The 72,089-nt window shown below is 39.0% G+C and overlaps 1 protein-coding gene across 1 annotated transcript; it reads right to left on the reverse strand.

Moving 5' to 3' along the window:
• Window positions 1–10,118: 10,118 nt before the first annotated feature.
• FGD4 (FYVE, RhoGEF and PH domain containing 4) lies at window positions 10,119–52,029 on the reverse strand. The gene is made up of 17 exons (XM_009899642.2): window positions 51,779–52,029; window positions 41,376–41,531; window positions 34,826–35,006; window positions 33,302–33,797; window positions 27,528–27,617; window positions 24,961–25,106; window positions 21,280–21,436; window positions 20,063–20,201; window positions 19,341–19,399; window positions 18,566–18,712; window positions 17,007–17,179; window positions 15,982–16,012; window positions 15,723–15,818; window positions 15,204–15,329; window positions 13,167–13,307; window positions 12,014–12,154; window positions 10,119–11,863 (listed from the first exon to the last, which is right to left on the reverse strand). Exons 1-17 carry the CDS (start codon window positions 51,792–51,794, stop codon window positions 11,606–11,608), a joined length of 2,553 nt encoding a protein of 850 aa, XP_009897944.2. The 5' UTR covers window positions 51,795–52,029; the 3' UTR covers window positions 10,119–11,605.
• Window positions 52,030–72,089: the final 20,060 nt, after the last annotated feature.

The raw sequence follows: 72,089 nt of genomic DNA on the forward strand, positions 1-72,089 counted from the left end.
TCTGCATCTTTCCATGGCTAGCCTACATCATACTGAACAAGAAACTCAAAGATCTGATTACAGGCAGTAGTAGTCAGACTGATTATTTACTATAACTTAATTGACATGAGGAAGCAGGAACTGCCACACTGAATCTGACTGGGTATCAATCTACCTCAGAGTCTCATTCCTAAGACCATCCAGCACCAACTCTCTGGGAGGAAATCTAAGAATGCAGTAATAAGACTTTCTGATTCCAAAATTGTGTATTAAATAATTTTAATATTGCTGTATGATCTGAAGTAGGCAGTTCAATATTTCTTCTGGTTTATGTCACTGGAAACTAGATTTCTTTATTTATTTAGCTGGTTTGTCCCAGCACATGAAATTCTTGGCTCCAATGACATCCTGTAGCAGTAAATTTCATGATCTAATTATACATAGCACAAAAACCCAATTTGGTGTCAGTTTTAAATTTGATAATTTCTAACTTCATTGTGAGCCTCCTTGGTTTTATGTTTGAAGTCAGGAGAACAACATTTCCAGCCTTTCTTCTCCATCATATGAATGTTTTCAGGTTTTGCATTGTCATCTGCTTTGGTTTTTGTTCAGGCAGCTCTTTATATTGACATTCTGACAGCAGTAGTGGACAAGTCATTTTCCATAGACAAGGGGACCACAAACTAGCATCTCAGTAAACCATGTTTGCTTGCCATTATATTTGTCTAGAGACATTTGATGACCATGCTGAAATGTATAAAGTGTGTAACGTAGCATTTCCTGTCTTATATTGCCTTACTACTTTGTCCCGCACAAACATTATTAGCAAAATATTTCTGCAAATTATTCCTTAGTAATATCATTTTCTGGAACCATGCAATACAGCAACTTTAGGAGCCTGGCAGAACCTGATTTTTACATAAAGCCAAATGGAATGGTGATTTTGTATTCTCCAGAACAACCTCATCACAGATGTAACCAACACTTTCTTGTAACACTTATAGCAGAAATCTGCACAGAGAGCAACATTAGGAGCCGAGATAAATAAATTCCTGAAATCCCTTGACATAAATAATCTTTCTTTTGGATGTTCTAGACACATTTCCCACAGTTCACATTTCTAAACCTTGCTCTTTTTTTCCCCAGAAGAAACAGAAAACAGAGATTTCCGGTCCATAGCCCAGGGATTCTGCTGCGCTGGCAAAGTGAGCACTTCAGCTGGCTGTAAGATGGTCACAGCCCTGATAGGAATCCCCACATTATGTGTTACCTGTGTTGAGACCCAGCCTCTAACAAAATAATCTTGGGGCAGGGGTGCAACTTTGCTGGACAGTATGATGAACTAAGATTCTCTCACTCTAGCCACAGGGAAGTTATTTACCTGAATTCATTTAATATGTGAAGCATCATGGTTCTCAGGAAACCACGGTAGCAGAACGGAAAGGAGATTTCAAGAAAGGGGCAAGGCTCAGAGCTCAAGAGCCACAGGGCAAACATCAGTCAAAGACTGTAAGTCAGTAACAAAGCCTGAGCACTCTGGTGTAAGACATCGGGTTTCTGACGGCCAATTGAGGTAAAAGCTTTGGCTAAAGATGAAAAGAATCTCTGTATCTATCTGGAAATCAAAACGAACTCTTAGTTAGCATTCAGCTGATACAACACAACTAGAAAGGAAAAGAAAAAAAATATAGCAAATTTGAACTATAGCAATCAAACATTCATAGAATCAATAAGGTTGGAAAAGACCTCAAAGATCATCAAGTCCAACCTGTCACCACAGACCTCATGACTACTAAACCATGGCATCAAGTGCCACATGCAGTCCCTTTTTGAACACCTCCAGGGACGGTGACTTCACCACCTCCCTGGGCAGCCCATTCCAATGGCTAACAACTCCCTCTGTAAAGAACTTTCTCCTCACCTCAAGCCTAAAACTTCCCCTGGCACAGTTTGAGACTGTGTCCTCTTGTTCTGGTGCTGGTTGCCTGGGATAAGAGACCAACCCCCACCTGGCTGCAACGTCCCTTCAGGTAGTTGTAGAGAGCAGTAAGGTCTCTCCTGAGCCTCCTCTTCTCCACGCTAAACAATCCCAGCTCCCTTAGCCTGTCCTTGTAGGGCTTGTGCTCAAGATCTCTCATAATTCACAAAACCACAGCACAGCCTCTGTATAAGGCTAATGGATGCATCAAGTGTATGTGTTCTGAAGGGTTTTTTTTAGTTCAGGTCAGGGTTGCATTTCTGGAGTGGACACGATGTCTTACCCATAATGCTTTTCTTAACATCACATCTTAGAGTCTTTTCACATAAAACAGAACTTGCAAGATGCACTTCAGCCACTAAGAACATTCAGCTTAGTGCTGGTCTGCAACTGAATTCCAAAATACAGCATTAAGTGAGGTCGGTCTATTGTAAGTGCTGTGTCCCAAAGCTCTGAGCTAAAAGATTTTAATTTCTTCTTGCAAGCCAAGATATAGATGAGTAAGGCAGAGCAGGTAAAGCAGGTAGTTCTACATAGCTAGGCAATAAGTCTAAACAGCTTTATGGTTGAAACCTTATCTTCTTCTATTGTAGGGTCAGTCATTTAATTTCATGTTGTTCCATAGCAATCAGAGTCTCAAACAAATTTTGCTGAAGCAGAGACCCTTAGAGTTCACAAAAATTAGTTGGGCATACTGTTAAAACATGTTCAAAAGAGACCCACATTCATGCAGGCTGACTTTAGAACTCAAGCTCACAAAGGTACAAGTTCAGTGGCCAATGGACCCAAGAAAAAGTTCATTTCCTCATGTTCCCCATGCAAGAGTGCTGCTGCCTGACTCTAAGACAGAAGGAAGGGGCAGAAAAGAACATGAAGCTATAAGTGGCCAAACAGAGGGTAGTTTTAGGAGTAGAACCCAGGATTTCTGTTTCTTGAACCATAAGCTATTTTAATGTTGCAAATGTATAAACCAAATCTATAAACCTCTGGAACCTTCAGTGAAGCAGGATGGTAGTCAGTAAAACTAATGTGAAGATGTTTTGGTATCTAGAAATACATCTGTAGCGCACTAAACCTTACCCTGGATCCTCAGCTAAGGCTTTATTCCATAAGGAGATGCTTGTGACAAAAGCAGAGATTTCATTCATTTAGCATACAAAAATACTGAGATTTGGTGGTTGAAATTCTTAATGAACTATTGTTGTAAGATCCTGATGGAGTATATGTAAGTTCTGACTCGTGATAAGAATAATTGAAAACAAAAAAAACAAAATCACAAACAAACCCAAAACCCAACAGCTACAGAGTGTGTAGCTAACAACTGGAAAACCTAACTGCATATGTGATGGATTCTTTATAACTTATAATCAGGGGAAATAATTTGAAAAATATGCTCTATCAGAAAGAAATAGAACAGTGTGAGACAGAGAGCAGGTAACACATCCTGCTCATGACACCAGAGCATAATGTTTCTGAGACAGAAACTAGTAACACAGACACAGGGTAAACCTCAAGCACATAATCTGAGCTGCATGTATCCTGATATACCACATAAACCAGGTCTGATGAGGCTTAATACTGTAGCTGCCCAGTGCACAGGGCCAGGAAGGCAGAAGAAAAGCAGCTTCAAGACAAAACAGTCACAAATATAAGGATCACTCCATGTAGTCCCTCCATTTGTCATTAAAGAATGACAGGACCCTCCAGAGAAATTTCTTTAAAGCAAACAATCTCCAAGTATTGTGTTTACCAAGAACAGGCATAACATGTCTCTCCTGTCAGGAAGCTCTTACAATGCCAAGAACAATTCTGTGGTAATGAGGCAGTATTAGTCATGCTCTTAGGGGGAGTCAGAGGAGATAACACCTACCACTTACTTACCAGCCCCATACTTCATGGGTTCCTGGACAATTTGCTACCAAGTAGAAACATCAGTGCTCATTAAACCTGTTGCTATAAGAGAAGTAAGTAGGAGCTGTGATTACGGATTTCCTGTAGTTGGAGATTTATAATTGTGCACATTTAAGGAAAAATGCTATTAGTTTTGTCTCCATGCAGAACCAGTGCATTGTGTTTAAAGAGGAAAATTATGGGTTTGGAACAGCATTAATCACAGTGGGGGGGAAAAGTAATTTTAAAATTAATAGGGGAAAGTATACCATAGAATCAACCAGGTTGGAAAAGACCTCAGAGATCATCAAGTCCAACCTACTACCTAACACCTCATGACTAGTAAACCATGGCTCCAAGTGCCACATCCAAATCCTTTTTTGAACACCTCCAGGGACAGGGACTCCACCACCTCCCTGGACAGCACATTCCAATGGCCAAATACTTGTGGCCAATGGCTTGGTTTCAGCACAGGACCCAGGGCATCCTGTTAATGCTGAAGACTTGCTGAGCTCTGCAGACTCAGGCAGGGCAAGAAGGCTCCTGCACCCTCCAGCCCCTGCCACGGTCCAGCTCTAAGGCTGGAGCGGGAATCATTACTTTCTGTGGTTCATCAGTATTATTTAAAATACTAATTTGTTTATTGAGTTTGCAAAGAGAAGTAGAAACTAATGAAATTATTTGATGCAACTCCTTCCACACAGGAACTAACAATACAGTAAATTTCCGCATCTATTCCAGGAGAAGTCTCTTCTGCAACAGTGTGCCCATCTGCAGCAGAGTAAGAGAAAAAATATCAGATGCAATCAAAACGGGTTTACTATGTAACAGGCAATGGAAACTGGAGAAAACCTCAAACGGTTTTGTCTGTAAACGACACCCCTATAAACTGTGTGTGTAACAAAGTTGCCTATGCTTAGGATTATAATCCAGCTAATTACTTGGCTTTGCAGCACCACTAATTCTTTGCACAACAGATTACACCGAGCACCTGCTCAGTATTTTGTTTCATCGTTTTGTTCAGAGCAGTGCTGGAGCAATAGCAAGAAAGATTTGGGGCTACACTGAACACATTATTTTATACATTTTTCTATGAGGCTGGCAATGTAGAAGCTCATAAAATACTCTCATAATGTCCTGGGCACATGAGAGAACATTATTATTCCCATTATAGAAATTTGCGGCAATGCCAGCGACGAGCAGTGTGAGCAATCTGGCAGTGCAGGCCTAGAGCCTGACACGGTGGTAGGCCATGCTCAGCGTAAGTGCAGAGCCAGCTAGCAGTGTACCAAACAGTACTGTGCCTGCAGCATGTAACTGAAACAAGGCACTGCTAGCTATAAACACAACAAGTTATCTTGGGACAACAGGACACGCACCTGCATCAACAAACCTTGCATGTCATTAGTAGTTGGACCAATAATCTATAATAGTGTGATGTGTGGTCACCCATAGGGAACCAATGAAGCCATGCCAACAAGGCAGTCCAAGTTTATATAAGTTGTAGAAGTTCCCTTGCTATGCACTTCTGCCTTTCCTATCCCTTCTTCTATGCTTCACTGTGCTATACTTGCACCATAGGCCTGCAATACTGGAACAATAAAGGAACAATACTCGATCATATTGGTCAGCTGTATTGATTCCAATCTCAGTCATTGATAGAAATTTGGATCTAAACTGTGAAGGATTGAAGAAACATCTTTTATTTTCCCAGCCCAAGATGTCATAGCATTATATACAGTTCTTTATCTATTCAGAATATATCTCCCACTGACTTAGTACTTGTTGAGTACCCAGCGCCTCAGCAAATTAGGCACCAGTGTGATAGGTCCTTCCAATCACACATGCAATTGCAAACAAAAAGCAGTAGAAGTAAGCAGTAGATCGGGAAGAAAAATAAGGGGGGAAAAAAGTCAACCAGCAATACCTATTTTACTTATTTAATGATACTTTTATTTTACAGGATACAAATTTCTTTTTAAGTACTCAATGGGAATTAAAGTGCTTAATTTTTACAATTCTCCACCCACCTTGTGACCAAATATACATATATTACAGGAAATATATACAAGATCTGAATTTTTTTTTTTTACATTCATATATTTCTTGACCATAAAAATGGCCACTTACATTTGCACAACTTACAACAGCATTTATACTTCACCTTTTTAGTATTCTTCACTTTATTGCAAAACCAGAACAGATTTACACCTCTTCCCAATATTACTACTTATTCTTTTTTAAGAAGTGTTTCCACAATTAAACCCAGAAATGTTTCCATAATTAAGGGAATTTAATATATACCCTACAAATCTAATGGCAAACATTACAGCTGATCCAGCTCCCACTAAAATTAGTGCATTAACCTGCCTTGAGGGCTGCAGAATAGAAAATATGCTAATAGAAACCCCCAATAATTCTACCGCAAGCTGTTCCCTATATGCAACACATTTTCTTCTTTCTTAAAAATACCAGGGCACATACATGCAAAAAAGCTTTGACACAGTTCACCCTTTTCTGAATGTTTTCACCGCCAATAGTTAACCTACAAGGATGAACTATAAACTGAAGTAGGCTGCTGCTATGAAGTGGCTAAAACCATGTTTTACTCAATCTCCTTGAAAATTTTAGTAGAGGGAGCACCACATTCTGCATTCATTTGTGCTAAGAAGAGGAAGGGCTGAAAGCAAAATGCCATAGTTGAGTCTAGGAAGAAATTTAATCACAAGATTTAAAAGGAAGTGGAACAAATGCCTTACTGAACTCTGTGTGTGTGTGTGCTGGGTTTTATTGGTTTGTTGGTTTGTTTGTTTAGAGTTTTTTATTTGTTTTATTTTGTTGCTTGGGGGTTTTGTTTTGTTTTAAAATAGGCTGAAATAGTAAACATGCCACAAAAGCAGATCTACTGCTGTCAATTTTTTTCTTCTGAAAAGCATATTCATCACAGTCACTATACATTATATTTTGAATGCAGCACAGCATATTTTGTTGTAAAATACTGTTTGAAAACAGGTCATCTGAGTAATAGTCTCAAATATATAAATACATATATATACATATACACACACATGCATATGCATATGTGTATATATACACACCCATATACAATCATTAAGTTAATGTTATGTTCTGTTAAAGGAAAAGGATATAGGGAACAATCTGACTAGCAGATTAAAACTCCTATCCAAGGAACACAGTTTACCACAGTCCCACGGGTCAGAACCAGCTAGGCAAATTCCTCACACCAACACAGCCACACACTGGAGGAAATAACCATATCACCATGTATTTCATTTCAGATTACAGAGAAAAGCACACCACAGACTGAGAACGATGACCATATTACCAATGGATTTATCTTAAGGATAGTCAATTCACCCCTACATCATTTACTTCCAACAGAAACTCATCTGAAGTTCAGCTGAGCACTGTGATTCCAGATGAGACATAATAAGTCAGCAGCTCTCAAACTGGTGAAATCTTGGTTTTCTACAACTGTTTTTATATAATAAGGCAGATTCTACATGAATTTAAACCTCTGAAGGTGTAACAGCTGCAGCAGGTCTATGCTAGATTACACTAGCTAAAGATCCCTAAATAGACTTATGGACAAAGCTCCTTTTTTATTGCTTAGAATTATATCTACAGGGAATGTTTACTTCTTTCCTGAAAGCCTTTCCTAAAAGCCTTTCCTGCAGCGAAAGGAACCACTAACCTTTGTTCATTTTATTTAATCTTGTTTAGACATGAAAAGTTGACCAGTTTTTATACTAGCTGTGTCATATATATGTAGGTTTTAAATACCCCAAACCAACAAACCCCAAAGAACCTGTCAAGTTTTTCCACATCTCCCCAGCTTATTTATATATATATATATATTTATTTATTTAATAAAGTTATTTTCCTGACTCCGCTTTGAACTTTTTTAGAGCATAGTTCTGTAACCATCTAAAATTTACTCAAGTGGTAGTGTATTTATTCTACATTTCACCAGTGCCTTGGCTTCATCCATAATTTAAAAATATGAAGAATAAAAATCCTCTTTTCTATTAAAGGGACTTAGAATCTTTGAGGATATTTATAAAGCACTTTGAGATGGTTTTGCGTTAAAAGGTGCCACTCTATATCAGATGCATTTTAAGTGGTTCAATGTTTTACTCTAAATAGAAGATAATGTTCTGTGTTCTTAATATCTACTTTGCACATAAAAATGAAATACATTTTGGAATAAACAAAGCTAGTCAGTGTAAAGGGATTTGAAAGTACCGGATGCTAAAGATTTTACAGCAGCTTGTCAGCCAAGCAAGAGTACCTGATATCAGAAAACAATTTTTAGTGGATCTGGAAGGATGGTGCAGACATGCAGATACCACACTATTTTTCCATGACAGAGGAACAATATTAATTTGTTATGAAAGCATATTAATATGTTCCAAACATATTAACAATAAAATTAATCTTTTGTTCTGGTTGAACACAGGTAAAACTGCAAAAAAACCCACAAACTTTTAATCTGCTTTATATTGCACAGAAGACCGATCACTTTTAAAGTGAGAAATGGGCATTTCTTGAACACAAGAATCGCAAAGCTTAAATAATTCAGCAGTAGTTCAGCAGAGCCATTCACATACATTCATGTATTATGAATGAATGCTCAGTTTATCCTTACACACACAGTTTTATGCTACTAAATTGAATGCCTTGGTGGGTTGTGTTGTTTTGTTTAACAGCTGAAGTCATGACTGTTTTAGTCATGATGCTTAAGCCTCAGCAGTTGCTACTTTGAATTTGTTCCTCTGCAGTCGTATTTTACAGTTCATAGTACTGGCTGCTGTAGGAGGGCTTGTCTGTGGATAATGAAGTCAAACAGCATGCATGGTTAAAACTAGAAGCAACTTTCCCATCTTCTGACCTCCTTTAATGTTGCTGGTACATGATTTTCCTACAAAATACTCACAGAACCATGCCAAAACATTCTGACTCAGAACAACTCTGACCAAGCAATTGATTATGCAAATATGATACAGGTTTCACTAAGGTATATAATATATTCTGTACTATATAAACTTAAGTGGCTGAGAGCAATCATGAGGCTAACATCTCAATAAATAACTCCCAATGCTAACCTCATTTCAAATAGATCATGCCCAAATGCAGGGCTTCGTCTGGGAGATGCTGAAATCATTCAAGTATCTTCAGATACTCAATACCACTATAACCATAAAGCAGTCCAGAAGTTGCTGCTTCTAAACATTCCCCTCATGATTTAGCTGGAATATGTCTCCTACTTGGCTCAGAATTAAGTTTGCAGGAGCTTAGAAAATACACTACCTGATTACAATCATATCATCGTATTATTTTCAGAATAGCTCAGTCCATCTTATCTGGAGACTCCTTTAAGGCAAATTCTCCCCTTACAATCAACAACTGGAATGAGGGAAACAATGTTTTTACACATTAGGATGTACTTATATGACCCTCCAGATCCCACAATTGCACTTGAGACTCTTTTCAAATATGCCCTCTTTCAGGACATGATAATGAAAGAAAGGTAGCCACAAAAAGAGGTTCTTGCTTACCCGAATGTTTCCCTATCCCTCACCAAGATTTACACAAGACAACACATACTAATTAGGGAGACCCAGACAAAAATTTGATAGCACTGACCAACATGAATCGAAATGGGCTTCAGCTGCCCATAAATAAAGATGAAGTAGAAGTAACTTAAAATCTCTTAGGGAATTCCAGAAGAGCTTGCACATGAAATAAAAGTAATTGAGCAGTCAAGGAGTAATTCAGAAATAACATGCACAAAGTAATTTGTAGAGTTAGTTATCTACAGTGCCATGTCCCAATGATTACTAACACTAGTTTAAAGCTTTGAAGTGTAAAGGCTATGGTACATTTTGGATTTGTGCAGGTGAGAGCATAATCCAGCCACTAAGTTGTGTGACATTCTTCTTACCAAAGAAGAACAGAACCTACATACTCATCTGTGCTTGACACTAAAAACAGAGGTTACTTTAACAATACTTTGTTAAATGCTAAATGAGGTGGGGGGGATATTCCTTATAGTATTGCAGGAAAAGTAAGAATGGGAGTTCAGTGAATACTTTGCCTAGAAGTATCATTATGAAAACCTGACAATTTAAATCGGCCCTTGTGTTACTAACAAAACTGGACTTGGACTTGACCTTTTCAGCCTGACATGATTTAAAATACAGATTGCAGTTATATTGAGAAGTAAGACTCCTGGATGTTCTTATGATTATGATTAAGTTGATTGTAGAAGCTACATATTATCCTTCCTTTGAGGGGTCAGAAAAGGAAAGATAGCCATGATTTTAATTGTCTACTTGATAGTCAATCACTACCTCTGAATTTGTCATATACAAGGATGTTACTAAAAAAAAAAAAATATTTAGGGAGGTCATTTGCCTGTCTGTATAAAAATAGAGGTTCATAAGTGATTTAATACTGTAGAGCAAACAAGTCTTTATTTTGATAAGCTGAATGCAAGTGACATCAGTCAATGCAACTTGAAATTTGCAGGCTCAGACCTCACGCTGGATTTGTATAAAGCAGACTCCACTTTACTACAACAATCCTTGAAGATTATTGTCATAAATAAGCATTACAGTATCTAATCTTCTCAAAAATTAAAAGATTTAAATTCAAAATGTTATTTTGTTCCAATAGCCATAATAGCAAAACCACAGATTGCCAGAAGGTTACTAGAATCTGTTGCTTTTCCAAACCATGTACTGCATTTTAGTAATCAACTACGGCACTCTCAGAGATAGCAGGGATAGGACACTGGAAAAATAAAAAAGACTACTCTTTCAAACACAACTGGAACTTACTTGTCCACTGCATGCCATTTATGTTACTGCTTGGTTTTTTTTAATGCCTAAAAATACCATCATCAATAAATGTCAGCTATCAAAACAAATCACTGAACAGTTATTTGTTAATTTAGGACTGTGTTTAATTTCAAATAGAAAACATGCTTTTAAAATAAATTACTCGCTAAGAGGAACCCAGTAGCATGAAATCAAAGCAAAAAATCAAGTATCATACATTTTTAACACTGTACATATATATTGTTTTCTTGGATTTTAGGTGTTCATTTCTAGATTGGAAAACCATTATATGGTGTTTGTCGATAAATTGAAAGTTTAAAAGCCAATATAACTGTGAGAGCAATTTGCAGTAATTAAAAAGAGACAGGTGAACACGACTTGTGTACAGATCTGTGGAATTCCAGCTATAAACTACATCCATTAAACCAAACTGTCCCTGCGTAATTCACAACAGATATATTTTGGCAACGTGGAGGTATATCTTTTATCTTGTTGCAAGTCTTAACGTGTAAGTAGGAAGCTTCAATATTTGCATTCTTAAGTAGCAAACAATAACTTGAAGAGCAACTGGATTAAAAAGAAAAGTTGCATCACAATAAACAAGTAATACAGTAACGTTAGTAAGTATTTTTAACAGCATTCACATTTGTTCAGAAGTCTCTGAAATGGACCTGTACATCACTTTTTATTGACAGAACATAAATATAAGAAATAGATCCCTAAAAGACCAGAATTTTTCCCAAACATAAAGTGCTAAGAAGTGTATGGTAGTAAGAAGGTTTGTTTACGTTGTTTTGTTTGTTTCTCTTGATTGAGTAAAGAAAGGTTAACACAAAGGTTAACCACAAATTCAGATGAAACATCTTTTTTTTAAAATATCAGATGTTCTAGAGCTTCAGCATTCAGATGTTTTAGAAGATTCAGGTTGCTCTTCTAAATTCCCTTGCAGTTCATTTTGACATTCTGGTGTCTCACCTTTGACAGCTAAATGGATAACTTTTAGCCATTTCTGTTTCAGTTCTTCATTGTCTGCAGCAAAGCTGTGCACAGACTTCGACTGGGTCAGTTTGAAGCTGTGTGGGAGGTCAGCACTTCTTGGAGTGTCATCAACTGTATAGCCCAGAAGTGGAATTGTAGCTAGAGCTTTAACATCCTAAAAAAAAAAAGCTCTTGATTAAGAACAGCCAACTAATCTCCCCACTACTGCTCATTTACTATGCACTTAGTCCTTTTCTTCACCCCCAAGCTATTTGATGTCAGTGACAGTAATGACTAAAATCTTTTCCATTTTCTCTGTACATACCTGTGGAGCACCATACATGTACAGTACAAGAGCTTCCTGTTTAGGTATGACACACCATGCTTTCTGCCAGGGCTTTGATTTTTCCATGTACTGAAGAAAGCTACATATGACACTGTTTCCAGAGACTTCTGCAGATTCAATCTAGGAGACAGTATTAAAGCATTAACAAGAAAGACTATAATATACAGCATGCAAATGGACATTTCTGAGACTGTATAGCTGCTTCAGCTACCTTTAAAAAAAGCCACCATGCCAAGACACAGCAGTCTCTTGACTGTAAGCTAAGCTAATGGAGTTCTTTGCTCCTTACTCTTTCTCATTTAAGAGTGCAGGCCTGTCAACATGGATTAACACCTGTATACAGAATTACAATCTGAATCTGGTTTTTTGCCTTCTCTTTAATTTTATGTTTAGCTCAAAGATCAGTCCTTCTCTGCTACATCCCAAATAAATATATATTTTGACAAACTTAGAATGACTTTTGGGGGATGTAAGATGTGGTGAAGATTAATTTATGATGTTTGCTTTTCTCTTAATGATTAGAGAAACATGGTCCTCTGTTGTCTCACTGAGTCCTTGAATTTTTAGATGTCAAAAGCTGGGAGGAACTTGATGACTTAAAGGTATACACTGATAAAACAGTGTCTCAGACTCCTGAATAGAAGAACTCTCTTTCATTCCTCTTACCTCCATCCCTGGTTCTTTCAGTTTAGGTATATGTTTTCAAGATAGCTATAGTAGCAGTGGGTTTTATTACTACAACAGCCTAAGTTCAGAAGAAGAAAACTACATCTTTAAATGGAAAGGCAATGCTTTATTACATTAGCTGATATAACCAGAAAGAATCAAACAAATTCTAAGGTTCATAATCCCCCCTTTAAAAAACAATCTTTGTAAGAAACAAGATAGTAATGAGAAAGATTAGATTTTAGATGGTGTTGGATGATGGGTTGGATGCGATGATCTTGAAGGTCTCTTCCAACCTGGTTTATTCTATTCTAAGATGAATGCTGAAAACCTAAATCTATTGGATGGGATGAATTTGGTCCACATACTTACAAACAGAAAATAGTCCTGCAAGAACACTACCATTTTTCATGACGAGCCAAAACTGCTTGCAGCTATGGACATATAGTAGTTTTTAATTACATACCTCCAAGATGCCTTTCTTCTTCTTTTCTTCACTGTCTGTACAACCAATTATAACATGATAGCAATCCTTACAGACTTTGTTCAATTTATTGCCGTCGTATTCGAGATGTGCCTTGTAATCAGAACATTTCCAGCAAACCACCTTAGAAACAAAAAAGAAAAGAGACATAGAAAGTGTAAGTACTTATACAATTTTATGGAAACAGAATTGAATTTAAAAAGAGCCCAATTTTATCTACTTAGTAATATATTGTTTAGTTATATAGAACAAGAAAGACAATGCCTTTGTGACCTGTCAATTGTAACTTAATTGAAAATAATGATTTTCCAGATTTGTGCCATTGCTTCTTAACTAGAAGTGCATTTTACTATTTGCCTGGTGTAACTCTATACTTTGCATAAAATCACATTAGGCTTTCAATTGTATTTGTAGGACAAAGTTAGGAATATAACCGGAATACAGCACAAACCTTGCAATCCAAAAAGGATACATTTGCCATTGTGTTTTCTACATAACCTCAAAAACGTACAAATGAGATGTACTCTTACTGATTAAAAAAGAGGTTTTTTAAATCAGAAATGGCTCATTTTTAACCTGACAATAAATATGAAATCTACAGGTTTAGAAACTGTCCAGAATCACACAGAATAAATAAGCCAACATCACACCGCTCTTCCTTTTTACTGTATCTATAAAGTGAGAGGCAAGAGAGATCTGGGAGAAGTTCTTTTATTAGAAATGTTTTCCACAGAAATATTCTTTCAGGTGAAAAAGATGCCCTGAATTAAAAACAAAACCAAAATCAACCAAACAAAACCCATGAACCCCCCCAAAAAAGTGAAAAAAGTGTAGTTATTTCAACAAAGAAAGGTAAACAAATTGACTTGAACCACTCAAACAACTGAGCAACATTTTTTGTGGACTAATCTAGATCACTACCTTCAACTAGTATCTCTAGAAAATACTAGTTAAAGTATTCCCAATTAATCATTGCTGAAAGACACCACCACTGACCCAAATTCATTCCAAAGTAAAAATGATTTAAAATTAAAAGCAAGGAGATGTGATAGAACTACAACACAGGGAAGTAGTTAGGAGTCTAAACAAAAGGAACAATAGAAAGGAAGGGTGTAATCTTTAAGTAGTTTTAAAACAGAATGGTCATGGGAATAAAAAAATCCCAAACCCAGGTGACACTGTGTGATCAGTAATTCAGAGATTCTGAAAAAGTCTCTACTGCCCTGCAAAGCACTAAAGTAGTGCTGTGAATACAGTATGCCTTCATGACACACAAAAACGTGACAAAGAAATCATACAGTATAACGGAGACAAATTAAAGTTGGCTTTCCACTACCATCTGCTGGAGAAACGCAGAACTGCTGCATGGCAAGGAAAGTAAGTACAGTATGCTCATCTTTTATTAGAGAGTTCTGAAAACTCTCAAGTCATGCCACTATCTCATAGTCACTTCAAAGTGGCATAGATTGCCTTGGCACCATGCATGGAAAGCATCAATCACACTCCCCATTCGATTCTTCTCTCACCAAATGGTTTGCACATGTTCACAGTCAGACACTGAACCCAACTGGGAACATCTCCAAGATAACCCAATGAAAAACTGCAGGGCTTCATCATCATCCTGCAAAGAGGAGAGAGGAGGTAGCAGAATGCGAAAAGGAAGCAGCCAGTGTTATCCCCAGCAGGGATAACAGTGGCTTATGCCAGTCTAATATGGTCTTGAAACTGTTAAGATGAGTTGAGAACACTCCAGAGTAACAGTATATATGTATTATGTCTAGGGGCTCAGGACATTTTTACACAACTGCATGGCTTCCACTGTTGCAAATTACTTCCGAATACCATGCCAGCTAAAGCAGATAGAGGATCCTTTGTTCTATGGCATACACAGATTTTCCCCTCAGCCACAAGCACAACAACAAACCACAGTGTAACAAGCAGCCAGCAGAAGTCAAGCAGGTGCTTAGATGCATTCCCAAACCTCCTGGCCAGCTACAGCAGCTAGGGTTTTGTACTTACATGTCCACATGCTCGGCAGTGATGCCTCCTCCTTGTCAGTGCGTTAAAGGGCTCCTTGCATTTCATGCACATGGTTACTTCATTGTCTCGTATCCAGCGAGGTGCTCTCTTCCCAAGCTCAGCATTCTGAAGAGGGGCAGAGGGTGAATAAAAATAGCCAGCATAAAAAGTTATGCAGTACTTAAAATAGAGAAAATAATTATTGTCTTCCTCTAGAAAGGAAATGGTGAAACAGCTCCAGATGTATTTTAAAATCTATACAAGAAATAACAAAGAACCCAGTCAAAAATCATCATGCATTACTGAAAGGGTACTCTGTTAAGCAGGGGGCTGGGGGGGGGGATGGCTTTTTTATAAGATTTGGCATTATGAAGGAAAACAACTACCAAGATGATTGCTTTGTAATTTCACTGCTGTAAGAATGAGGAGATTGAAAACAAAGATTCTGCCAAACCTCTTCCAGTTACTGAAAGGCAACATGGGTACTAAGAAGGTAACAAAGGAAAACCAGCAACTTACCGAAACTTCAACAGGTATATCTTCATATTCTTTAGCAATAGCATTTCTGAAAGTTTCATTCCTCTGGTGGAAAGCTTCTATAGTATTCTGAAGTGCCTAAGGAAAGAGTGGAGAAACTCCTCAGTCACACTACTTTTAAAATAGACTCTACATTCTGACCAGCTATTGATTAGCAGAGAAAAACTCAAGCTAGAAAAATATTACTTTTTTGATTGCTTGAGTGAAAAAGCGTTTAGAAAAAGAATATAAATTAATTTACCTTTATCCATTCTTCTTTATCTTGTTCAGAACTAAAAGAAATATTTGACATATTAGTCCAAAACTAGTTCAGGAATCATTATCCCACTGCCAACAACTTGCAAAAGCCAAGATTCTAAAGTGATTTTTGAGAATTTAAGTGTAAACAATACTAATTGTAAGCTATCCAATTTAGAAGGAGAAAAACCCACAAGTCCACAAAACACTTAAAAAAAACACCCATAGAACTGAAACAGGAAAAGAAACCAAACAAAAACACCAACAGAAAACAACAACAGCAGCAAACAATAAAACAAACAAAAATACCCACCCCAAAACAAAAAACCCAGAACCATAATTTCAGGCTTCACGATTTTGCAGTCATCACTGGATATACTCAAGGTGAGGCTCAACAGTGTTCTGGGTAACCTGATCTACTTGAGGATGCCCCTGCTTACTGCAGAGTGGGTTAGACTAGATGACCTTTGGAGGCCCCATCCAACTCAAATCATTCTATGATATGCCCTGAGGTGAGCAGACTCATTTCTACCAAGATGACGCAGATACTAGAGACAGCAGCTCTGCCCAGACATCAGCACACTCAGTGTCCCAGAACACTCAAGTCAGACAGGTTGCCTTTGCATGGGTTAGGTACATGGCTTTCAGTTTTCCAGCTAGCACAATCACAGCTGTCTTAGGTATTTCTGCACTATATGTTAGAGATACATCATCTATTCCAAGAGGTTCTTGGACTGACAATTTATGATTTTGGCAGTCTAGATTATTTTTTAAACACTGATACTGCCCAAGGAGGTGGTGAAATCACCATCCCTGCAGGTGTTCAAGAGGGGACTGGACATGGCCCTTGGTGCCATGGTTTAGTCATGAGGTCTGTGGTGATGGGTTGGACTTGATGATCTTTGAGGCCTCTTCCAACCTTGGTGATTCTGTGATTAAGATGAAGCCCAGCCTTCTCAATATCTTTTAGTCTGCTCTGTTGTACGTGTCTATTCAACCCTTCAAAACCTAAATAAAAAGACAACTTACCTGGCCTGCAACTCCAGCGTTCTCTCTTTTCCAGACACTTGAAAGGTGTGTGGATATTCTTCATTATGAGTTTCTATTATCTTCATACCATCTATGCCAACCCTGGTTCGAACTGAGAACTTTGATCCTACCAGGCTGAATTTGGGGACGCAGTAGAGCAACATGTTGTTAAACTGGTGGATAAACATACACATGGCTTTGCATTAACAAAAATGCAGACATGGCCACTGTTTCTACTGAGAGCTGGGCAGTATCTCAGAGCTAGACTTCATGGACAAGAAAGCAGGTTCTTTCCTGCTCAGTTAATATACAAGACGACCAAAGCTCTAGGGCAAGACAACTTATTTTCCTTACTTCTTTAGAAATAAGACTAAAGGACAGCTTGACTGAATATGAGAATAATTGCTCTGCATATGCAGCTGTCTCCATAGCATTTATTATTAACTATAGTCAGACTGGATATTTTACACTGGTCAGAGTGAGTATTTTACATTTTTGTTATGAAAACACACTCTTATGCCCCAGTTATGAAAGACCTACTCTAAAATGCAGAGCAAGAACTCTTCTCTTGAGTGTACACATTTATATTTTCCCTGTACCAAAATCACGTGGTTTTATAGACATTGTAACTAGCATTATTTGAGGACATAATTTATCTCCTCTCCAAGACAGAAGAACATTTCTTAGAGCTTTTATTCACTGAAAACCTCAGTATGACAGGAATAAAAATCATACATCACCAAGACAAAGATATACTCTGTTTAAAGTTCTAATCTTTAATAATGCTTAAATGTCTAAAGCCCAAGTCTTGAAGTAGTTATTAAATCAGTTCTATAGTTTAATTTTCCCATTTTCCCCCTCATTTTTCTCAAAATTAATTATTGAAAAAAGAAACTCACTTCAGTTAAATCCTATTTCACAGAAAGCTTGTCTAGCCTGTTGCCCAGTCTGTATCACTGATAGAGCACATTTGAATGTGTCACCTCTCATATGACCAGCACATAATTTTAATCAGCAGTCTAGCCTCATTTGAGGTCTCACTATTCAAGGACTTCTTTTGTTTGAAAGATAGATAAGCAAGAGTTGTGCCTTAACCTGTTACTGGTCTTTATTGACCAGAAGGCATGCAATGCTTATAAGCAAAGGGAAGCAATGAACTACAAACCTTTTCCAAGGGATTTGTGAGGGAGCATGGCTATAGTTCATTGGTTCCAAGACAAGATGCAGGCACCTGACAAGTGGATGACCTGCCAGGATAACAACCTCCCACAGGACCACAAGACAGTCTGGGTACCCCAACATACACCTATCAGGACTGAAATACTAAGCTTCTGCATTTCAGTTTCATGAGAATGTCAAAGTTCTCATGCTCTAGGAGCTGCTTCCATATGAATTGCTAGGCATTTGTTCCGTTTATTTAAAACCACGTATTCTGTTCTAAATGGTGTATTTTTAGTGGAAAGACATTCACAACAAGCAGAAGATTTCCCACTCTCTTTGGTAGTCCAAGTCTAGAAAGGTACACAGACACTGCTGCAAATATAGGCCACCATACTTACCAGGAAAAGATACCGCTCTTGAGCAGAGGTATTGCGAGCAGCAAGTTTCAGGATCTGTCCTTCTTTTATCAGTTCATTTGAAGGGTTCACTATGTCTTCCTCTTCCCCCAGCATCTCGTATATCTCTAACAATTTCTTTAGATTCTCCTTTACAGTGAAAATAGTTATAACACTCATTCATTAAAAGCACAAAGCATGTTTAAGTGAAACTAGGGGAGTTTGTGTAAGTCTGGAGATTGCTAGCTTTGGAAAAAACAAAGAAAACCCCAACCCCTATATGCAGTGTGTGTCCTCAACCATACGAGTGATTCAAGTAACAAGTGATTCAATAACAAGTACTTTTAGAAATGTTATCTCTGGTAATTTGAAAAATGCAGTTACATATACAGCCTGCATTATTTCTTGTCCAAAATATCTCACTACATAATGAAGTACCTATCACGCCAGCCCAGTAAAGGTAGAGAAACAGTAAATACTCTTCATAAACATTATCCTTAACTAACGGAAACAAATTAAACAAGGTTATGAGTCCAGCGTAGTGTCAGCTGCTTGAGCCACTCTCTCCTATCTTCCACGTGACAGAATTAGGTGCAATGCCAAATTTTGTCTATCATTCCCCAGAGCTGTATAAATGCATTAAGTAGAAGCAATCACTCAGACACAGGAAACCCATTTTTTGCCATTCCAGGGAAGGTTTGCAATTCATACTCCTGTCTTCACCAAGTACTCCAATATAATACATTAAAAAATGAACAGGAAAACAGGGATGATTTACCATTTTTCTTATTGCACTATTAGAGTGACTTGCTGCAGTGGATATAATTTCCAGGGATTCTAGATGGAAGAAAAAGAAAAAAAGTAAAATGAAAAAGCTTCATTTCCACCTAATTATGTATTATAAAGTAAACAGTGAAACATTTCTGAAAATTTATCTGGCAAAGTAATTATGAACAATCTGTGAAAATATCTTGAACTGTTCTTGTGTGAAGACAGACAGGAGCAAGTTAAAAAATTGGCTGCTTAAAAATGCAAGAATGAGCCTAACTCCACATCTTTTTTTCAATAAATAACAAATATACATTCCAAATGTGCATAAAGCAAATCAAAATGCCGACAACACAAACCAACAAAAAGCCCTCAAAACACAACGACGAAACAAGGGAAAAAAAAGCAAACAAACAAAAAACCACAAAGGAAAACCACCACAACCACCAATCACCAGCAAAGAAATCAAAACTTGTGCAATATTCTAAAACTCAAGCAAAACTAATGTGCTCAACTAGGTGAATACTAAAGGCTTCACAGTTTTTGTATTAACTTCATCTATTAAAATAGATTTTTTTCCAAAGAATCCTACAACTCCACTGAAGAAATTCTAGAATTCTTTTGAGAGGGATTTTACTTCTTCACTGTATTTTTCCTGAAAATATCTTCAGTTTACAGTACCCTCTTACAACTATCTTATTTCAGCTATTTCAATTACTAGAAGATATTTACTTTCAGCATCTTTCCAGTCTAGGGAATCCTGAGGCAATTTCCTTAGGTAGTCCTTTAGAAGCATCTCGTAGCGTGGAATGCGTTGTACTGGTTCTAGCATGTGATGTTGCAATGTCAAATTTCCACACACTTTTTCCTTCTAAAAAATTGTAAACATATTTCAATGTAGCAGGCAAAAATGTTATTATGATACAGTGAAATAAAAATTATGACTGATGAAACATAAATCATGTATTTTGAAGCATGCGTGATAGACCTTCTGGAAGAAATTAAAACTACTCTACAAATCCAAATAATTTGAAGTTCTTTCCTGAAAGCAATTGTAAAAACTTTCCCAACTATCCAATTCATAAATAAAAGTCCTACCAAAAAATAACCTTTCAAACTCCAATGTATTTCAGATGAGGTTTGTAATAACTCAGACAAGAGAATTCCTATTGAATTAAGAAGAACAGTTCACGATCATGTATTAGAAAAAGCCACTTGCGTGGGCACAAAGGTCTATTTTACCCATCTATGGGGATGTTTTCTCTGAGCTTCATTCATAATGTAAACTAGGCAGTGTTTTAAGATGCATATTCATTTCCATAATCATAGATGTATTTAAATTATTACATTCAAATGCACATAGCTGCCTTCCATGGATTAAAATCAAAAGACTCTACAGAACAGCAATGTTTAAGTATAAATACCTTACTCTTTCCAGATGCTTAGTCTGCAGTAGGAAGACACATACCTGCCAAACCTACAGGGAGCAGTAGAGGGTATAAAAAGCACCTTTGCAAAGAATGGTGCATTGCTTGACTGTTAAGCCTTTTGTGGCTCAGTGTTTAGAATTATATAACTAACTTCCAAAGCACAGTGCTCTGCATAATGGCACTACTTGTGAGCCAACAGTACTTATGGATTCAATACAAGGATCTACAGCTGCACTGGTAAGTCACTTAATCCTAAAACAGTATTCTCTGTGTATCTACTGTATTGTTTTAGTCTTCTCATGTATCAGCCTTTCTACTTTAGTCCTCTATGTTGCACTGAAAAGTCTGGATTTGTATGTGTATTTGTGCCCAAGTGGAGGGCAAAGAAGAAACAGAATGTGTGAGGCAGATACAAACAAGCCTTAGTTCTAGGAATTTTGGTATTTAATTTTCTCTTTAACCTTTTTTTAACCTATGTATTTTCGTATGTGTTTGTATCTATGTTATTCTTCCCATTACCTGGATGTCTTGAATAATGAATTTGAATTGAGGTGACCGTTCAGTCCACGTTTTCACCAGCTCCATTGCATTATCAAAATTCTTCACATACTCTCCATACATCTTGAGGAAAGGAGCTAACTTTTGCAGAATATCTCCAATTCTAGGGGTGGCAGTCCTGCAAAGCAAGAGGGTGGAATCTCAGAACAAACAGGAAAGAAAAAAAGTCACACAAGGTTATAAAGCTATTTGAAGAGTTTAATAGAGAATCCTTGTGTTTGGAATTGCCTCATAGGGAGTAACCATAGAAAATGGCCAGAATTCACACAGAGCGCTGGATCCTCTTTGATGATGCATTATAGGTTATGCAAAGCACTAAAGAAATAATGTAATGAAAAACTTGAAAGGTGCTGTTTACAAAATATGGCCTAATTTATTTCATTTGCAGCTCCTTAAAATTGCATTATCTCCTCTTCTAAACCCTACCATTCTGTGATTCTTTCGACCATGCTTTACCATCTAAATACCTAATCTGTGGGTTTGTTTGAGGACTAAATCTATACTGTATAGCTTTCCTTCTGTACCTTATAAAATACATGTATTTACAACTTATGATTATTTATCTAAAAAACAAACAAACAAAAAAAACATGTGAAGTAAAGATAATCCCTTAGATTCCAGTATTTTGTGAGAAATTCCTAACACATCTGTCTGAATTACTGATAATATCTTCAAGTAAAACAGAATGTTAAAATAAAGCTGACAGAAAGGCTTGCTCCATGTGCACGTGGCATACATGCATCTCCAAGAACTACAATAGAAAACATTTCACATTTCATTTTCAAGGACAGATTGGGAACCTCAATATCTCCAAGAGTCTGAAATCAATGTTGTGGTAGTGGTCCAAAGTGAACTAATTTACTGCAATTACTTTGGCAGCTTACTCCAACATACTAATTCTCCACGAGAAAAGCTGAGTGGCAGGGACAAGTTATTTGAATAGTGAATATTGCCAAGACTGGCAAAGGTTGGTCAAGCTCCAGCTGCCTCCAGAGGAGCAGACGGTACCAGTGTAAAACCTGGCAGATGCCTGACCTACTGTTAGGCCTGGCAACTACAGAAGGGTATAAGCATCAAGAAATAGGACCTCCCATTGTAATATAGGTACAGAAACACCTCATGTTTCTGTGTTATCAAACCACAATGGTATTCACCTTTGCATTCCAAAAACTCTAATATTAAATAGGTGACTTATAAATCATGACTTGTGGCATTGCATTCAAAACTGCCATCACAGCAAGAGAACTAAGCACTGGTCTGTCAAATCACAGCACAGCAAAAGCGACTGCAGAACAACAGTTTTCTCTTCCCACATACAAGCTAACAGGCATTCAACAAAACTGAAAGTTGCCTTTTTAGAGCAGAAGAAATCATGGGAGTAGGTCAGCTCTGCAACTGATAGATCCAAACATTTTGTTGAAAGAGTGAAAGAACTTCTTTAACAACCTGCCCCCCATCCTGCCCCAGAAGCTATCATGCACTGCTCTTATATCCTTCCCTAGGTATCTCCTTTTGGTCATCCTCAGGTACAAAAGAGAGTTAGGTAAGCATTTTGTTTGATGGGGGATCACTGTTATGCTCTGTAATGCTCTTCTCATGGGAAACGTATTGCAACAAGGCTGTTTCCGGTGTTTTCAAGCCATATGTTGTAAAAGATACTTAACTGCAGCTGTTGCTCAACTCATTCAAAATGAAACTACCAGCCAACTTAATTCCTACCCAATAAGCTTAGTTTCACACTGGGTTTTTTTTCTTCTAAGAAAGAAGAATTTGTTTCTGATCTGCCTCCCCAGTTTCAAAACTACTTTTCAAAACAAACCACAACTAAGGTAAAGTGTCAAAAATTTTTATCTGGCTACTTTTATTGGAAGCTAAGTAATAACAGAAGTGCATAAACCTACCAATAAAACATTCTTAAGTATTTTCTATGCCTAATTAGGGGAACTGCTGAGGAAAGTAAGCTCTGTGCCTAGCAGAAGCTGTTGTGCCAGACAATTTCATTGGCCAGCAATGGGGAGAGAAAGTTACCCAGGTTTTATCAGCAATGATCAGAGATAGTTCTCTTCAGCTGCAGCATTTTTTCTAACTCCTCCCAAAAGCATACTGTTTTAAGGATATTTAAACAGGTCCTCAGATACAGCATGAAGTTTGTTTCCAAGCAATGTAAGAAACAAAATATCCTTAGGAAGAAATTTATTAGTTTGACATCAATAGTCCAAGCTCATCTGCAAAAGTGCTTTTCAATCTTTCAAGCCATATAGTTATACACACAGTATTAGTGATTTAGCATTTTGCAAATGCATAATGTAGTGTAATCCATCTTCTGTGCTCTATGAAGTGTGGAGAGCAAAATTTTAAGGCTGTCACAAATTTAATTTCACATAGATATATAACACTGATGGAACGTAGTGTAAGCTACTTTTTAAACTCCACTTCTCTTGAGTATGCTCTCTATTTTAATCCAGGCATTTCTATTTCCTGTCAGATTTTTTTCAGTTGATTAGAAGAAAGTGGTGGGTGTACCTTACACAGTGATTCAGCAAGCAACATAAGGTGAGGTATAACCTTTCCTATATTTCACAATACTTACACTTATTTACTTTCTTGCAGACTGTAGACTTTACTTCTATAGAAAGCTACCAAGTGTTTGTGCATGGTAAATATTTTGTTTTAAAGAATCATCATTTTTAAAGGGAATCATCTTGCACAGTCAGGAGACATGTAGCTGTTGCCTGTAGCTCTGCCATGTTGTCTGAGGTTTTTGTCCACATCACAAAAAATACAGGAGTACTCATTTTCAAGTGTAATTTTTGACAATTAAGGAGCTATAGGAAAGTGTAACTGGAAATGATATATGGACAAACCATTGTGTTGCTCATCATGAGCCCTAGCTAACATGGAATACAGGAGCCAAAATGTGCTGAAACAACTGGATGAAGTAACTGTATTATTTTTTAAATGAGGTGACCCCTTTTCCCAAATAATGTAGGGAAGCAGCCATGGTTTGGGACATTTAATTTGTTTAAATTACAATTATGTAAAAGAGACCAAAAGTACATGGCTATATTTTAATATTTCTTGAATCCTGTACACAAAGGCAGGATAAAGACACTACAATATCTTCAAGTGTTGATTACAAAGTATATTTATGCCTCAGCTAGCCTTCTTGTTTGCTCCTAATAGAAGTCAAGAGAAGCTGGAGGAAAAACATCCCCAAAATATGCCTGATATGGATTTTTATTTCAAACAGAAAACCAAACCACAGTAAACCAAGCAACGATGACAAAGATTACTGTGCTACAACAGTAACACCAAAAAATTTATCTCAATTTTATATTCTGTGCCATGAATTCATCAGGTAGGCTATTACTTCAGTTTGAAGCCCTAATTCAGTGATGCATTTAATCATGAGTAATCTCCCTGGCTTCAGCAAGATACATGTCCTTTATTTTGAGCAAATGATGCAACTCCTCTATTGAGTCAGATCCTGATGAAGAGTGGAAGAGCAGATGTTCTCCTACCCACGGTACTTCCTGGGCCAGGAACACTTCATTATGAAGGCACCTTCCCTACCTCAACCCTGTGACAGTGCTTCTACAGACACAGTTTTAGTAGTATATTAACCAGTGAGTCACCTCTTACCATTCTTGCATTCTTTTCTCAAGTTCTGGAAGTAAGAATTTACTGTGGAAAGCATTTATCGATGAAATATTAGAAAATATTTTGTTAATCACTTCAGCTGGAAATGAACCTCTGTTTGCTTCCTCAAGGAGTCTGGAATAGAATACCTGCAATACAGAAAAAGAGCCCAAGCCTATCAGCCTATTATCTTTAATCAGGGGAAAACCACCTACCCACCCCTCCTACTCCAACTGAGACAAGATAGTTCAGTAACATAGGTGATGACAAACTCATTTAATCTCTTTCCCTCACCAGAAGTTAAAAGCTTCTCTCCTTATATCCCACTTATTTTCTTGTGAGCCAGGCAGAGCTAACAGAAAGAAAGCCAAACTGAAGCAGTGCCATTTTGGATTGACTCCAGGCATCCTGTCTGTTTAAACTGCTAGATCATCTCAGCTTTCCCAGTCTTCCAGTCATATTTTCCACTCTTGCTTTCTTTTCAATTGGCATAATGTCTGATCACCGTTAGCCTAACCACTCTCCTTGCAAGTCGCTGACAAACTATGAGTGGTCTGCACGACATGTAAAACACAAAAGGGACACAGTTCTGATCAGACTTTACTACAGACTCTATAAAACAAACAACTAACCAGATAGATTAAAAAAAAAAAAAACCCAACACCCACCAAAAATATATGAACAACCCAACCCAAAACTTTCTTATCAGTGGGTTCTATCTGACTAGATACAGCTATGAAATAGCTAGAGACACACATAACAAAACAGTATTTGTGGACTATGGTCCCTTTATCTCCCTCTCCGATGCTCGAACAGACTGCATCTCCCTACAAAGGCTTTCAGAAGTTTGAGTAAGGGCTTGGAAAGGGAGTGTGAAGACAGGAACTTTGATAATCCCAATTGAGACAGCAAAGTGTCTTAAAAGGACGAAAGCAGCCATACACTTTCACATAAACTTTAAAACATGCTCACTTGACTAGATTTCCAAGGGGAAAGTTAGATAATTTTGACAAGTTACATTGAGGACTGTAAAGGTTATGTAACTCTTTCACCAAGTTTAGAAATGGAAAAGTCCCTTCCCAGTCCTCTGCTTTCCTCTCATTATCAGCAATTTCTGCAGCTGTGCTTGAAATTCAATTTTCAGAATTCTGTCCAGTTAATATTTAGAAAAGAGGAATAAAAGTAACAAAATTATGACTGCATCAAGGAAAATAATTCTATGTGTATAGAGAAGGGCAACAAGGCTGGTGAGAGGGCTCGAGCACAAGCCCTATGAGGAGAGGCTGAGGGAGCTGGAATTATTTAGCCTGGAAAACAGGAAGCTCAGGAGAGACCTTAATTCTGTCTACAACTACCTGAAAGGAGGTTGTAGCCAGGAGGGGGTTGGTCTCTTCTCCTAGGCAACCAGCACCAGAAGAAGAGGACACAGTCTCAAGCTGCACCAGGGGAGGTTTAGGCTCAAAGTGAGGAGAAAGTTCTTCACAGAGAGAGTTGTTAGCCACTGGAATGCGCTGCCCAGGAGGTGGTGGAGTCACCATCCCCGGAGGTGTTCAAGAGGGGATTGGATGTGGCACTTGGTGCTATGGTTTAATAGTCATGAGGTCTGTAGTGACAGGTTGGACTTGATGATCTTTGAGATCTTTTCCAACCTTATTGATTCTATGATTCTATAAACATTACTCATCAGAAAAAAAAGCTATGTATGAAGTAAACCTTTTCCTGTATTTTTAAACTTCTCTAAAACAAAGCTCCTTTTTCTTTTTTTTGCAATACTTTGTCTTTTGAAACACACCATATCTGTGGATCTGCTAGGTAAATCCACTATCTTGAGGACTTTGATTTCCAAGCAGTCTGAACAATTATTCTGTCAGCTGAGACTTTACTTTTCATCAACTATTTCTACAAGACCTGTGCATTAGACCTGAGAAATTTAAACAGCAATGTCTGACAGATATACCAAGGATCAAGGCAATGCTAAGCTGTAAGTATCCAGGTAAAATGGATATAAATGAAAAAGTAACCAAGACATTACAGAGCACAGGAATTCTACTCTTTCCTTGCAGGAAGAGTAATTTCCATTCATTTCAATATTTAGACTAAAGATACAGCAGGGAAAATAGGGGATATACAGTTTAAAATGGCCATCTTCTGTGGTTTATTGACACTAAAGAAAAGTTCTGATTAGGTGGCTCAGATGTGAATGATTTCAGTAATTTTCTAGGGGGTAGGTGGTTTCAGCATTATAAAATAATATCCTTCTCCAATTCACCAGAAGACAAGAAACAGTTGCCTGTCTATTTTCTTGGACAGCCTACCAGCATGTGCTGCTATTGCTTATGGTGACATCTACACACACAGAGCATACTTCATGAATATCCGGAAAGGGGGGGAAAGGGGGGGAATAAAAGAAAAAAAGTAGTGCTCTTAAAATATAAGCATAGGTGAAAGCAAACGACTGTCTGGAAAAGTCAGCAAAACTGACTTCTCATGTATTTTATACACACTCTTAATCCTAGCCACCCAAGTGAAATCAAGGCAAGAAAATTAAAATCAAATTCAAGAAAATATACCCCGTCTAGGAGGTCAAGTCGGCTAACGTAGGCTTTTTCTGTTTGCAGAAGTTCATTGGCAATTTTGTGGCGTTTCTGTTCGTCTGTCTCCTAGAGGGAAATAAGAACAGCTCTTAGGATACTAGAGAAAATGTAATTGAGTCCTGAAAAGGAGTTGAAATGACACGAGGTTACCTTACAGTGCAAATAACAAGAGACACTCATTTTGAAGAGCGTGAACTTTCCAAGAGTTTAATAACAAACGTGGAAGTCAGAGTAGGGTAAAAAAAAATCAGTTGAACTGCAGTGCAAAACTCAAAAGCCTAAAACATGTAAAATTTCGCAGTTTGTACAGGGATCTTTGCCAAAAGCACCAACTCCCTACTTAACAGAGCAGCTCCACATCCTGGTAAATGAGTACCACTGACCTTTCAGAGCTGGAAGAACTGGTTTACAGAGTAAGAGGGAACAGATGGGATTAGTTGGTGCTCGCCCCCACCCCTGTTTCAAATTATTTGAACTGCATGTTCTTTGCACGATAGAATTAGTGAAAAATACCATACAAAATGTTTTAAGTTCATCAATATACGCATTGCTGATTAACTGCTGACTGCAATTAGAGTGCTCCTTCACTAGATGTTTATGGAAGTCGCTTTTGCAGGTTGAGGGAATTTTTTTACTTTGAAGCCTTTCATTTCACAAAATGCATTTCTGATCCTTCTGCTGAACAGAAGCTTGAAACATCCATTCAAATTTCAAATATTAAGCTGAGTATGTTAGAATATAAAATTATGAGTTGCTATGAGAAGTTACTTCAAAGCAAACAGTGAAAGCACAGCCAATGCTAAACCATCAGGGAAACGTCTCAGGCTCACAAGTGTCCAATTCAACAAAATGACACTTCCATCACAAGACTTTTACTCCAGATTTAGTGCTGAAAATTGTTCACATCTAACAGCACCCAGGTTTTTCCTAAGTAAATGACAGCCTTGTCACAGCACTTAAGGGAAAGTTGTCATTTTCTACACAAAGCATAGAAAAACTTCATACAAAAAAAAAATAAATTAAAAGGAGAGCTTAAGAGAGTTATTTTGTTTTCAGACTGCACATTGCTTTCCAGGAGATTATGATAAACATTTGCAAGTGCATTTATAATGATGGTTTGCAGAATACTGAAATCTTTTCTGTTAAAGGGCTTCAGTGGCTTTTTTTCAGTATTTAATAAGTATTCCAAATATGAACATATTTGAATTCTAATCTGCAGTGTTAACAACCACACTGCTACATAGCAAGCCTCCTCCCTCAATACAGCCTTTCAATAGTGACTTCAAAGCTGTTCATTAAATCTGTTTTAATCAGCACAGCAACCAGAGTAAACCTACAGAACAGCATTTTAAGTGCTGTCAAGAGACACTGCAGGGAACTGGAGGATTAGCTGTTACAGCTACAGCAGGCTGTTTAGCGCAGCCATTTAAGAGAGCTCTCACATATAGACTTGAGGCACAAAACCACGGGGGCTACTGGTTCTCTGGCAATTTGAGCATTTACTTTTTCTCCCCACTCAAACCCCACTTTCTCTCTGGACCACTGCTGCAGAACCAATCCATGGCTTTCAGATTACTTGAAACTAATTGAGAGGGGAAAATCATACATTACAGGCTTGAAAATATCACCCCAAATGAGAAATTCAGAAAAAGCATTTAATCCTCATTCCTAAAGAGGGCAATCCCTTTTAATGTCTCACTATGCTCTGATCCAAGCTTTGCCATCCTCTCCATGTCAACCTTATGCATCTTCCTAATTCTTGATCCTTAGTCCCCTTTCTACATCAGTCATACTACCTGACACAAGAGTCTTCTACGTGGGAATAAACCCTGGACGATTTTTTTTAAATCACAGTTGCATGTTCTTACTCCAACATAAGAATATCAATTTTTAGGATTATATCAGTATAAGAACAAAATCATATTCCTGACTGGTTTCCCACCTCATGTTACATCAATTCTAACCAGCATGTTCTACTACTATCTCCATCCTCCTCACTACTTATTCACCTGCTTCAGTGTCTTATCTAGTACCCTATCTGAAGAAAAGCATCTGGTTCCCAGCTCACTCCAGCTCGTTTTCTTTTGGAAGCAACAGGCCACAGCTTGTTTTCTAGTAGTAGCATCCATCTCCTGAGGAAGTGGTGACCCCTTGACCTGAGCACATCAGGCGAAGTGGGACCAGATGCATGGGTGGATGCATGAATGCTGGCAATGTCCTGCTTCACAGGAAGGCACATTTGGTGGAAAGACTCACTGCTGCACCAAGCTAGTGCTGCAGCTTAAGTGCACATTACAGAATAGTCCATTGAAGAAATGATGGATTAGTTTCTTGCACAGAAACCAAGAAAAGCAGTAAAGATCCTGGTATCCCTAAATAAGCAATGATGTAATAAGATTATAACTGTCTGCTCAAGAGGATTTACACATTCATATTAAGTGCTAAAGGTATACAGCTTTGTTCTTTATTCACTACTGTTAAAGGTGACCATAAATTGTAGAACCAAGGAGAAGATGGCAGAGTCACTAAAGAGCTGCAATGGAAAAAAAACCAAAGAACACAACAAAACCATTTCCAGGGAGAAAGTTAGAGAGAAGAGGAGGCTCAGGGGAGACCTTACTGCTTTCTACAACTACCTAAGGGAAGTTGTAGACAGGCAGGGGCTGGTCTCTTCTCCCAGGCAACCAGCACCAGAACAAGAGGACACAGTCTCAAGCTGCACCAGGGGAGGTTTAGACTAGATGTTAGGAAGGAATTCTTCACAGAGAGAGTGATTGCCCATTGGAATGGGCTGCCCAGGGAGGTGGTGGAGTCGCCATCATTGGAGGAGACTTGATGGGGTGCTTGGTGCCATGGTTTAGTTGATTAGGTGGTGTTGGATGATGGGTTGGACGTGATGATCTTGCCGGTCTCTTCCAACCTGGTTTATTCTATTCTATTCACCCAATTTCAATCAAAACTTTGCCTTACATTTAGAACTACACAGTCTTCATTCGGTTTTTGCACCTGAAACACCAGAGCCCCCAATACTGCCTTTAAAAAGATGATGCCAAGTAAAGACTTCATTAAAGATGCAGAATGGATTTTTCTCCATCTGTGGCAGGCATACAGTCTATGTCCCTGTTTCTTACCAGTCTCACAACAAATAATAAAGCATTTTTGTCTTCTTGTCCTTAGTTAGACCTAGCAGCAGATTTCTCACAAGATGTTATTCAGGAAGTTAATTGATTGGGATGTTCTTGTACTCGTCAGCCTCCACATTTTAGGCAAACTAAATTTTATGACAGAAGGTGCTTCTGCAGCAAGGCAGGAAGCTTTTCACTTCTGTCTTTTTTTGTTCTGTCCTTTTGTGTGTGTGTGTGTGAGATATTTGTGGTTTGTGACTTTCATACCAATTCAGCAAATAAGAAAAATAAAGCATATTCTACTCTGGTTGTTTGTAGAAAAATGTTTCAGCACACTGCCAAATGTCATAAATTTTGTCTCCACTTTTCCAGAATGTGCAATAATCTAACTTTAGTCAGACATACAGTGATAAGTGGGGGAAACAACTAATTGTAAGAGCAACATTATTTCAGAATAAGCTTTCTTTTCCAAGCCTAAAAACCAATTTCTGCTCTGGATTTGCACCACTCTCCAATTTAATTCACCCTTGCCAGCAGTGGACTTCTGCTGTACGTCTATGCATTTACAAAGAGACAGCAGCACTGTTTTCCCTGAATTAGGAAAGATGGCATGCAAGAGACAAGTTATTTTGCATTGACATCAAAATATATATCATATGTATAATTTGGAGTTTGCCTGTGACTCACATGCATCTGCTCCTGTTGCTTTTACTGAATTGTATCTACACTTACTTAATTAGAAAAAGGGCAGAAAAGTGCTGTTTGTCTGTACAGTGCAACTTGAACTGGACTGCATCCCAGTTTTAAGATTCTTTTCTGACTAAGGGGGTGCTTAGCACAATCACAGGCTGTCTAAATGCTCTTACTTTTTCCCAATGCCTGCTTGGATGCAGCATCATCCTAAAGCTCTTTTCCAATGCCTGCTCGGATGTAGAAACATCCTAAAGCTCTACCAGACCTCTCCTGTTCCACATCACCACCCCCACCCCCCCACTATTCCAGACAGCATGGCAGCAGCTACTTAGACCTCCACAGGGCTGATTTCAATCTGTAGGTTGTATTAACCAATCTAAATCAGTGTTTGATTCTGTAAAGCATGGCCCTTAGATCAGTCTGTGGTAGATATGTTTCTTAATCTCACTAAAGGGAATGTCCTTGTATCACAAGCAAGTTGGTATCTCAGAAAGATCCAGTTCAGTTTCACAGATTAAATTCTCCCCTGACACTGACTTAAGTCATCCTGCATGGGTTTGATTTTACCCTTCAAGCAAAAGCAAACGATACATCCAGTCACCATCATATCACACCTCACAATCTGACTCTTGGTCAATACAGGACATAGCAAGTGTGATCTCAACAGCTCAAGACAGATTTTGATGAGGTTGCTGCCATTAGCATTTGCCCAGTTCCTTCCTGGACTTTACAACAGAGCTGCCTCCCATTTTTGCCTTTTCCTGAAAATGCTGCCAGCACCTTACTGCATGACTTGGATTCATGCATAATATTGCTGCCCACATAGCATTCAGCACTTCATTGGCACAGAGAGAGGAAACACGCATTACTGAACAGGAGATAGAAACATAATGAGAGGTGTGGCAGGTTGAAAGTGCCTTGGACCATGACCAACTTTAGGTTTAGTTGGGAATCATAATGTTAATTCATTACTGGAGAAAACAACTTCTAAGATAAAGAAGAAAACCCATACAACTCAGCACCTTCTTGTCATTACACAGGATATTTTAACCTACGACATGTGAGAATTTGAGATCCACCTTTCCCACACACAGAATTTAACCTCAAACACATATGTATGTGACCTTGAGCTAACTAAACTTGAGAACTTATGGAGGTCTCTAGTTAATAGGTGTACTCCTGACAAGCTGTGATGAGCTTTATCAGCACTTAGCTGTTTGGGTCTTTGGTGAGGATGAAAGGCAGCAGAGTCCAGCCCAGCTCCACCTGCCATGGCTCGCACTGGTTACCTTTCAAGTACAAGAAGGCAAACTGTGTAATCAAACTTGAAGAAGGGGAAATATGAACAAATTGTCACCAATTCATTTCTCAAGACAGATTTTTTTGTTTTCCTACCCACTTATTTCACTTAATGATGAAACCCCTCCCTTAAGAGGAAGCTCAGATTCATCATGATAGATATTTTTGCTAACAAGGCATTTATTTAGTGTTCTCTGATCCTTTCATCCGCCCAACAGCTAGCAGAATGGCAATGCCTTCCCAGCTTCCCAACTACATCCAAGTCAAGGATTCACATGACAGTTCTGCCTGAAGCCCTGTTGCAGCAGTTTACTACACTTGGAGTTCCTACACATAGAATTTTTTATGTCATATACACTACTAACACGTATCTCATCTGGCACAGCTGAAGCGTGGTGCTAAACATGTACACATTTCAGCTTCACTTTTTCAAAAGTCATTTAGCTAATTGGGAAAATGGATGGGGACAGAGGAAAGGGAAATATTTTTTCCTGTCTTCCTTTATTTTTTCAGGGAAAAAAATAAGCAAAACATTTTAAACTTTCTGGTCTGCTCTTGGAAGCTTATTTCTGTAAATAAAAGATCAGACAAAATGAACAAAGTAGTACTATGGCAACAATGAAATCTTTTTACCTTTGTTTCTACAAGTTGCTCTTGCTTACTGATTTCCTCACTTGGTTCTTCCTTCATGCTAGTATTAATTTCCATTGTTTCTTGAGTTTCATTTTCAGATGGAAGCAGTGTATCACTGCTTGAAGTCCTGTAGCTGCTGTTAAGCATCTGTCCTTCATAGGCAGTTACACTCTGCAATGACTCTCCTGAAGTACTTTCTCCTTCTCCATTTATCAAGCTGCTGTCAACGGCATTATCTGGAACTGGGGTGGACACAGCAGAGTCACGGTCTGGTGATCTCCTGTCCTCATCTTCTGCCTGGTCTTGTGCTACTACTCCGTTGGCTGTGTGTAGCTGTACAACCTGAGTTTTGTCGTTATTACTGTTTCCCTGTTTTTGTAGTGAGTGCTGGGAGGGGAGTTTTGGCTGAGGTGATGGTGTTGACCCATATCTTCCTTGAGATTTAGAAATATGGAGAACAGAGGGATCTTTCTTCAAATCACTGGGATTTATCGGGCTAAAAACAAACAAGCAAACCACCAAAAAATGCAAAAGAAGTTAAACAAGGTGATATAGAAAATCTCTGCTATGGAGAGGAGGAGAGTTGTACCATATAACCAATTCCTCCCAACCCATTTTTTTCCCTGTGCTCATATTAGGAAGTTCAGACCATGGAGATTTGAGCTGCATTATTCCATTGGAACACACTCAAACATGCATCTCTTACTTAATAAGTGATGGTGGCCAAAAAGCAACTCCGCTTCCCCTAGTCCCCAAAACAGAATGTCCCTACTTTTAAAAGCTTACAAATAAGAAAGCTTTCCTTGCTCTCTTTATAGCTTCCTTTAATTGAATAATATGGAGAAAGTTCCTGTACAATGTGGCAGATACATCTAGGAGGAAGAAACGTAGGGCTCATTGGCCTAGGGCACGATGAACCTGAGGAGTTTCCTTTCAGAAGAAGTAAAATTATTTTTCTAAGGATGCTACTTTGTTGGAAAGACTTTGGTGATGCTTTGAAAACAGGACTGGCAGTACAATTCACAGGACTGCCAGTGCTGCAGTAATTTCTTATTCCAATCTTTGAGCAGCTGTCATACCAAAATGCAAGTCTCTACCTAACAACAGAAGGTGAAGCTCTGAAACTATTTATATTCCACTAGACAAGCATACTTATGCAATGTTCAGCTGCTTCTGCATAAGGGATTACCTTTCCCCCATCTTGAGGGGAAATACTTTCAATGAAAGTCTTAATACTCTGGCTGCTCAAGACATGCTTTATTATACATCATGCATTCATTCTCACAAGGGGCATCCTTTCAGAACATCAGTATCCTGAGGAAACACAAGAAAGCCACTTCCAAAACTTGCAGTGCTCAGCTTAAGTTTCTTAACATTTTAAAACACATGCAATTTTGCCACCAGCTGCTCTGGTAGGGATGGATTTGAGTACTACCACGGTATCAACGTTCTTCCTCACAGGTTCCAATTGCAACAATCCACACACACATACGGTTACAAACCAATTCAAATTCTGTTACATACCTGCCTCCCTCAAAACGATTGATGAGATCTGACACTTTACTGGGCTTTTCCTTGGGGACACCAGAAACAGGGGTGGGTGCCTCTTCCTCCATCCTTGGTTTCTGGTTTGATAAAGCTTTATGCCTAGGGGTTTGGTATGTAACAGGTGATACCTTCTGTAGATGAAGTGGCTTTGGAGGCACTGCAGAAAGCAACAACAATCATCAAACACTCATGAACCACTTCTTTGAACTGCCAGAAAATACATGAGTTTTTTGCATAAGAATGTACTAGATTAAGGGAGGCCTTAAAGTTTCTTCACAAATCCAGGGACTGCAGAGAGGTTTTTTTTATGCACTATCTGGTACACAGCATCTTGTTACACTTCTTGGATAAAATCCAAAGCACGTGCTACTTTAATAAGCTAGAAAATAAAGGAGTTTTCTTGTTTGGATGTTTTTTATACTGTACTGCAACAAACTTATTTGGCCTCCATAAATGCAGCTTTATTGCAAAAAAAAGGAGAATTGAGCATAATCAAATAATCTGCTGAGCTCAACAGAGAGATTTAAATTGCTGCCCTGAAGCTCCGGTGCTCTCATTTTCTACCTTTTCCTTCATGACCTCAGCAATAACAGTCAGTAGAAAAGCTCTTTGCATTCAGGGTTTACCTTTCTTTCCCTCACTGAACATTTGTTTGTTTATACTGCTGAAAATTCTGCCCCCCCACTCCCACCCCACCCCCGATAATATTTTTTATTATTCTTGCTTTTCCCCTCTCCCTCCCAGAAGTTCTTCTGTTTAATGAAGCACTGACTAGAACACAAAAGACAATGTGGCATGTAAAGCAACTAAAGTCACTAGTGCCGAGTATCTTTGAATTTATCCCTTTAAATGACTGCACAGCTTTTGTGGGAAGCAAGAGCACTTCATAGACAGGACCTAAATGCGTTCTGTTCTGGCTCTGTCAGAAGAGATACTTAATGAAAAGGTCTTTAGTTTTCAGGGCCACAACTGTGCTAATTCACACAGACACTCCTAAAACACATTGTGTGAAGAAGTGAAAACATTTGATATGAAACTGAAAAATGAAAACTGTATCTGCCCTTTAATAAGAGGCAGGCATGAACTGTCAGGAGAAAGCAACACCCTGCCAGTGGAACCAGCAGAGTCAGGGGCTTGGCAATTGTTGCACAGGCGCCACGCTCTAGTGTGCCACAGTAACTACACAGACATGCCAGGGAGCAAACCTGAAGGGAAGGAGGGGACAGAAATTGGCATTAGAAATCACATGTAGCTCTTATGGTAGAAAAATAAGCACTAGTAAAGGATACACAATAGATGGATATGAAAAATCATGTTCTTCACATCACTGACTCTAGAATAGCTTCTTGACTTGCCCTGGAAAACCTGTGTGCCACAGGCATTAGCTTAAGTCCCATCAACCAATGCTTGAAAGTACTCTTTACAAACATTCTTGCAAATATACTACCAAAGATTATGATAAACTTGATGGAACACTTGATTAAGGGTTACTTTCTCTATCTCTCCAGTAAATGTATAGGAAGTTATATTTATCTGCATTTCCAATAACCTAACTGCATTTAAATGCGATCGGTAGTGATTGTTACAGGATGAAAAGTACCATGAGGGACTCTGTGAAGAAATGCACCACAAAAACCTTTAGTCTTCAACTGTATTGACTACAAATGTTGATAAATAAAATAATCAGAAGGGGAAGGATGAGAATTACTGCAGATCAACTGCTTTTACTGTGTATGTGTGTTTGGTCTTTTCATGCTTTATTTTATATTTACTAGCATAGTCAAAAAAGCAAGTTTGGGGAAGGATGCCGTGCAGAAAGGACAAATGAAAGCACTGCCATTTTCAAATAATTACAGTGCAATGCTGAAACAAGCAGAATACTAAATTGTGTAACTGCTGAGTATCCGTAGTAACTGAAGCCCATCCTGAGAAGCCGCACACATTTGCTCAGCTGTAGCTGCAGTGCAGTGGAAGAGCTTTCCTCATATTCCCTCTTCTCAGGGAGTTTGTAGAAGGTCTGGCAGAATTAGGCCAATGAGCATCAGATAATTGTCCAAGTGCTAAACAGCTTCTCCACGCTGACAAAGGCAATGGGACAGCTGAAAGAGGCAACACAAGCAGGCTGGGAAAAAGCAGGACACATAATTGAGCATGGGCACTGCCATTGCCTCAGGGAGGAGACGGAAGGGCAAGAGGATGCTGGATAGAAATGCTGACCAGCACTACACTGGTTTGTAGAAACACTTTTTGCTCTTGCCATGAATTCTGTATAAGCCATGGTCCTGTGAATTCTCTTATTTAATGGACTCATACATCTTGAGATATATCTGCATCTCAAAAAATGTTATTACCCTCATGAGTATGCATCAAAATTACTAAACTTGAGGGAATTGATGTCTACTGGTAAAGCACAAGGAATTAATTGGAAACTATTTTTATACTGGATCCACTGGGATGAAAATCAAATTCAAGGGCATTCTGTGGAGATGTCACACACTTTTGCAGTCATCACTGAAGAAAACCCAGCTTAGCAGAATTTCAGTAAGGCAAGCACAGGGAACCTCTGGTCAGTCTGGACAATCCTAGTATATTAAAAATCCCTGTAATGTCTTCAGAGAGCCACAAACCAAACAGCCACATCAATTCACTAATGCAAAGTATTTTCTTCTTTACTCCCTATTACCATCTAACAGGCAGCATTTCCCCATTATCAGCTACCTGTGTAGCACTCTAAGTTTTTGTATTAGAGCCATGGGAAAAGGACAGTCACAAGATCAATGAAAATAATCAGTAGTGTAAAAAAATAACCTCAAACCTTTCTGTAAGGTCAACCTTGTTAACAGGGATTATGGAAAACAAATTCCATTAATTCTCCCCTCAGTGTACTTCTGCAGTGTTTTGTTTTAATCAGATTATTTTTCAATGTGCACACAGCAAGGATCTTAAAGGGGGAAAAAAAGGGAAAAAAAAAGGATAAAAGACTGGCCCATTGTAATACCCTGCATAATACAGACCTCTGTTTGAGTCTATAAATACTCTTGTCTCTACACTGTAGAATTTTGAGCTCATTAGGAAATATGAACTGTATAGTCTGCCCAAAGAAAGCCCTTCAATATGCTCAGGTAGCTACTAGTGTATAATGTTACCCAAAATATCTAACTGAGATTTAAGATGCAGTGCTTAGATGTGCTTGCAATGTTTTCCATCACACATAAGGAAGTGGCAGGCAATGCTGATTCCAAAGCATATTAGCAAGTATAATTTACCTCATCTTAGAAAATATAATGTGCTCAATCTCCCTCTATGCACTCAACTCCTGCTGGTTAAAAATTGCTCCTATGCTTTGAGTCAATGAAAATGTGCAGTTCCTGTGGTAAGCAACAACAGCTCTCCTTGCTGAGTCATTCTTCATCACCTCCTTGCATGCACCATCACCTCCAGAAAGAGCAAATTGAGTGCAGCTGGATAGATCCAAAGATTTACACTTGCAAGAACAGTTAAAAAACAAAACAACACACAACACCAAAAAAACCCAAATGAAAACACACACCCAAACCAAACAAAAAAAACACCACGAAAGAAAAAAAAAAAGAGGAAAAGAAACAGACAAACAAAACCACAAAGCAACTAGTAACCTAGACTGAGTAGAAAGACAAAAAGTAATCTCCTCTTTAAAATGTATGTTTCCATATTTTTATAACACATCAGAATATATTAGGAAAGAAGACCCCAACAATAATCAGATGTGCTTTTGTTCTTTCATTTTTCTTCTTTTCCTGGGGATAATGCTTGAAATTTATCAGTCTTGCTGGTAAAAGTAATTGTTAGAGGTTTCTTAAACATTCACAGAGACCGGGGAAGTCTAGCTAGAAATTGCTCTTGATTTTAGTTCAGTTCACGCTTAGTTTCATTTGTCAGAGAAATACAGGCTACATCATAGGCTTTAAAGAGGTCCTTCAGCTTTCTGGGCCTAGGGCACTGAATACTTTTAAAAACACAGATTATATTAAAATTAATTGAGAAAAGAGGACAGAATTGATGCTATAGAGTAGGCTGCTAAAACCGACTGCTGAAATCCACATTTGGAATGCTTTGCATCCATACCATTTCAAAGTGGCACAAACCAGCTGATCTTCTGGAGTGGAAAAATCACCTCCAACCCAAACAAAAATGCCTCTCAGCCTCAGCAGGAGATTCACAAGTACTCCTAAGCACTCATTAGAAAAATTGAAATGAGCAACTGATGCACACTCTCAAGCTGACAAGACACTTCACTGTTTTGAAGAAGTGTTGACATTCCCACATATTTCCATCCTACAATAAAACTGACTGGTACAGACAACAATTTCAGTGCCCGAGATTTAGCAATTGGATGTCACAGAAAACTCGTGCAAGAGATTCAAAGATCATGAAATAGAAGAAGTTAGCAAAAAATGGTCAATTGGTACATCACTCTACCACTCATTTCTACATTCAGATGGCTGTCTAAATATTTGTAGGTAAAGGCAAGATTGAAATTACCTAACAATTTGCTTCATCTCTTGTGCATCCTATTGGCCTTGGAACTCAGTGGTATATTTTGCTGATTACCTCCAGTCTAGATTAGTGCACTCTGTCAGACAAGGGACTGCACTGATGCAAAAGCAAGCACCACGTTTCACAGATGGGCTGCGACTGCTTTTCTCCACAGGCCTGGTTTCTTTAACTCCCTCACTGGCCTTCAGTCTGTTTCAAGTTTTGTTCCAAATTTCCAGGAATTGAACCATACTCATCAAATCGACATCTGAATTGCTAAATCATTGGATGGAAGAAATTATTAAGGGGAAAAAAAAAATATAAATCTCTACTGTCAGGTTATCAGGCATCTAGTTTGCTCTCACCTTGAAATGCTGGGAAGAGGAGAAGGAAAAGAAAAAGAAAACAAAAAAAAAATCAACCCAACACAACCAAGAATAAGTTGTTTAAAATAAATTAGCAATTTAGTTTGCTTGCATTGTTTGGACTCCCAAGTGCTTATCCTCCTCATTTTGGTTTGCTTCAATTAAGTAAAAAGGCCAAGATGACATAGCATATAACTTCAATATGATGCACATATTTAATAAAGTACTATTTACAACAGTATTATTGAATATAATCCACACAGCTGCGTTTCTAAGACTACAACAACACTGTTCTTGGCTATGACACATTTTGGAACAAGTAATTTTGACAAACACAGAAGTCGTGGCTATGAAAGAGCAACAACAGCTGCAATAATTACTTGAATGAATGGGGCCCAATAGTATCCAACCCTACCAGAGCCTATCTAACAGCTAAAATTTATAACATGTAGGCTAGCTTTGTTTTTGAAAGGCTTAAAATCATCTTATTGATTTCTGTTTACCTATTATCAGATTCCAAAAATATTTTCCTTAAGAAAAATATGCTTCCTCTTGTTAACTTAGCTGCAGGGAACACATTTCAGAGACCTAGGAACCCATGCAGAAAGCATACTCAGATAAGTAGTGGTTACATATGAGTGATAAAAACATCTTCGTGAATAACACTGACAAAAAGCTCTATAAAAACAAACAATACAAAATATACAGCTTTATTTTGCTCTCATTCTCCCTGGTAAACCAAATTTTCTTGGCACTCCCAATAGATTCCTTCTCCTCTGAATTCTAAAATTAATAAAACCAAAATTAACAAATCCAAAACCAAACCAAAAAACACAACCAAACTTTTTGGTTCAGTGAAGTTCCCATTACATGGCACCCCCAAAAGGCATCAGTCCACCTTGGCTTTGAATACAACATTTCCAGAACATACTGATTGTGATCAACCTCAGCAGAATCATCAATATTACTGAAGGCCATGTAAAAAGCTAGTTTGAAGTCAACATGTAGACGGACCTATTTAGCTTCTAAAAGTGAAGATACTGTTTAGGGACAGAAAGGGAAATCTACTTCTGCTCCACAGACATTACTGGCCAGATATTACTGCACAAGCACAAAGTTCCTGTCTCCACACACTCCTGCAGGGAGCTTCCTCTTGAGCTCCTGTAGAACCCCCAAAGGCTTTGAATATCTTCTACTCTACCCCTATTTTGAAGCCAGCCTGCCAAACACTCCAAAAATAGTATCAAAACCTTCCAGCTCAAATACAGCAATCCTTTTGAAAAATAAGCCCTGGCAATGGTTTAATTTTACTAGCCACCTCCTGGGCAGAGAATGATTTTGACACGTGCTGTCTGGCAGTCAGCACATAACAATATACTAAACATTTGAGATAAGAAGTACATCTAGGCCTATGTGAGTGTAACATTGTTGCAAGTCCAATTTCCCTCCAGAGAACTTCTTTCAGAAAAATAATACCAGAAATTATAGATTCACAAAGCATTTACAGTGCATTTGTACTTCAGCAGAAAACTTTTACCCCACTGCTTTATTTCTGACAAATATGGTTCTTTCTAAAAAGTCTGAGATGAAGAATAACTTTCTGAGATGAAGAATAACTTTCTTAAGGAAAACATGGGATTGCTTACCTTGTGGCTTTGGATTTGAAGCTGAACGTGGGGACTGTTTGACTGGCACACTTCCATTTATTCCCTGAGCTGCTTCATTGCGTACATTCGCCTCAAATAGTCTGGTTGTGGCACCTGCTGTACAAGATCTAGACAACTTTGGACAGACGCTGCTGCCTGAAAAGCAAAACAAACCCCCCAAGAGTTACAAACAGGATTAAATATAAGGCAGAATGACTAAAACCACATTTATTAAGCACTAATGCTTGCCTGTGAAAAGAATTCAAATACTCAGTTTTGAGTGCCTCATCCTAAAAAATACACTTTGTCTGTCACTGAAATGTATTATGTTGTTTAAACTTTGAAAAGTTTGATATAAAAACACTTCAGAAACAACAAGAGACTTCCACCATGGCTAACTTGAACTCTTCTACAGCAAGACAGAGACTTTTTCCTTTCTCAACTGTCAGTGAGCTTGTTCAACAGGACTACTATACCAAAACCAGCACTATTCTTCAGCCATTCTGTTTCTCTGTTCAAAGTGTTCACAAAATGACAGACAATCAAAAAGTTTGTTATGGAAGGTGGCATTCAAAAATTGGCTGAGTGTATTGTAACTTTTTTTTTTTTTTTGTAAGAAAGGGCTCCTACTGCAAGTATTAAACAAAGAGCAAAGTACAGTCAGCTGACTACTTCATTTGTTCCCAGCAGAACACAGAATTTATTCTAATGAAGAAGGTAAATATGCTGCTGTTGGTAAGGAATCTGGAAGAAAATACATAGCAAAACACATACAACAATGGAAACTGTCACACAAGTACTTATTAGGATGTGAATACACAAGTCTAGACAAGCAGCTTTGTTTCGGGGTGTAAAAGAAATCAGTTCTGTATAAGACAATCAAAAACTTGAAATAATAATATGAAGGACTGCGATTTCACTTAGATCAATATTCATTCACCTCTGAATCAATAAAACCCATAACTTTTTTTTTCTGGGTAGGAACCAGGGGAAGGCAGAAGCCCCATTTATCATTTATTACAATGTTGTCATACTTAAGTTTTATTTTTACCAGAATGATTAGGGTAGAGTTTGGACACTTCAATTGATCATTGTTTGCTATCATTTTATGCTTGCTTGCTTGTAGAAGTAGAAATGCAAACACAAGTGGGGTTTTCTTTGCATGTTTCCAATTAAAAAAACCCACCAAAGTCTTCTCAGCCTTTTCATAAGGTGAGCTTTTTACATCTTCTGAACATCTGGTCTGCAGGGTGTGGACCCTCTCCCCTAATCTCTCTCTCCCATTGCAAAATCCATCATATCAAGTCATTCCTAGCAACAGCCAAGCCTACTTCTGCAACAGCAGTAGGCAAGTACCATAGCTATTGATTAACACTGCTTAAATAGTCAATTAGCAAAGCATCTCCCAAGAACATAAAGGTGACTGGTTCCAGAATACAATGGATAATCTAATGATGTCCATCATGTATGGAAGATTCCCAGACATCTGTGATCTTAGGCAGAAAGTCCTCAGCTCTGTTTCCTTGGGTATCACTCCATACACAGAATGTTGTATTGTACTACAGCAGTGGGATCTCTGTCCCACACCATTCCTCAGTGCCTGAGAAGGTACCTTATATGTCATTTCTGTTTCACTTACAGAGGTGGAAATATGAAAGCTCTTACACAGACTAAAATGATGGAGTACAGGGGATCTTAACAGCAAGTCCTCCTTGTCTCCCTAAAGGAGTCAACAGGATGAATTTCCCCCGCCTCCAGAGTCCCATACATGATCAACTGAAGTGTCCAAACTCTACCCTAATCATTCTGGTAAAAATAAAACTTAAGTATGACAACATTGTAATAAATGATAAATGGGGCTTCTGCCTTCCCCTGGTTCCTACCCAGAAAAAAAAAAAGTTATGGGTTTTATTGATTCAGAGGTGAATGCATATTGATCTAAGTGAAATCGCAGTCCTTCATATTATTATTTCAAGTTTTTGATTGTCTTATACAGAACTGATTTCTTTTACACCCCGAAACAAAGCTGCTTGTCTAGACTTGTGTATTCACATCCTAATAAGTACTTGTGTGACAGTTTCCATTGTTGTATGTGTTTTGCTATGTATTTTCTTCCAGATTCCTTACCAACAGCAGCATATTTACCCTCTTCATTAGAATAAATTCTGTGTTCTGCTGGGAACAAATGAAGTAGTCAGCTGACTGTACTTTGCTCTTTGTTTAATACTTGCAGTAGGAGCCCTTTCTTACAAAAAAAAAAAAAAAAAGTTACAATACACTCAGCCAATTTTTGAATGCCACCTTCCATAACAAACTTTTTGATTGTCTGTCATTTTGTGAACACTTTGAACAGAGAAATAGAATGGCTGAAGAATAATGCTGGTTTTGGTATATATAGTTACTGCAGCAGTTCGCACTCTGAATGGGGACTCCTCAATCCAGAAGTAAATTTAAGAAACAGTAACTCCTGCTGGATCATTAGGATGTACAGGTCAGGCAGGCAACTGCAAGTGATTTACAAATCTACGTTCAGGTCACTCTTACAACTTCGTAATGAACCTGAACGCGTGAAGATTTGCAGATTTGTCCAATCAGCAGATTTGACAGCTAATCTCTCTCATCTGGTGGTGAAGTTAACCAGTTGAAACAATACTGAATTTAAAACTGGCAGGCCAAATACTTGCTACACAATATTCTCTAAGAACTAGAAAATATTTCAGCTTCTTGGTAGATATAGTACTTTACATAGTAACACAGAGCAGAGGTTTCCAAACTGTTGGAAAGCATAACACTGAGTGTGGGGCCGGCTTGCAACAATACATAGAGCACTATCACAGAAAGAGAAACATAAACCTCAGCAAGTTTATCTGTGCACAACACCTAAAAAGATATGTTAAGAACAGGAACAACTTTGACTTTTTCATTAATTTAATTTCTAATAAGCTCAGGTGAGTTGAGCAGAGCATCAGTGACAGAACCCAGGTCAAAGTAGATGTGTACCCATATCTGCTTGGTTGAAGATAAGACATTATTGCACAGGTTTGGTTTGTGAGTATTCATGGGACTCAAGCATTCAACACTGCTTTTCCTACAGTTCATCAAGCTGTATAGTTGTCCTGGTTGGAAGAAACCATGCATCCACAGTAACTTCCATTTTTAGACTGAAATACACTTTATAGTAACTGCTACTGAAGAGCTACATTTTGCCAAGTTACCATTATATAGATGCCACCACATTTAAATAGGTTACTTGCTTCAACATTATAAAATCTGAGGTTTAACAGGAAGCACTGAAATATAAACAAAATAAGATTTATCAATAATCTCCTGATATCAGTCTCAGTATGCTGTATCTTATGCAAAGTAAAAGACTGAATGGTGAATTCTACATTCATTACAAATGTCCTGCCAACACTGGCTACAGTAGGCAGGCTCAGTGTGCCTTAGCTTGCTGTCCTGCCTGGCTGTGATCTTTGTTCTTTTGGCTCTGATGAAAGAGTCATTTCCATGCAGGCAGACCCGCACATCTGCTGAAAGTCTTATTAAAATAAATCAGCAATTAATGGGATTTGCTTTCAATATTCGTCTAAATTTTGGATTAGCAATAACATAACATAGCATGCAGTGCTGGTACTGTTCCAGTAAAACTAAAAACACTGTACAGGACTTGGACTGGCTTTTTCCCCAGACTGAGCCCAAAAAACTTATTTGCTTATAAATAGTTATGGTTTCTCCATGCAACATGCACTGATTACAGTACATTCCTCATCAGACAGGGCACATTCTGGAGTCAAGAACAGCGAGAAGGGTGGTTGTAGCCAGGAGGGGGGTGGTCTCTTCTCCCAGGCAACCAGCACCAGAAGAAGAGGACACGGTCTCAAGCTGCACCAGGGGAAGTTTAGGCTCGAGGTGAAGAGAAAGTTCTTCACTGAGAGAGTCGTTGGCTATTGGAATGTGCTGCCCAAGGAGGTGGTGGAGTCACCATCCTTGGAGGTGTTCAAGAGGGGATTGGACGTGGCACTTGGTGCCATGGTTTAGTCATAAGGTCTGTGGTGACAGGTTGGACTTGGTGATCTTTGAGGTCTCTCTCCAACCTTGGTGATTCTATGTGAAATGCAGAGTAAAACAAACCAAACCAAAAAAAAGAAAACACCTTTAACATGTGGAATCTTTAAAAAACAAAGTTAACTTCAAGGAAGTCCAAGTAATATATAACAGGAATGTTACCTAATTGTATAAAATACAATAGAAACAATGGATGGCTTTTATAAACCCTATTAAAATGGCACATTTTTTATATTTCCAGGAATGAGCACCTGCTGCAGTCACCATCTTCAACATCTCTTCCCTACTAGACCACTGTTCATTAGTCACCCTGGTTATGGAGGCAACTGATGGTGAAATTGATACTGAGATACCGTCAGGATAAAGGTGCTGGAGTGTTGCTGAGAGCCACAGAGATGGACAACAGACCACTGCTCATGAGAGAGGATGAAGAGACTGCAAGTCATGGAAATAATGTGTGACAACCCTTCTTCTAGCTGTTGCTGCTGTGGCTTTTCACTCCTGCCCCCAAAACAGGATGGGGAAGCAGCAAGCCTTTGGGCCTTCCCACTGACTGAGCAGCTGCTTCAGCTGGCAGGATCTCCAGAAACCTGTCACTGCTGCTCCCCTTGCCACAGGGCAGCAGGGTTACCAGAGGGAGCAGGCAGAACTACTCAGCACAGTAACCGAAGCACTTCAGCATCTCCCTTGACTGGAAAATGCTGATTTCGCATAGGCTGCCAACGCACAGCTTGCGGTTTGAAAGTAGTAGCTTATGACTGAGGGCCTCTGCCAAAAACACAGCATCACTTACACCAAGGTTCTTATAAGTCACCTACACTCCAGTACAATGGCTTTGCGGATGGAAGTCATTCATGAACTATTTAATGAGTAATGGAGGTTTCTTAAATGAAGAGAGACATGAAACAGTCAAGCCACAACTCCAGAAAGACATATGATGGAAGGAAGGGCTCTGAGTACAAGGAGTTCTGTTTATGGGAAGGAAGCACTGCTCTTTCACATACCTAGTTCCTCTATTAAAAAACATCCCCTCCAACCCTTGTTTTCACTTTGATCTTTGAACATGCATTGTCGAGCCCCAAAACTGAAGGGAACAAATACAATAGTATTCTTTCACTTTAGAGATTCTCCATGGCTTGTTTTTCGTAACATAATATATCTTTCACCAGTTGTGGACATGAAATTAAGAAATATAAATAGATGTTATATGCACAATGAATAACAATCAGAGATCCAAACGTTAAGTCAAGTATTCAACATAAGCCACTAGAAGTATCACTGATAGATGGAAACTGCTTCCCACATCCAACTTCTGAGGCAGTCAATGTGTCCAGCCAGCATCTGACAACCTGAAGCCCATCTAGCAGTCAGCTCTCATGGGTATGAGTTGTTCCACCCACTCTTTCCTCCTCCTGGCAGCCTGCTTTCACCACTACATGTGCCTCAGTGCTGGCACACATTTAGCCCCAGGATGCAGTCCGGGAAAGCTAAGTCATCAAAAAGGTAATCCTGCCAAAAACCCAAAGCATCCAGTTTCACACGTTCGTTCACCTTGGATGCACTGGAGCTCAGGCAAAGATGCAAATGTATTCATGGGGCAAGGAAGACATGACCCCCTTTCCATTAGTAAATAACCACTATATAATGTCAATTCTGTTTAATTGCATTTCAGTAGGGTTTGAGCAACGGGAGAGGGGCAGTGGGAGGGGAAGTAGTAAGCATTTTAAAACATCTGCTATCTAAAAATGTATGGCTTGAAAAGTAGTGTGGCCTAATTAAAGAGCAAACTGCACACCACCATCACAACTTGGGACCAGGCATTACTGCCTGTTATGTGAAAGACTGCAAGTAAATCTAACTTGTTGAAGAATAAAGTGTAAATGGAGAGAAACACGTGGTTACTTGTCCCTTTCAGCAGCACCAGTTTCACACCTGTATGGAACTCTGGCTGCTTGGTGGCAAATGTCTTTTCTTCCCCAAGGCAGGGTCAGGCAGCCTGCTGCTACCCAAGCATTTCAGTCTCCCTGCCAAGTAATTAAGAACCATCATCTATGAAGCACAGGAAAAAAAGCAGCTCCGTGGGAACACTCACTGCATCAAAACCAGAAATATAAAGAACCCGAAGCTGGATACTTCACAAGCATTCAAGTGCTTCCTGCTTTTGACCTGGTTGGGGGAATAAAAAGGAAGAATACCTACAAGAAGCCTGATTTAAGTACATTTAGAGCCTTCCTGTGAAGCCATTCAAGAACAAACCTCCTTGTCCAGTCCCTTTAAAGCCTACCATAATTATGCCAGCATGCCTACCATAATTATGCCAGCATTTACAGGGTCTCTTGTCCATAAGAAATAAACAGAGATTGCTGTTTCACACTAACTCATCAGTTCATAACAATTCTTAGGAAAAGACATGAAACAAGTTCACTGGAACACAAATGGGGGGAAAAAAAAAAATCTCACTGTTTGCCCTGTCCACAGAATTCACTGCATGGTAGTATAGCTGCCTCTGGAACATTAAACAGAACAAAACAGCTTTACCTATTCTGCTATGAGCTGGACTAGAAATACAAGTTCCAAATTATTCTATTGTTTAGTCCTCTCTCTTCTCTATCCCAGATCACTGTTTAAATTATACTTTCAAAAGCAAACAAACAGGAAAAAACAACCCTGTATTTAAAATAGCATTTCATAAAAATTCTGAAGTTGGAGAACTGAAATAATTTTTTGTTGTAGACTTGGATGAATATTTACATACTCTTCCAAAAAGCTTAATAGTCCTATGAATATTTATATTTGAGTGTATAAAATGGATAGGAAATGCTCTGAAAAACAAAAAGCCATGCAATGTGAAATTGTGTTGCTAACACATTAACAGGAAGAGAAGGAAATTTGGAATAGCTCAAGTTTTCATCAACACACGAGAAGAATGGGAAACCTTTTGCTTCACAAACATTTTGAAAATTAAAATGCTGAAGGTCCCAGGACAGATAAAGAAAAATAAAAAATAAAGGCTGCTTAAACCAAAACTGCAGCTATCCCAGAGGGTGAGACAGTACCCCACCAAGAGGAGAAAGTTTTACCTTCTCCATCCCTTCACATCCCCATAGCTTCCTCTGCTCACTCCATACCACTCATTAGGCTTCTCTCTAGGCCAGCGTAACTTCATGCAGCTAGCAGGCAAGCGGATGCTGGTTTCATCACAGGAGTTTTGTGCTGTGTGACTGAGCCAGATGGCTTGTGGATGAGACCAAAAGTCTAGGAAAGCCCCAGGGAGGAACTGGGCAGTCTTTTGGCAGGAACTGCCCAGCGGAACACGAGCTCTTCACAGAACTGCAGCCCAACAAAATGTTGCTGACTCCTATGTAATATTTATGTTTTCATTAGAGTCTTAGTTTTTGGCATCAGAAGAAAGATTACTGAAATATTCATTTAAAAAAGAAAAAAAAAGAAAAAAAAAAGTGGTGCCTTGGCATGTTGGAGAATAAAGTTTTCCAAAGCAGATAGCAAATAACTCTATGAAATTAATTTTTAAAGGTTTAGTCTGAAACAAACGTTATATTTAATTTCTTTGATAATACAAGGTCTGGCAATACTCTAATCCCTCTCCACCTTATGTGACCTTCCCCAGCTGTTGCTTTGCCTTCTTCTTTTCTTCTTTTTTTTTTTTTTTTTTTTTTTTTTTACATTGATTTAGTAGTGACAGATCATATTTGCTGTTTTTACAGGCAAGCAAGAGCAATTACAATGTGTTAAATATTTTGTGGTTATGTAAAGGAAAGATGTTTTCTAACCACCTACCCTTCTCAAGGTCAAGCATGGTGTGTCAAACTATAAGGAACACAGAGGCACTAGATTTCCAAATGCTTAAAGGAATGTAATCCTTTTGTTTCACAATAGTTATAAGCTCAGGGCAGCAGGGAGAGGTGAGGAAGAGAAGCGTTCCACAACTACTTTGAATATTTAGTAAATTCACTGGGTTTACAAACACTGACATAAAACATTTGACTGACAATCTGTTTATATCAGTACCTACCACATAAAAGACTGGGGGTGGTGCAGACAGAAAGCAAATCATAGTGATGGTACTAACAAAACCCACTTAAATCTCTCTTGACTCTAGGTGACAGTATCATTGAACCTTTCAAAATGACATTTCTTGAAATTAGTTTTTTCCCCCTACAGTGAACCCCACTGCTAAAAAAACCCAAACAAACCAACCAACACACCCCCAAATTACACTGTTTCAGTCTTTGAAAACATCAAAGCTCCAGGAAAGGTACATTCTATATATTTTCCATATTTGCTGTGAGCCTTTAGTACTTGAAAAAAACACTGCCTTGCTCAGGCACCTGGACACAATTACATATTTTGATAGCCATGAATAAACTGCCATGTGAATTTATGCCTTCCAACAGGCACTGTCCCTTCAGGCGTGCTAATGTCCTCTACCCCAGTCTCAGCAGTCAGTACTGGAAGAATGTCTTTCCATTTCAGACTGGAAGCAGTCAGTGCTTCAGCAAGCAGCTCTCTGCTTCTCTGAGATATTTAAGTGCATTCAGGGAGAGTTGTCTGCTCAGTTTCAAACTCAACACAGGTTGTTGTCACCTTTTCTATGCTTACTTTCTATGTCAGTAAGTCTCCTACACCATTCTGATAAGGTGGCTTTAAAGGATACCTTTATACAATTCCACAGGCTGGTAGAAGCTCACCACTTCTTACTCTTCAAGCCAGGTATTTTCACTATAGTCCACTTCCACATTAGCTACTTTCACAGAACTTTTAACCAGAGTCTGGGAAATACACTGCCTAGAAAATACTGTGATAGTATAACCTATGTCACCTTAAAGCATATACAAAAATATGTATACTTCACCTATTTGATCTCTTAATTAAATAATGAATGTGTATTTGACATTCAGGCTGCCACTGCTATATGTAAGTAAACTGTAGGCCTCTGCAAAGTGAAATAATGTGAAGTAAGCCAAAGGGCAAGGGGGAAGATGAGTTGTCATATCGAAAATATGAGTTAAAGCACCACACTGACCTTTCTGAAAATACAGAGGTTTATAGTAAGGCTTTAATGTTACACTTACAGAAAGATAATATGCATTACAGATCCTGAAAACAACTTTTGAGAGCTAGAGCAGTGATAAAGCTTCCTACATCCATATGGAGATACTTTTCAGGATAGAGCAAAATGATACATAAAGTGGGAGGAAAGGTGCAACACCCATCCTTTTGGTTGATTATCAACAACCAGATGGAGAAGACCAATTTCAGACTTGCCCATAAAACAGATAAGGAGCCCACAAAACTCTTTCAAAGCAAGTATTCTTTGTACTCAAGAAAAAAATAAATAAATCACATGCCCACAAGCACTGAAATCAGAAGAGCTGGGGCAGAGCTATTAGCATGCAGCTACTCCAAGCTTTTCTTGCAAATCTCAAATTCATTCAGTGACTCCCTTCCCTCTATTAAGTTTCAGAGGGCTTTCCAGAGGGAGACCACCATCATAAATCTAAACTTTCTGTGGATCTGTTTCATCTATCTCTCAGTGGAAAGCTTAATTCAGAATATTTACTGTCTGTTGGGGTCAAGTAAACTGTTAGGGTTGGATAAACCTTTCAATTTAACTTACCCTAAACTGAACTTTACTCAGAACTCTAAAATGTATTCACTTAAAAGTAAAGCAGCATTTTCAATGGTATTATTAAAAATTTGGTTAAAAGCATATTTGCAATGGAAAAAATCCAAGCCTTTCACTGGATGGTGCAATAAATTAAAATAATCTTTAATTCTGGAAACCAATTCTGTACATTAAATGCAGCACAAGCATCCATTAAATGGATTATTGGAAAAAGCTGAGTATATGTCAGAAGTGCACACTTGCTTCCTCCAACAATGAGAGAGAGAGACTTCTTAGAGCCAATCCTTACTTATAGAAACATCCTATAGAAACCTTGCACCTATAAACAGAGCTTGATGAATCTGGCAAGTAAGCCAGGAAGATAAATTACTTATAAACATCACAGAACTGATCTGTTTTGAAGCAAGTCTCAAACTGATGAAAGCAGCAGCCAAACAAGCCAAAAGTAGCAGAGCTCTCAGTGTAGCAGATGTATCCAAAAAGCCGTTAAAGAGACTGCAAGCTCATTTAATGAGAATAGGAAGAAAAAGCCACCAGAGCATTCCAAATGTATTACATCACAAGACAGCTGGATCCTCACCGGTTTATTTGCTTCAAAGGAAAAAGTTTAACTCTTGGTGTCTCTGAATACAAATACAGCCCAAGTCTTGAAGAAATTAAAGGTTAACAGAAGCATCTTGTTCAGTCTTACCTGGTTCAGAAGACATTGTTTACAAATATAATCCAGTACCGCTGCACAAGGAATTGATTTCACAACAGCTATAAGCCTATGACAACCTCATGCATATCCTCTTTACAAGACCTATAAGTTACCAGAAAGTACTTTTCACCAGATGTTCAGTATATGCTGACAGTTTACATGCTGAGTCTTTCAATTATGTTATGCTCCTCCTTTTTGAAGGCAAGCCTGCTTTGAGAGGAAAAATGTAAGCATGCAAACCAGTCAGCTTAGAGAAGAGAGGGAAGTCTGTTCACTATTAAAGAGGAAAAACAAAGAAATCAGCTTATGTAACCTACAAACTGCTGGAGAAAGGAGGAGGAGGAGGAGGGACTACTGTAAGTTGTTTTGCCTAATGCCTCAGCTACTACAAAAATTTTGTCATTATTAATTGGATTGCCCTTTGAAATTAAAGCAATATCAAAGGACAAGTCAGTACATATCTCTGGTTGGTGCTTAGTTCTCCCTTTATAGTGCATAATGCTAATTTCTAACAATCTCTTAGTGCATAGTCTGTACTTACATTGATACCTAAAATGAAGCAAGCACAACATGCCAGACACTGCAACAGTGACCCAAAAAAAAAAAAAACCAACCCTGAAAATAGTCTATATTAAAGAATTATCACAAAAAACATTAGCTTATTTGGCATAGATTAAAATGCACTAGAATCATTTTAAATACCTTTTTAAATAGTATGGACTAGATACTGTGCTCCAGGGTGGAACACAAAGATTAGAGTAACTTCTGAATTGTGAAAGTGTACACTTATTAAAAGCAAAAGGATTAACTGAAAAGAGAAGTTATTGCAAGTAACTTTCTTTTATTGTTCGCAGCTCTCACACCATGTGATCCCCAGCTGGCACTCTTTCATCCCAGCAGGAGAAAGAGAAATCCAGCCCTGTCAATTCGGATAATATGAATCAGAATAAAGCAGCCAACTTGTCATTCGCTGCAGCTGAGGTCACCTTTAATCATTGTGTTGGTCCAAACCACAGCCTCCTACAACCCCTACGACCATTGGCCATTCTTAGTCCTCCCATTGAATGCTATGCAGAAGCACAGCGCCGCAGAGCTGCTTTGAAGGACAAGTATCTCGGGTTACAGGGAATACACTTGCAAAACAATCCATTGTTACGAATATCTGCTTTTCACTGGAGGACAGCCCTTTGGAGTAGCCAGTGAATTATTTCCTTTCTATTACAGATGTCAAACAGAGGGCTGATTGCCCAAAACACTAAAAACAACTATTTTCCTCCCATTATCTCAATATTTTTGTGCATTTTTCTTCTTGAGAGGAGCAGATGCAGGTTCCATGCATATGTCTTTAAAATCTCTGTGGAAGCTGGTTTTAGCACTTTGGCTAATATTTGCACATGTTCTTGTTTAAAGCATTTATTTTTTAATTGCTGGGCTAGGAAGTAGCATTTCCCTATTTTTGATACTCCTAGCAAGTAATCCTGGGCTCCTTAAAGACACATACAAATTGTATTCACTTGGGTCATCAATGCATCATTAAACCAAAAAATAACAGGACCTGAGTTTCAGAACTAGACCAAGAGAACTCCAAAGCATAGGTTACATTTCTATTTTGAAGTTCACTTACAACAATTCAAAGCTTGGGTTTCTACATGAGAACACTTCCCCTTCCCAGAAAAGCCTTTGCAGAGAAGATAATGTTTCAGCTCAGTTTCTCGTATTTGAGGCAAACCACTTTCCCTACCAGGGTGGTTTGTCCACTTGCCAGCAAGGCTTTGTCAGCCTTTCTCCAGCCTGATGTACTCTTCCTAACCCAGGAAAAGCACTGATAATGTCTATCACACAAGACTGTGACAAATTTTAAATTCAGATGGGATCACTAATGAAGTTTTCAGTTTTCACACAAGCTACATGGAAGGTTGGGAAACTGTTAAAACAAATAGCTACAAAATAATATAAGAAGCAATTAGTTTGGGTAAGCAGCTATATAAACGCTGGTTACTGACCACTGTAAGCAAATAGAAGAGAAAGGGCCACATGAGGAAAAGCAGGGGCTGGACAGGAAATGATCTCCCTTTGGAGAAAACTTAGATAATAAATGTTGCAAACTTCGTAACATGACACGTGTGGGAGGAATGACATTTTTGTTACTAGAAGCTGCTCTCTGTCCATTCCTGCCACAGGGGCAAGGCAGAGAATACAGCTCTCATCAGACCCAAAAGGTCCACATTGGACTTACACAAGGCTAACCCCAGCTCACAACAGCCCATGGAGTGTTACTGTGGCTCTGCTACCCCTCCAGAGAGAGAAATAATTTTACACACATAAAGGAAACTGGATTTCAGCTCACTTCCAGAAGGAGCCACATTAAAACAGGTATTAAGAAGTTATTAACCCCCATCTTTAAAACACATGCTTAACATCTTGTTTTAAAAAGGTGAAAGATTAATTCTGTTATCTCTACTTCATTAACTAGCCGATAAGGGGATTTGGAAGAGATTAAAACAGATATAATGGGGACATCTCATTAACCTGTTACCCTGGTTTCACATAAGTTTTACATCCAACTTTGCTTACTCTAAGAAGATAAATGTGTGAAGTATAAGTTGCACGATGCAGTTATATCAGCAAGAATGAGCTGTAAACTCATCGACAAGAGGTGCAGCTATGCCTTTCATATCACCAGAACATCTCTATGAACTTTAAAGAAAAGCTAATCAAGAAAAAAATATAGTTAGTTTTAATAAATTTCTCTTAATAGCAGATTAAGAGGCATGGAGAACAACTAAATAAAACATTCTCATTAGTGAGTACTTATAATCATACTGCCAACACGAGTAGTTGCTGTCGTTCATATGAATAAGCTAACTACAGAAACTACAACCATCATGTCCAGAGATTTGCACAGCAGATGTTTTATGAAACAAAGCTAACTGTTTAAAATTACTGGCTCGTATACAATGTCATTATTCCAATAATTAAAAGCTTTCACAAACATCTCACAATAAATACACAGCACTTGGGTTTCCACCTCCAAGCAATTTTCAAACTAAACATCACAAACTTCCTCTCAGACCTTTCCCTGCTCTGCAGATAGAGATTCAAATTATGTACCTGACTCATTTGAATATTTGTAACGTGATGAAGCTGGAGTTGAGAAAGAAGTCACATGAGAACTGTTAAGAAACCTGGAAAGCTTAAGTATTACAGAGCTACAGGGACAGGATGCCGCAATGCCACACCCCCCCAAAACCAAACTAGTGCACGTGACAGCGAATTGCAGCCCAGCATTCAGGATGTCTGTCTTAAGCTGGCTCCTCCTTACTACAGACTCACTTCAGACACAAAGTGTTTGAAGAGGTGTGCTCAGGATGCTGCATCAGGACGTGACATGAAGTTTCTGCAAGCCAGTAACAGAGGGTGATATTTGGCCCACACAAAGGATCAGTAAGTCATGAGTTACCCTAGCACAGAATGCAGCATGAGCACTTCTGAATTTCAGCATATCAGTGCTGTGCACTGAAAGCATCCTCTAACCTTTTTGCCCTGTGAGAGATCTTTAGTTAACTCAGTGAGTCCAAGAGAAATGTAAAACCGTAACAACTAAAATGGCACATTTTACAGGGCTCCCATAATAAAGGTATGGTTGATTCATAATGTCACCCACACACTCCCTTCTTCTTTACACTCCAGTACTTCAAAAACACAGGGGTTTGGTCCTGAGCAAGACTGAAAGCATGCTTTGTCCTTATTCTGAAGTAGTTTGAGGTGTTATTATCAGCCTCTCTCAAAAGCCTAGTAGTAGTCTGCAGAGGTGTTTGACTCCCATCTACTTTTAGGATAATGGGATTAGCTACTAAGGCACCACATAGCTTTGTCCCAAAGTGACCTCCATTTCTGTCAGACCTTCCATGTGCTGCCCTTTTCATGATTCCTGGATAGTCTAAAATCAGTAACAAGTGATTTTATGCAGATGGATATAAACAGTATCTTAGCAATTTTTAAAACAAAACACACAAATTCAAAGCACAGACCTTGCTAAATATTGTAGTTGTGAATAGACAATTCTGTAGCAACACGCATACACACACAAAAGAGTCTGAAAATTCACTTGAGGTGCAGGTACACATAACAAAGGACACCTTTGAAACTGGAGATAAGCAGAAACATATACTGGTCTAGGTCAAAATTTTGGAGAAACGTGCACTGCCCCAGGCATGCTAAACAGAAGGCAACCATCTGCCCTTCCTCCTGCACCTTCTTGCTGCACTGAAGCAATGACTATTCTTTCTTTTTGAACACTGTGCAAGAGGTCAAGCAAGGTGTGCTAGTGGTGCCTTCTTTTCGTTGTAACTCAGGGCTTCCTGCCTCTGACCACTGTGGGTGGATGGTAAAACCTCAGAGCCAAACCGTGGCAAAGTAAATGGCTTAAGAAGTCGAGCAGCCAGCTATCAAGAGCTACAAACAAGAGAAACCACCACAGAGATCACAGAATCAACCGGGTTGGAAAAGACCTCAGAGATCATCAAGTCCAACCTATTACCTAATACCTAGCACTTCATGACTAACTAAACCATGGCTTCGAGTGCCACATCCACTACTTTTTTGAACACCTCCAGGGACAATGACTCCACTACCTCCCTGGGCAGCCCATTCCAATGGCCAATTACTCTTTCTGTGAAGGAGTGCAGGAGTTTATCCTTTATAACAAAGAAAAGGAAATGAAATCCAAAAGGATGTAGTTTTTGTTAGAGCTGCATTTCAATTTGGTGTTTCTACTGCCATGATGAACAGATCCCACTCCCGTTATTCCCCCTTGTACCTATAGCACATTCCTCCCTTACAAAAAAGTCCAGCCCATAAGAAGCCAACACAACCTAGCAGAGAAAGCAACTGCTTTTTCCCAGGTGAGCAAGCCAAACCATTGTTCTGTACAACAGGACAAACACCAGGAGGCCTGTGGTGATGATAGTGCAGCATAGCTCAGCACAGAGGGAAGGACCACAATGGCTCTTCTCAGTGCTAGCCTGTTACATTAACTCTGCTCCAACATTTCATCCAGGGACAGCAATGGGGGTCAGCCTGACTGCAGATTATAACAATGACTGAATACAATAGCTATGAAGAACTGACAAGGACCATTGAATGGGTACATGAAGGATGGTTGCCCAAAATCCTCAAGGCAAGAGAGCCCATGTGCAGCCCAAGAGCTACTTTATGCCAAGCTAGTAGCTGTTTGTTGGCAAAGCTACACTTTACTGTTCCCCTCCTTGCCTCGGGTCTCATCTGGCAGGATAGCAAGCCTGTTCGGCTCACTAAAATCTGCTAGAAACTTATTCAGTCTCTTTTGGATTGTTTTGTTAAATTAGCAGGCTGAGCTAAACCATAGGGTCAGGTAAACATCAGTGTCAACATGAGGAGAAAAAGCAGGAGGGAAGAATAAAACCCTTCCAGGGAGCAAATCTCGTTGTTTACTGTCTTGTTAATGTGCATCATTTAAGTTTGGCCACACAGGGATTTGAGGAAGGAAGAAACAGCCATAAGACAATTCCACACTTGCAGGTATATAATGGATAAATAAATAATTCTAGATTAAGCAAATTATCTACAGAAACAAGTGACCACTGGGAAAAGGAGGGAGGAGAAAAAGTCCACACAAAAACGGGCAGGGCAGAGAAGTTTAAGAATGGATATTCAGGATGGCTACAACAAGGAAAACAGAAAATAGCACCTCAGAAAAAATGGGTAACTAGCCCCTAACAAGGTCATATGTTTGTTCAAAGGACACTTTCCCTCCCACTTCTGAAATAGAAAACACTTCCATCACTCCCTTCCCTAGCTCTCCTGGTCCCCATGAAAGGAGATTTAAGACAAGCAATCTCAAGGCAGGTGTGACGAACAACTACTATGCTGTAATTAGAAAGTAAATGGCAGTGTTTTTCCATCCTGTTTTTCTTTTCTTCCATCTCAGCTGTATTATGTGCCCCAAAGGAAAAGCCTATGACTGTACAAAACCACCAAGGACACAATAAAAGTTCTTAGGGTAAACCCTGCCTTTTGGTCTTATATTCACATAGCATTTGTCACTGTAGCATCTTGGTGTCTGCAATTTAGTCTGAGTAATATAAATACTGTAAAAATCTCCAAACAAAGAATTAAATTATCACAGTTCTACATTAAAGATCAGTGAGTGCCATGTCACTGGTTCTATTCTATTAGTGTTTAGAGAAGGAACACTTTACATCACAGAGCCTGTATCAACTCTCCTCTTCAAAAACACAGCTTAACAGCTCATTGTTTTTCAGACCTCCTTTCACAGAATCATAGAATGGTGGCTCTTATGTTGAGAGCACCAGAACTGGATGCAGTACTCCAGGTGAGGTCTCACAAGAACAAAGTAGGGGGAGAATCACCTCACTCATCCTGCTGGTCACACTTCTTTTGATGCAGCTCAGGACACAGTTGTCTTCTGGGCTGCGAGCATAGATTACCAACTCATTATGAGTTGTTCATCAACCAACAGCCTCAAGTACTTCTCCACCAGACTGCACTCAAACCACTCCTCTCCCAGCCTATATTTGTAGGACCTTGCACTTGGGCTTGTTAAACTTCATGAAGTTGGCATAGGCCACCTCTTAACCCAGTCTAGGTCCCTCTAGATGGCATCCCTTCCCTCCAGCATGTCAACCAGACCACACAACTTGGTATCATCTGCAAACTGTCTGTATCACTGACAAAGACGTTAAACAGCACTGGTCCCAGTACCAAGCCCTGAGGGATGCCACTCATCACTGGTCTCCATTTGGACATTGAGTGTGACCATCCAGCCATTTCCTTACCCAAAAAATGGTTCATCCCTCAACTCCACGTTTTTCCAATTTGGTGACCAGGATGTCATGTGGAACAGAGTCAAATGCTTTACACAAGCCCAGGTAGATGACATCAGTTGCTCAAATAAATACATATTTACTGTAAAATTGAGAGAAATCTTCATGTTATTTTTCAGGGAAGAGGAAATCCCTCTTTACAGTGTTATCCATTTATTACATAAACAGGAAGCTGGCAAATAACAAATGAAGACTCTCTGGCTCTGCAGCTCTACCTTTTCTCATGTTGTCTTCACTACTTTCTCCTTCCCATGCCTTCTCTCTTGAGAAGGATCCTTCCTCAGGCCTCCTGCTTCTACCACAGCTGCTACCTCCTCCCCAGTGACAGTATTACCTCTGATGATGACATTCATCTTTGCCACTGCACTCTACTGCCAGCCAGGATATACAGCTAGACAAGCAGAGACAGGTGGTGCTAGACCAAGAAAGCAGCTATACTGTCCCACCAATTGGGGACCATGTTGAAGTTGTTACTACAGAAACCATAACCTTCTTTAAGGAAGAATGGGAAAAAATGGACAAGGAAAAAGCTGCTGATCTACCCTAATAGTCTTGTGCCACCCATCTCTACTTATCTTCACTGATTAAATGTATTGTTTATTTAACATCTTTGCAAAACAGCTTAAGAGCACAGATTGTAATTTTCCAGTTAATTTAGCTTTTGGTCTCACACACACAAAATTCACACAGACCCTAAAAAGAAACCCCACAAGCCAATCCAGGAAGGCCACCAGGCAGGCTTTTCCTTTAATTTAGCAGTGCAGTGAAAGGTTGAATTCATCACTTCAAAATTACCCCTGCCACGTTAGAAATCCAACCAGTACAAACACTTACAAGTGAAACAGGTCAGAATGCAATGACTGTGATTTTGCTTCCATATAAGAAAAAAAAGTTTAGGCAGTAAGAGATATTAAAGTAAAATTATTCCTGGTTAATAAACAACAGCATGGAAGATTCCCAAGAAATACCACTGCGGAATACATCAGTACATTTCTGGAGTAGATAAAAGCATACAAACTGTGGTCAAGAAAACAAAAAAATATTCTGTGTCCCAAAAGAAGCAATAGCAAATGGTTGGGCAACCTACCCTAGAAGGTAGCAAACACACAATGACCTTTCCATTAATCCCCATGGCTCGCAGCATCAATTGTTTGGGGACCACCCATGCCAGCAGATGCATTTGTGCAACCATGTTTTACCAGCTGCTGGAAGACGTATTTACCATTAATTTCTTTAGTTTTTCCTCTGAATCCAACTAGTATTTCTCATGCAGAATGTGTGACAGAATAGGCATTTTCAATCTACCCTACCCTTGACTCTGTGCTTTCTGGGAAGGAGAAACTTGCTGACACAACACGTTTGCCCTTCCCCTTAAAACTTTTCTCCATCCTCCCTGTCACATTCTATAAAGAATCAGGTTAGCTTTCTCCAGAACACATCAGTTCCTAAAACTCATAGAACCATGAAGTTTAGCTCCCCTGCACAGGCAGGGACATCTTTCACTGCATCAGGTCTCAGAACAACAAAAAAATACACTATCTGTGACTATTTCCTTCTGTCACAAACACAGAAACAGCTTTATTCTCCTTTCTTTGTTCTGTTAAGGCATTTAATCTAAGACATCTAGTACAGTGAGAAAATCAGGACCTTCTCTACAGGGCTTTCTCTCACCTGAGCTTAGTACATAGTACTGCCTTTCCCCACTATATCCAGTCTTGCTTATCTCAAGTGTCCAGAGAAAAGTGATCAAAAGGAATTCCTCAAATCAATTTCTTGCAAAGAAAGAAAAGTAATGAGAATGTAGAAAGAATACAGAAGTATTTTGCAGCTTTCAGTGCAATAAAGATGCAAGATAAGAGACAGCTGTGACTGGTTTACATAGTAGTGATGTGCTGAATTAAACACAGCTTTCACAAAGGCCACATCAGCACTAATGAAACTACAATTTCCTTTAAATTATTGCTATCCATACTCCAGACCTCATCAGCCAGACAGTAATAACCTTCCATCATTTATTTTAACACAAAAGCAATCAATAAGCTTCTGCCCACAGTTCTTTTACTACTATCTATGAACTCTAAAGGCACAGAATCAGAGGATTCCAGCTATAAAACAGACACAGCCAAGTTTCATTGTTGTCTTTCTTATGGAAAGAGATTCTAAAATCCCAACAGGTTTTGTGATAAACTGGATTAGAGCAGTGTCAGCCATCTATAAAGTAAATCCTAATCCATCAAAACATGATGAATAGACCACAGTATTGAAGAACTGCAAGTAGACTGTGATGGATTGAGTAGTTTTTCCCTCACATTGTGATTGTGTCCTGTGTGCTGTTTTGCACTGCAAATATCTAGTATCAGGTTGCCTGAATATCACACTTATATTAGCGTGGTGGATCACTCACACAAACTGAGGACATGCCATAGAGGACACACACATACACAGAAAAACCTCCTCAGCTACCAACTGAAGTTTTACTCCTGTGTTCAGCAGCAAGCAAAAAGCGTTCTACAGCTTTCAGCAGTAGGAAGTATGTGGAATATTCTCAGCCAAACCAGAGAAACATCATCAGTAAGACAAGTAAGTACAACAAGAAGTCTGGAAAATTTAAGTTAATTGGTTAGAAAGATTATATTTTACATTTAATAAATTGAGATTCATAAACACAGCCACACACATACACACACAAAACCCCAACAACAAAACAAAGAACACAAAACAAAACAGAAACAAAGCAACACACCTCTTTGCAAGCAGTAATTATCTTGCATAGCAAAACCAGGCCATAGCTTGTAGATGGCAAAATGGGGAAAAGATTGTGGGCAAGGTGCTTTAATGACATTGTTCCAGACTAAGCTTTTAAAAGGAACATTTATCAAAAATAACAAGATGCTGGAAGACAACAGTGGGGTGCAACATCACCAACTTTACTAAGTGTGAACACTGCTCACATCTCTAACTGCAAATATTTCATCAGATTGTAAATGCTGTGTTTCAATTCTTGGATAAAGCCTTAATTCCATTATTCCAAGTCTTCCATTTTACTTTGGCTTATAGCAGCTACCTTTAATAATTTGTTTGTAGCAGCTTCCACAGTTAAAACTGACTTGCACAAAGATTTCTTGACAAGGGACAAAAGCATTTGCCAGTTGCATTACAGTGGGTGGCCAAGTCATAACAGCAACATAAGGCTCCAAGCAATGGCATGAACAAGTGCTACTGAAGAGAACAGGCATCAAATTAGTCATGGAAACTGCCTTGGCTCATAGAACTGCCAGAGAACTGTTAGAGCTGAAAGGAAGAGTGGCACAGGACCTTTACAGCAAAGCAAGAGATACTCTTATACAAACAATGAACCCTTTTGATATTTTAGAAATCTTAACAACAGGTATAAAATAATCCACCACATTGAATGCAAGTAAAACTATCATCAAACTATTTATTTCAGATTATAGATTTCAGTCTAATTGTAACTACTGCAAGCATGATATGGGAAGCTAAACTATACTGGATTACAGAAAAGACACTCAATGCATTCATTTATCTTCCTGAGCATCAGTGACCTTCTTAAGGGAAGGTAAAAAAAAAAAATCAAAGGAAAAAAAAAAAATCAAACAAGAGAACCAAGCAACACCACCACCACCCTCATGTAGGAAATGGGACAGGGCTGCAGCAGCACATAACAGAAGCTGGGACTGAGGAAGAGATACTAGGAAGAAAAATTCTAAGTGAGATGTTCAGGTTGTGCCATGCAGGAATAACATTGCAGAATCAATTTGTTCTTTCAAGCAACATTACAAGTTCTTGAGCTAATTTTCCCTCTACTGCTCAAACAGCAGCTATATTCAACACTGCTCCAGGGGATATACCACACCACCCATGGAACTACCCAGCGCCTTTAAAACAAGACCCTTAGCTATAGAAAGACTGGAATTCCCATCTCCTGAAGCCTCAATCCCCATGGGGCTCATAAGCTTCTGCTAAAAAGCCTTGCACAGTACCACATATGAATCTTAGTTGTCAAATCTAAACCCGATACTCGGAACTATAACCACTACACAACTGGGCAGCGGAACACAGATTTTTATTCTGCCCCTCCTCCCTCCCAAATGACACTGTAAGCAGAACAGGCAAGTTGCAATACTGTTTAATACCAGGGTTAGATGTGTTTATAGAATCTTCATGAAGGTAATGTGATTCTCTGGTGGCAGGAAAACTGCAGCATCAAAGTACAGTCCAAAGAATACACAAAGCAACAGATTTCTACAGCAAATCAAAGATAAGCATAAAAACCAACCAACCAAAAACCTGCAGTGAAGCTCAGCAGTTGGAAAAGCACTTCTAGTAGTCATCTGTCAGGATAGAAGACTATTCTTCCCTCTGATTCGAAACTTGTCTGCTTTCCTCTGAAGCACTAGAGATTGATTGTGGCTATTGAGTCCAGGTAAGCATCATGCTGCTGGTAGAGTTTGTCTCAAGTGCCTACTCAAGTTTTCTGCTAACAGTCATCTCATGACATTGGCAATGACTTCAGTCTGTCTTGCTCAGCTTCTGAATCATAGTGTAACACTGGATGTTGGCCATTTACTACAGTTTAAAGTTTGTTTCTCATAGCAAGTAGCAGTCTGTGATTCTTGGTATGCCAGAAGACTAGGGGACATCTAAATAAAACAGAAGTTATAACCCTCGGTGACTGAATGTCTCCACCCGGTACCAAGCTCTGCATTCCCAAATACACTCAAGTACTTACTTTGCTCAGATACTCATCAAAAAAGTAAATAATTCCCCTGTATCTCAGTCCAAGTAGCAATTCTATTCTTAAAATAAACAGCTAATTATTGCTTATAGTAAGAGCAACTGGATGAATTTAAACCAAACCAAACCCACACACACACAAACCCAACCAAACTTAGAAGTAATTCTACTTCAAGATATTCTGTTGCTGGCATTTATCCCCGCCTTCTTGTTCTTGCAAATGTGAACAAGGATTACCTGGGAGGAATATTTTCAGAAATCATTTGCAGAACAGCTGTGATTCTTCAGGTTCTTCAACTAGACACCTCAACAAGGAAGGACAAAAATACTTGTGCAGTAAATGTGAGCCCCTCTGGAAGAGACTAAAAAAACCCTGCCACGATTCATTGACATATCATTAATCTGCGTATTTCCAGTCTCTCACATTTAGTTACTCATAGTCTCACTGCACCAGTTTAGCAAAGTGATCTGCTTTAGAACAAATTTGACAAATTTGATGTTTTCTCAAATCTGGTACAGCAATTTCTAGCATCATGAAAAAAAAAAAAGAAGTGTTAATGCCATTCTCAACCATAAAAAGCATAAAAGACGCAAGCAGTTTTACATGACTAAGGCTGGGCAAACAGACCAACAGCAGCAATGCCTGTGTCAGCAGGTTTATCCTCCCACAGCCAGCATCCCAAGGATCTCATGGGAGCTACAAAGAGAATACTTTGTAAACAGGCACCAGGACTTTCCAAAACAGTTGACCCTTCAGAGGGAGCTGCAGGCTTTAACCTTGGAACAGCCACGCCGCTGTAAGGTGACTGTACAGAACCTAGGCTTCTTGTGCTTTAGTGTTCAGAATCTGGGAGTAAAAAGCAATTTTAAAAAGGAAAAATAAAAAGTATTGAGAACTACACATGTTTAAAAGCTCTGCCAAACAGCAGCCCAAACAATGTATAAATAAACCCAAATCATGTCAAACAGCATTCCACAGTCATGTGTCAAGTAAAAAGCAGAAAGACTGTTCTGTTTGAAGAAAACAATTGTGATCGTTTATATGCAAGCCAGCTTCCTATATACCAGCTCTGGATTTTACCATTTAATGACAAGTTTCCTGAAAGTTTAGTCTGTACAGCCATTTTATATGGGATATTTCTAGACACTATTTAGTTTGGAGTTCATGCAAAATGTCTTTTTTTTTCCCCCTCCTTTTTCTTGTGAGATGATGTACTTAAACTGAGACTGTCTTCTTTAAAACAAAACTAAACAAATCCCTACCAAAACAACAAATCACTACTCAGTAGCATCACCTCTGTTGGCCCACAAAGCTTTTACTTTAGAATAAATCTCCTTCAAGAGATCATGTAGCAGACTACACTGACCCTCATTTGTTTGCATTAAGCATAAGCATCAGAGCCACTCGCTATAATCTACCAAAGATTAAAAAAACCCATCATCTTTAATTAACAAATAAATGAATTAATTTCAAACAGACATTTCCATCTCACATTTCCTCTGTTACATGGAAATGGGAGGTCTACTATGAAAGGCCAGATGCTCAGATGGATTAGAGAGCGTCTAGCCTTTAAATCCTGCATCCGCAAATTAACACTGACCTAGTGACCTAAAGTAAAATTTAATAAGGAAAAAAATAAAAGAGAAAAAGAACAGCATTCAACAGCCACATGTAGACCCTACCAGGAAGAAATGCAAAAATTGTTTGCTCAAGACTATTTGGCAGTGCTCCTCAGAAAATATAATGTATGATAATATAATAGAATAAGCGCTGAAGACTGCCATATGTAAAGTCCCCCATTTATCCTTGAGACAGGTTTAGCAAAGGCAGTGGAAAAGCAAGCTTCTCAGCACGCCACCAGCTAGCTATCAGGAGGAATCAGCTCCGGAAGGGGTATACAAGCCATTACCTTTATGTCGATAGGATTGTAGCTGCCTGTGAAGACTTGCCAATGAGACAGTAATTCACATCCACAGTGACAGCTGTAGGCAACAGCTACACTAGAAACTGACTGGCAAACAGAAACACGTCCCACCCCAACTGCAGAATAACCTTGGGTTAGTTGCCCTTCCCTCCAGAGTGGTTCAGAGGCGTGTGTGAAGGGTGAAAGTCTAATCTCTTTTCAAGCACAAAAGCCTATCTACCTCCTGTGCTTTTTTAAACAACACAATTACAGACCTGCAACTTGCACATGTGAACAAGTCCACTGCAGCCCATTAAAAGCAAGCTCTGCATAAATCACCCACTTCAATGGCAATGCAATACTTCATTTGGGGGAAGGAAGAGGCCATTAAAAAAAAGAGTCCTTTTAATTACAAGATGATAGAGCTTCCATTAAGAGTGCTCACCCCGTTCCACCAATGTGCAAGTGTGACATGATGTTTGAAAGGACTTCAGGCACATACACCAGGCTCCCAGAAACACAAGCAAAGCTCATAGACCACAAACAGTTAAAGTACTCAAAGACATAAAAATCCTCTCAGGCTCACACACACACTTTTGTTATGCACTAAGACTTGCACAACACTTCATAGGTTAAAAATTTATCCTAGTCAAATATGTTGCAGTCGTGACTTATTAACTCCACTGGTAACTTTCCTCCCAGGCTACAATGCACTGACATTTTAAGTGCATAAAACCAGAAGGCAGATCGGTGGAATTAGGACTGACAAGAGTTTTAATTAAAAACCTCTAGTAGTGTCCTCCCTTGTACCAAATAAAAATGGCAGTCATGACAAGAGAGCTTTATGCAGCATAAGAGCTTTATTTGAAAATAGACCCTACAGGATTAAAAATATTTGCTGAAGTAACATTTTGTTTATTTGGGGCACGAATTAATTTTTATGTCCCTCACTAAAGTCAGTAATCTGAACTGCACACAAACATTCTTCATGCATTTGTTATGAAAAAAAGATTTAATACTCCTAGCTGCTACAACACAACAACAAAATCTTTAATCAGACACAAAAGCCTTACAAGCACATACATCTAATCTTACTTTCCCCTCCAAATGGCATCCTGCCATCAAAACAGTCACAATATTTGTAGAACATCCTGAAAACTTTTGTCAAGTCTCCATGCAATTAAGGTCTAGAAGAGAAAGACTCCAAAATGTTTGGTCAGTTGGTGAGTTGGAAAGGGGCACAGAGTAGAAACGTAGAGTGGAAACCCTTCTCCTACATTCTGCCTCCCCTGCACTGCTTCCCCTGAACAAACTGCATAAAACACCCTAAACATCCATTGTATCGCCAGCTCTGTTTGAACATTTCCCCCACCTCCCCCTTCATGCCAGTGCAAAAACCAAACATGTATCACATCTAAAAAGAAATCACTCCGACAAAAAGCAAGCAGCGTCACAAGGCATGTAAATCAAACAGCTTTGGCAGCAAATGGCATTTCATAAAGACAAGAGATATTAATTGTTCCATTTGCATCAGTTTGGCCAGTTATTGTTCTGACTTACTACTTCAACAACCCCAAATTAAACTGCTCAAACTGAAACAGACAAAGCTCTCTAAAATACAGCTCTCATTCCACTCTGCCACCCTCTTAACAATAAGCATTATTTCTGTTGTGCTACCATCCTTAAATCATAAAGCCACACCACCAATTAAAAATTACCTACATACATAATGATTTTAGTACTGACCTTGCAAAAAGCTTACTCCTCTTGGCAAGAAATCATTAATAGTTTTGGCAAAATCCTTTTATGTGCTCCTCCAGCTAGCTAATTCCAGCCTTCCATTAACACACTCCATTGCAGATAATTGCCGACAGCACACGCTCCCTGCTTTTGCTGGTTCCCAACCCAGCAAGGATAATCACATTCCAGCGGGGAGTGAACAGATGGCAGCCTCCATGGTAACCAGTCCTCCCCAGCTAGCGGTAGCACTGGGAGACTCCCGGGGACTGGGCAACAAGCACTCTTTGTGCTTCAGCCCTGTAAAGCCCGAGTGAAGGCAGAGCCAGCTCCTAGCGCTCACTGGGCATGTCTAGCAGGTGACTTGTCTGCACAAGCAGGAAGAACACCTTAACAAAAGCTTGCAACCAGGTTTAACCTTGACACTGCGTCTTCCCACGTCACAATGAGGGGAAAGAGAAGTAAAACACACTAAGATGGAGGGAAGCTAGTGAGAGTTTTAATTTAGTATCAAAACAGAGGGTTCAGGAGAATTAGCAGAGGATTCTCCCCCCTCCCCCCCCCCCAACAAACTTGTTTTTTTATGATAGTCTTATTTCCCATGAATGGGTTTGATTTCAGCACGATGGGAGTGTTTGCTAATTGATCTCTATCTCCTGAACCTTGAAATTGCTCCCTTCAAGAATACTGTCATCTCCCAGTCTGGGTTTTCCTCAACAAGAATTGCACAGATCCTTGCTTTTGGTGTTAGGGCTTCTGTCAAGCTTATCTGCGCCTGCATCTGCCAAGACCAACGCTGATTCAGCAGCAGGCAAAACTGCTGCGTCTCTCTGCTGCACAATCAGGCTGCTAGGGGGGCGTGTCTGGAAAACCCTTTTCCTGCATCAAGGCTGTGCCTGAAACCACTGCTCTCCCTGGGACAGAGCCTGCCCAGCTACACATCTGCACCGATAGTATGAACCAGCCTGGCAAAACTCCCACCGACGTTATCTGGAGGGAAAAGGGAAGTGGTTTTTCAAGTCCAGCAGATAAACGATCTTGTCTGCAAAATTGAAAGAGCTTTGAAAGAAGACATTAATGCTTTAAATACTGATGAGCTCCACAGCACAGTCTCAAAATACTCAGGGTCTGAACCACTGGATGTGAAATTACATGCATCACAGCAGTATGTGGACTGACTCTGTTGATGCATTTAAACTTTCACTCAGTTTCAAAACCACACAGTGCTTATGACTAACAAGGCATGCAAAAAAAAAAAAAAAAAGGTGGGCAGTTTTACTTAAAGCTGAGCCAAATTTGGACTTCAAGTTCCTACATGGGAACTTAGGCCTGATGAACTATTCTTCTGAGGAAGGTAAAATGGTTCCCTTTCTCCATTAATGACATGTTTAATCTTACAGTTTATTCTGCCAGGCAGCACTGGTTCCTGTAGGGGCTGAAAAGCCTTGGTGCTGGAGCCCATCATGAGAAAAGTGCTTGTCTTTTCTTCTAGGTGACTCCAAGCATGGAGTTCAGTAATTTTTTTCTCCCCTTGTCCCTAAATTTTCATCTTCCCTCATCTTCACTATGTAAGGAAGTTAGTTTTGTTTCACAGCAGGCACAGTAAATTTTTTTTTCTTACATTGGTAAGAGACACAGCTGTTAGACTGCTATCACATTAACACTGGAAGCCCCTCAGATCACTGCAGATAGAGCTTAACTACACATAAACTGTAGGAGAGTCCTCACCAGGGCAAGTCTGGCAGCTGAAGAAGACCCAGACTTTAAAATCAAACTCACACAGCTCACATGGGCACTGCAGAATACTGCTGACAGGCATGAGACCAAAGCCGGGTCTGACAACTTCTCAAGACCAGTAGGTCGCTCTGACTCATGTCACTAATTTCAACCAATTTTCTTCCTCTAAATACACAATCTTTACATCATTGAGAATTTCTTAATCAACCACAGACACCACTCCTAATCATCCATCATCAGCAACAAGGGTGAAATAAAGTACAGAAGGAAGCTAATTTCCTATTTACATGACAATTGTTAGTAATAAAAAAAACTTGTCAGCATTCATGCATTATGAAATATACTGATAGCATTTCTTCATTTGCCTCTTAAAATAAAGATGATGGCTCAGAAATTCGTTTTAATATACTAGTACACTTTATGCATTTATACATACAAACAAAACAACCAAAACTGTAGCAATTGCAATTCTTGGCAAACAGATTGACTTCTGCTTTACCGGGATTCTAATTAAGTTTTAGTCTTTTTTTCCCCTTCATGAAAGAGATGTCCTGCAAAATACTTTTCTAGATTTATGCTAATTCTAACTTTTTCTTTTAAAAAATAAATCCAATTGTTTGCTGACATACTATAAGCAATTCTGGCATTGAAAAACCTCTTCCAGACACCAATATAAATCCTTAGACCACCTGGTTTTAAACAACCACTAGAGGTACTTCATATAGGAGGGCGGCTAGCAGAAAAGGGCAACAGCAGTCAGAATCCATTTCAGATTCTGTTGTGGAATGTCTTTAATTCTTGTCTGGTTTTATACAGATAAAGTGCAAAAACTTGCATAAAATACCTGGAGCAATCACCATACAAAGGAAGGGGCAACAGGACATACTACACATTTGCGCAAATGCCATAGGAAGTTACATGACACAACACTGAACAAGTACCCTCTGTAGATGCATGAAATGTTTTAGTCAACTCACTTGAGAAGGAGCATATTCTACTGCTTTGCACTGTGTCCAGTTCTGGGCCCCTCAATTTAAGAAGGACACTGAGACACTTGAATGTGTCCAGAGACGGGCAACAAGGCTGGAGAGACGCCTTGAGCACAAGCCCTAGGAGGAGAGGCTGAGGGAGCTGGGATTGCTCAGCCTGGAGAAGAGGAGGCTCAAGGGAGACCTTATTGCTGTCTACAACTACCTGAAGGGAGGTTGTAGCCAGGAAGGGGTTGGTCTCTTCTCCCAGGCAACCAGCACCAGAACGAGAGGACACAGTCTCAAGCTGCACCAGGGGAAGTTTAGACTCAAAGTGAGGAGAAAGTTCTTCACTGAGAGAGTCGTTCACCATTGGAATGTGCTGCCCAGGGAGGTGGTGGAGTCACCATCCCTGGAGGTGTTCAAGAGGGGGGTTGGATGTGGCACTTGGTGCTATGGTTTAATAGTCATGAGGTCTATGGTGACAGGTTGGACTTGATGATCTTTGAGGTCTCTTCCAACCTTGGTGATTCTGTAAAGAGGGCTGGTCTGAGCTAGATAGGGGTTTAAGAATAAATTTTGTTTTAGCTGGAAGATATCGATGGAAAATAAACAACATATTGACATCCTGTCTCCTGAATTGATTCCATTGAAGAGATTGCATTTTATAACAATGACACCATGTGCTTCAGCTTTTTACAGTCCCAGCTGCTATCTGATAGATCAATATTTCAGTATTTTGTGCAAGTTGATGGGGACTCAAACTGGACTTCAGAAATGTATCTTTTACAAATTGGATAATTTTTATGGTTTTTATGTGGTTAAAATCTATTCACCCAAAACAAGTTGTGTGAGTTTCCAGTAAGTCATACTTTAGTCTTGGTTTTCTACATAAGATTTGGAAGCTTTATTTACAAAGCCAGCCATAAGTAACTGACACCAGGCCTCACGCAAGCGTGGTTTGAAACTTCTGCCTATTTTTCACAACTGCCTTTAGACTTCTACTGAAAACAACCTTGTAATTCCTGGCAGTTGTACCAGCTGTATATTGCTCCCAGAGATAAAGATAGACCATTATCTGCTTTATTATAGTATGACCTTTGTTTCTAAATAGAAAGCTGCTTCAAAATGACAGGTATGCACTTCTTTTAACTTGATACTATCTGGTATTAAGAAAGACCAATTCAAGGGAAATCTGGTGTCTACCTTTTTAAGAGTACCAAAACAAACAAATTATTCTGCAAGCAGTTGTAAGGTTCTGAAGCTTGCAAGGTTCTGAAGCTTGTCCAGTATTCCAAGATTCAGCATTTGTTTCCAATAAGCATGGAGTAAGGTTTCCACATTGGTCCTTTAAGATCTGTGTGACAAAGATGATCTTCCAGTGTTACCTCAACTGGTTAAAAAACACTGTACTCTGCAGAAGGAAAGCAGTTAAAGCCCTGCAGACAGCAAGTTCTTCAGAAGCACCTCCAAAGTTATAAAATAAATGGAGACCTCACACCTGGGTGAGTTGCACTCTCCTCACTTCAAGTGTTTTCAGGCTCCATGTTTTTATATTGATACATGCTTCCTCAACATCACAAGAAAACATGACTATAGAGTTTCTTCCTCTTTCACACAATGCCCCCATGGGCTGGGTGAGGGAGAAGAGGCAATTAGTATTTTGCTCTACTTCTTACTGCAGCTGTTTGATTAAGTGATGTCAACGTTTTGAGTGCTACACCTTTCCCTTCCAAACTTACTGCCTACAAAAGCAGGATTTACAGCAGGAAGATAAGCTACCTCCACCTCACCAGTTCAACAACACAGACTGTCTCCATTCACTGCAGGAATAGAATAGAATAAATCAGACCAGACCAGACCAGACCAGACCAGACCAGGTTGCAAGAGACCTTCAAGATCATCGCATCCAACCCATCATCCAACACCATGTAATCAACTAAACCATGCAACCAAGCACCCCATCATTCCTCCAGTATTACAACAGCTGTTTCTATAGATGTTTATTTTTGGCAATTATTATAAAAGGACAAAAAAGGAAACATGGACAGAGCTCAAACTAGACCACCTCAGTGACCTATTTGGTGTACAAGCCTAAAAGTTACCCTTCCTCCACAGTCCTGCAGAATAACTTTCAAGTTATGAAATTCAATTCCTTACAGAAGTAGAAAAATCACGACTCCTACTGTTATGTCTCCAAAGACAGGTATTTCCAGATCAGGAACCACACCAGACCAATACACTGAGACACTTATTCCATAAACTGGAATTATTCTAGTTTCCAAATACTTTACAGCACATCCCACTAAGATGTATT

Source organism: Dryobates pubescens, chromosome 15 (genome assembly GCF_014839835.1).
Source record: "Dryobates pubescens isolate bDryPub1 chromosome 15, bDryPub1.pri, whole genome shotgun sequence".
Taxonomy (NCBI): Eukaryota; Metazoa; Chordata; class Aves; order Piciformes; family Picidae; genus Dryobates; species Dryobates pubescens.

Excerpts from the sequence above, each read along its gene's own strand:
- FGD4 (XM_009899642.2), bottom strand. Across the intron at positions 18,713-19,340 it reads ATAGTGCAATAAGAAAAATG|GAGAATCTAAAGAAATTGTT; the intron begins GTAAATCATCCC and ends TTCACTGTAAAG. Across the intron at positions 12,155-13,166 it reads AGAAGAAAGGCATCTTGGAG|ATTGAATCTGCAGAAGTCTC; the intron begins GTATGTAATTAA and ends ACTGTCTCCTAG.